This window comes from Schistocerca nitens, chromosome 4 (assembly GCF_023898315.1).
Source record: "Schistocerca nitens isolate TAMUIC-IGC-003100 chromosome 4, iqSchNite1.1, whole genome shotgun sequence".
NCBI lineage: Eukaryota > Metazoa > Arthropoda > Insecta > Orthoptera > Acrididae > Schistocerca > Schistocerca nitens.
The window spans coordinates 600,577,891-600,646,068 of NC_064617.1; the positions used below are offsets into that span (position 1 = coordinate 600,577,891).

At 41.3% G+C, this 68,178-nt stretch overlaps 1 protein-coding gene across 1 annotated transcript; it reads right to left on the bottom strand.

Annotated features, from left to right (window-relative positions):
- Nucleotides 1–3,321: 3,321 nt before the first annotated feature.
- Nucleotides 3,322–60,741, bottom strand: LOC126251796 (transient receptor potential cation channel protein painless-like). The gene is made up of 5 exons (XM_049952431.1): nt 60,496–60,741; nt 51,869–52,118; nt 20,717–20,998; nt 13,570–13,926; nt 3,322–6,177 (listed from the first exon to the last, which is right to left on the bottom strand). The coding sequence occupies exons 1-5, from the start codon at nt 60,704–60,706 to the stop codon at nt 3,807–3,809; spliced, it is 3,471 nt and encodes a 1,156-aa protein (XP_049808388.1). The 5' UTR covers nt 60,707–60,741; the 3' UTR covers nt 3,322–3,806.
- Between the last annotated feature and the right edge of the window lie 7,437 nt (nt 60,742–68,178).

Genomic DNA, 68,178 nt, shown 5'->3' on the forward strand with positions numbered 1-68,178 from the left:
AAACATTAACTTGTGGCCACAGGCTGGTGACCACTGAAAAGGAATGTCCTTATGATGAATTCGTGGAGGCAATGACCAGAGGGGTCACCTTGGAATAAATTTGTAATGTTAAGCAACTTTACCTAAAATAATTGGAGTTCTTTGACATTTGTAGAGTGGAGCAGAGCTCTGACAGCAGCAATATGCTGATGTAGAGGCTTAACACCATCCCAAGAAACTTCAAACCACATATTCCAATAGATGTCTGAAAAAGTATGACTGAGCAAAGTTTCAGTGCTGCAGTATATAAGACCATCAACAAGATGTGTAAATTATGTTAATGTTCTCCTGTGATGCATCTGTCATAACTAAGCCATTGAGATAGTTGATGCACCCCAGATGTCAATTGTTCCAAAAAATGCTGAAAAGTCACTGGGGTGATAGTAACATCAAGTGCTGACACTGATACAACATGAAGGGCTTGTTAATCACAAGGAGTTTAGAAGAACGCTCATCAAACTGAATCTCTAAATAGGTTTCAGATAAATCTGTTTTGGAGAAAAACTGGCCACCCACAAGTTCAGCCAATAACTCGTTGTGATGGGGCAAAGGACAGGTGTCAATGATAGATAGAGCATTAACTGATATGTTAAAGTTTCCACAGAGATGAAACTGACCAGGCAGTTTCTTCACAACCATGGGGGAAGGGGAGGGGGCAAGGTGTAGACCAGGTACTTGATGTAATAGGTTGTATGAGACCCAATTGATGTAATAGGTTCTATGAGCCTGACCAACTGTGATTTAACATGATCATGCAGGGCCATTGGAATAGGGAGCACACAGAAAAACTGCTGCTATGCCATAGGTTTCAGGGTAATGTGAGCTGCGAAGTTAATGGCACAATGTAACCTGTCTGAGTAAAAGAGACAAGAATCTTAACTGCTGGTAAGGGATCTGGCTGGAAATGAGGGGCTCTGTATCCAAACTGGAAAACCAAAACATTGAAAACATCAACACAGTTAGTAGTTGATCGCTTCGCCTGCCTCTCCAACACCAGTCTTCGTCATCTGGCACATCCAAATTTGCTACTAAAACTCCTTTCCTCAAATTCGCGTCTACAGCGCTAAAATTATCCACGTTCACGGGAACTACTCGCCCGTCGTTCCCCTCCTGTACGCGTACAACACTACATTTCACAAAACAACCCAGTGAACCCAAATCTTAATTTTCCTCCAATGGTTCAATAACACATACCATACCCACAAGTAGATTCGGTTGCACACTTACCCAAAGCGACTTCCCGGTGCCACTAGACACACACTCATGCGAATTAAGCCTTAATGCTAATGTACGCGGTTCAATTGGTTTGTTTATTATGTTGAACGCCCCTTGTGACAGCTCTGCACAGGGCCGCTAGGTTTCAGGGTAATGTGAGCTGCGAAGTTAATGGCACAATGTAACCTGTCTGAGAAAAAGAGACAAGAATCTTAACTGCTGGTAAGGGAAATAACATTCCACCAAGTTCCACAGTTCGTTGTCCAAGGTCAATTTTGGCATGATGTTGATGCAAGAAATCTACTCCTAGGATCATGTCGTAGCCCTCGCTCATCCATGGTACTACTTCCATGCATGCATTAAATCGGACTTTCTCTATTCGAAAGTCAACTGTCACCGACCCCAAAGGCGTGACCTCCTTATCCCCCACTCGACGCAACCTATAACGTGATGGGTCAAACTTCCTTCGTCCCATTATATTCTTAGTAGCCACTGACAATTACGGCCCTGTGTCCAACAAAATATTAAACCTTTGTAGTTCCTACGGATCCCACCACTGAACATTCCACCTCTGCATACGTATTCGTAGCATTGAAATTAAACGGGAGCTCCCTTAGGCAGGTCTAGGCTCCCTCTGTCGTTTAACGCTAGTCCACCTCTCCTATCTCCACTTCTCCATCCTCCACGCTGCTGATTTCCACCCCTTTCTCTGTTCTTCGGTGACAGGGTACATTGCCTCTGCACATGTCTCCTACGGCAACACTTAAAACATTTTGTACCCGCTGCAAATACTGTTTGCCTCTGGTGTACCCCTGTTGCCACGTCTATTTCCTCACATTGAATTGCCAGCTGAATGACCGAATACAAATCTTTAGGATTCCTTTCACGCACTTTCCGTGACATATGAGCCGGTAACCCCCAAAAAGATACATCAAGTGCCCTTTGCTCGGCCTCCTGCAACAGAACACTATTCGCTTCATCGCTCTGACCCAACTGGAAGGTATACTCATTAATTTTCCTTATCCTGTCCGCAAATTTCTCCACCGTCTCCCTCTGTCTCTTTGTCATTGTACTCTACCTCTCCCTAAAGTACCGAGCATTCTGTTTCTTGCACCTTTGTAAATGCCCTTCCTTTAACTGCTTAAACTGTCGTGCCTTCCTTAAGGCCTCAGAACACCTTACATATGTTTTCGCTTCACCCGTTAATCTAATCTTGGCTACATGTAACAACTGTTCATCAGACCAGCCATTCATCGTAGCTGAAATTTCCAAGTCCTCCGCAAATGAACGCACATCCTCAGGCGCCTTGCCAGAAAACGGAGTAATCAGACTCGCAGCAGCTGGATCAATCTCCGGCACCCGAGGCAACAACGGCTGATCAGATGCGGTTTCCCACTCACTTCTAGATGTTAATTCATTTCTCAATTGCGTAATGTCTGCTGTCAATTGTGCTACTTTTTCCAAGAAAATCCGCACCGCTTCTGATTCCGACACCTTGCCCTACTTACGTTCTGTATTTTAATTTAAAAAACCTACCTGTTACCAACTGTTCGTCTAAAATTGTGAGCCGTATGTTTGTGACTATTACAGCGCCATCATCACAAAGCGAAAAAAGTGGTCCAACTAAAACATTCATATTTGTTTATGTACTACACGAATATGTAATAAAAAATGAGGGTTCCTGTTTAAAAAAAACGCAGTTGATATCCGTTTGACATATGGTAGCGCCATCTAGCGGGCCAACCATAGCGCTATCTCGCTTCCCCCTTCGAGCTAGACAAGTTTCGATCTTTGTAGTTTTTTCGTTTGGCGCTTATTTTGTGAGATATTTGGCCCGGTCACGATCAATAGACCACCCTGTATGTGCAGTCTTTCTGGAGAATAATAATTGGACAGGCATAGCTAATGAACTAAATGTAAATGGTACTCAAAGTTACAGTGGTCTCTTTCATAGTACTATCAGATTTACACTTGTGAATTAAATTCGTAGTTTGAAACTTAAAAGCGAATTATCTATACTAAAGACAATAAAACACTCAGTTATAGAGAAATTTCACTTTATTATTCGATCATGTCTACTAACCTCTGATTCTTCAGTTACATAACGTACAAATCCAGCACATTTTGCTTGCTTTTTACTGTCTAACAACAATGTTCTCTGGGAATGACGTTGCACGTATGTAGAAAGCGTAGTTCAACCAAGTGAGTTTGTACTGAGCAACGTGGGCATCACTGTGTAATTGGAGAGAAAGAGATGAAGTTGATCGAGTATTCTGGGAAGATGAGAAATGGGACACAGTATTTTGAGGTTTGCGTTTATTTTCCTCTCCAGGGAAGAAAGATACACAAGGCTTACTGGCCCGTAAGTAATATTACGGAAGATTATTATTTCCTCTTACGAACTTTCTTCTGTTGGCTGGGTTCACAAAGGTCGCCAGTTTATACATCTTATATATCATGAAACTCTTGATGTCGTAGTCTCGTTTCCTATGCTGTTCCAGAAGGACGCCAGGCATTAACAAGTAATACGTCTAGACGCACTCAGAAAGAGTTTACAGACGTTTTGGCTTCTTCGCATTTTCCAGCTCCACTTTGTAGTTTTCCATCTGCATCTGAACAATTTTCAACTGTTCGACGAGTTTATGGAGTTGTTCGAAGCCCTCTTTCTCTGACAATATCGGCCGTTCTGCCAGCAGTTGCTTGGCTTCTTCTATCAGACTCATGTCTATCGTGCCGGACACAGGTGTGTCTATTTTTTCACCGCTCAGCTCACTTACCAGTTTACCAAATTGTCCTCTGTTAGGCCAGACTTCCAGCCGCGTTTTTTCTGATCCTTTTCGGAAGAGCCACACTTCCAATCGATCATAGAGAAACTTGAGTTTCAGTGCTTTAGTGATCTCGTAGTGACGTGATGCAATTTTTTCCATTTCGTAGAGACAGTCGATCTGTGACTTCAGGCTGAGTATCTCGGCGTTTTCTCTTATCTTTTGTTCATCAGATACCGCGAGTGCTGTCAGCAGATTTAAAAGAACGATTGGTAGAAAGAACATGAAAAGAGTGACAACGAAGCATGCAAGGACGACGTCTAAATTGAGAGTGATGTCTGGGGCCATATCTCCAGCCATCATATTGACTATTTTGAATAAAGTGAACAGGGGGTGGGAGAAGTAGTGTACAGTGTCGACCGTCGTGTCGTTGCTGGGAATTGTAGTTCTGTCTGAGGAGAATACCACGTAGAAAGAGAACGAGAATCCTAAGATGATCAAAGAAAATATGGTGAAGAAGTAAGTATAATTTCGCAAAACCGTTCTGAACATCTCGACATACATCGCGTGTGTTTGGAAACGGCCACAAAGCCATAACAGTTCAAACCACGAGAGAATTATCGTTAGGGTTGTCCACCACATACCAATACCATTCTGGGGAGTGAAAATTAGGGTGAATACTGTGCCAGAGAGCATTAACATATCTTTGTAGTTTTGAACGTTTCTGAAGTACGATTTCGGGTGAAACATTTGAAAGATTTCTCTTACTGCGATTGGTACCAAGCTCACCCACGTTAACACATTCAAGACGATCCATGCAGTGGTGTCGCGCTTCTCCGTGTTACTATACTGCACCCATATGAATGAACTAAAAGCAAGCACGTATGTGAAGTACAAGATGAAGTTCAGCCTCAATAACCACGTTATTCGCTTATACTTCAAGTGTAGGAATGCTTTGATTACTGGGTGGTGTAGAACTTCTTCATGTTCTTCTGAGTGGCTTAAGAAACGCAGGAAACGCATTTCAGAATACAAGCGACGTGTTGGGGCACCTATGCGTTTCTCAGACTCAAGAAGCGCTTTCTCTGGATCTTTAGTGTCCCTGTGAAATATTTTAGCAAATGGCGTAGGAACTGATGACCTGACATCGGTGAGCAGCAGACTGAAGTCGAATTTTATGACGTACTGGAGATGAGTCGGCAAGCAGTTGTCGGTAGAACTGAGACTGTTGTTGAGTAGCGCATCGACGTTCGCAGCACTGAGCGGATACTCGCCAAAGGAGCTCTTTGCTCTCATATTGGCACCGCGGTTGAGGAGTTCAACAACCGTATTCAGATCGGCGTTCCTGGACGCGAAATGCAGCGCTGTGTACCCTCGGACGTTGCTGGCGTTGACGTCGGTCCTTTCTGTCTGTAGCAGCAGTGTTATCATTTTTTTAGCGACGCTGTCTTTTCCTTTAGACGCTATAAACGAGGCCATCACCAGGGGCGGGCTAGCGTGCTTGTCGGAGACGCCGATACAGTTGGGGTCAGCACCCTTATCGAGCAAAGCTTTGACCACCTCGCACTGTCCTCTGATAACAGCGAATTGCAGTAGTGTGTACTGCCCGCTCTTGTTATCCAAAATCTCTCTCCCCTCTTCGCCTAGCTCGTCGATGTCTTTTATAAATGATTCGTAGTCGCCAATGACCAGGAGATCGAAATAGCGCTGCCACGGGGAAGTTTGCTGTGAAATCAGCATGGATCGTTTCTGGCGGACAAGGAGAGGCGGCGACCGTCGAGAACACGCCTCCTCCAGCATTTGGCGCACCTGGAGATCGGCGGCCACGTCTGCCGGTTTGTGGCCCTCTGCGTCAGGGACTGCCGGGTGCAGGTCACGCCTCTCCAGCAGCTGACGCAGGCAGTCGACGCCGTCGTCGGTGGGCGCGGCGAGCGCTGCGTAGTGCAGCACGGTGCGACCGCGCGCGTCCACTTTGCCGGCCTGCAGGTCGCTACGCGCCAGCAGTCTCTCGACGCAGTCCAACTCCGCCGCCTCCACGGCCAGCATCAGCGGCGTTACGCCATCACGGTCTTGTGCGTTGATGTCCACCGACTCGTCTTCCAGAAGGCAGTCCAGAACGGCCACGTTCCCCTCTTCTGCTGCCACATGGAGAGCCGTTCTGTTTAGAGAAGAAAAACATTTTTAGGTCTTCCTAAGAATCTGAGAGCTATACGATTCATAGTGGATATTAAATCTTCCGATAAACATGTGAGAGTAGAAGTCTCTTGGATAGACGCGTTATAATTAGCTTATAACAGCTTTGCCAAGGCGACAGCGTCTATTGCTGATGCAGCGGTCGTACAGCTCTACACGTATACAATGCTATGTCTTCCTACACTTATTGTGTCGTGTAACTCGTGTACAGCCTGGAGGACGAGAGCAAGGAGGAAAGTGGCGTTGCAGTTATTGATTGTGTGAGGTTGGAGTTACCGATTGTATGGGCCTATGTTGTGGTGCAACTAGGGTGTGGCAGCCGGCACACTGTACTACCGTCTTTCCCGTGTGTGTGCAGTTTCAGGACAGGCGAAGAAAATAAAGAAGGGCAAAAGTGTAGGGACAGAGGGAGGCCGAAGTATGGGGAAGAAGAAGAGGAAGGATTCTTTCTTCGTTTCTTTCTTTTGCTTGTGCCTTTTTCCTGCAGTGACATGGGGTCGGCATGGTTAATCGGAATTGGCAAGGTTAATTTAAGGGGTGGCCGGATGCCCTTCCTGCTGCCACCCCATACCCCCCGGGACGGAATTAGTGTACCTCAACTGTCTGCGTCTAGTGTAATCCATGGAATAGTGTGAATGTGTTCAGATGTCTGTGAGCCGTGTAACTGAGGCTGAACGTGGGGACCAGCCCGATATTAACCTAGGGGATGTGGAAAACGCCTAAAAACCACATTCAGGCTGGCCGGCACTCCGGCCTCCGTCGTGAATCCACCGGGCGGATTCAATCCGGGGCCAGCGCGCCTACCCGAGTCCAGGAAGCAGCGCATTAGCGCTCTCGGCCAACCTAGCGGGTCAAAAAGAGGAAGGATTGAGGGGCTATAGTATGGGATGAAGTGGAGGTGTATGAATGTAAGTCGTGAGGCGATTCGGATTGGACTGTCATGAGCAATACTTCCATAAGAACTACCTCTCAGTTGCTGTGAGACGTTCCTTTCTTGCTTCCGACTACTACATGGAGCCATTGTCGTTATGCCATGTGAGTCAAAGCAACGGTAGTCTGAAGAGCATACTTTGCGTTTGTTGTTTTATGCTTGCTACGGCTTTATATTGAATGGCAAACGATGCGTCTTTGGACTTCGTGTTGATCCATGTTTTGAATTGTATTATACAAAAAAAAGAATTATTGAGATGTTTATCTTCTCCTTAATTGTAAATTCATGTTGATCCCAAAAAAGGAATGAACTTTATAAGGAGCGATGAGGATTAAAATAAATGTGGAGATGGTCACAGGGTGAAAAGGGATTCTACATCACTCTCTTTAAGTAACTACTTAAGGGGATACGGAATCGGATTTTGGGTTAAAAAATCGAATTTTTTTTATTGGCGTATTATATTCTGCCATGTTTCCTCTTTAAAATGACGTATCATACATAGCTCTACTACAATTATAACTATTTTATTTTTATATATTTGTGAGATCGGGTATTGCGCTTTAGTTATACACGTCTCTCGTGGCTGACCATGAACTTTTTGGCAGTACCTTTAAAGTGACATGAATTCAAATATCCCGGTTTCCAGCGACTATTTATACACTAGTTGCCCGAAAATGTTTCTCTCTGGTTTCCTCAAGTTACTCTTTGACTTTGTGGCGGGACTGTTTTGTAAACAGTGTGATATAAGAAAGTAGTTGTTGTTGAGTTATTTCGTATTTAGTGCTTCATTTTTCGCAGTGAAAATGCCTAGAGCTAAAGCAAAAGTATTTAAAAAGCGTGTGAACTGGCAAAAGAAAAGAAATAATGATTCATTAGCAAAGCAAAGCAGTTCATCATCATCACTGTTGGAAAATGTGAATCCACTTATTACTGATTTGCCGAACGAACTTACACCAAATGAAAACAGTGCTTCTCATAAAAAACTAAGAGATTTGGAAGAGAAATATAATTTACTTGATAGAGGGAATGAAGTTTTTGAACTCATTGATACGAATATATTGTGTGAAGCTCTTGAAAACAGTTTGTGCTGCAAAAAATGTCATGGAAACGTTTCTCTGAAAGTAGAATCCCATGTTGGCCTGGCTGCCCAGTTTAATTTAATATGCAGTGTTTGTAAATACAGCTGTAAGTTTCCAAGTTCGGTTTCAGTAACTGTAAATAATGGATACAAGAAAACTGAACTTTATAGTGTAAATATTAGGTTAGTTTATGGATTGCGAGCAATTGGTAAGGGCAAAGCAGCTGGTGATATGCTATGTGGTGTTCTAAATCTTCCAAGTGCACCTTCAAAGTTTGAAGCTTACAATTATGTACTAGGATCTGCAGTTGAAGATGTAGCACAGAAGTCAATGCAGGTTGCTGTGGAAGAAGCAGTGGAAGAAAATGACGGCAGTCGTGACCTCACAGTGGCGTTTGATGGCACGTGGCAGAAAAGGGGCCACACCTCAAACAATGGTGTTGTAACAGCAACTAGTGTTTATACTGGCAAGGTTATTGATGTTGCAATAATGTCTAAATACTGTAGGTGCACAGGCAGGCTGAAAAATGAACACAGTGATGACTGTATTGCTAATTATTATGGTAGTAGTGGTGGCATGGAGGTTGCTGGGGTGAAGAAAATTTTTCATCGCTCTTCACAGTGGCATAATGTTCGCTATGTCAAATATCTGGGAGATGGTGACTCTAAAGCATTCAAAGAAGTTTTGGAAAGCAAACCATATGGGAACAGTGTAAATATAAGCAAACTTGAATGTATAGGACATGTGCAGAAGAGAATGGGTGCCAGGCTGAGAAGGTTAAAATCAGTTATGAAAGGGAAAAAACTAGATGATGGGAAAACCTTGGATGGCAGAGGAAGATTGACTGATTCCATAATAGACCACATTCAGAACTGCTATGGCCTTGCAATCAGGCAAAATACAGGCAATCTTGAAGAAATGAGGAGAGCTATATGGGCTTTATATTTCCACACCGCATCCACGGATGAGCATCCACAACATGGTTTGTGCCCCAAAGGTGAAAACAGCTGGTGTAAATACAATAGGGGACTAACAACAGGAGAGAAATACATTCACCACCACAGTCTACCATCAGCCATCATGGCAGAAATAAAGCCCATTTTCAGAGATCTGGCTGACAGAAGTCTTCTGATGAAATGTCTTCACGGAAAAACGCAGAACCCTAACGAGTGCTTGAATAGTGTGATATGGCATCGTCTCCCAAAAACAGTGTTTGTCGGAATTAATACACTACATTTTGGTGTGTATGATGCTGTGGCAACCTTCAATCTTGGAAATATAACTAAATGCCAGGTCCTTCAAAAGTTGGGTATGTGTGTTGGTTCCCGTACGGTACGTGCTATGTTCTTTTTAGATCAGCACAGACTAAGGCATGCTGATAATATAATCAAGACATTAGTGAAAAAAGCAAGACAGGTGCAGAGGGGTGCCAAAAGAAGACTTGAAGATGATTATGAAGACTGTGAAGGGGGTATTAGCTACGGATCAGGAATGTTTTAATCTTCTTTCTCCGTTTCCCGTAAGTTTACTTTTTACTTCATCTAGGAACATTATCTCAGGTACTGGTCAACCTAGAAGTCTGAAATTTTTATGACGTAGTGACATAGGTCCCTATTACATACTGAAACAACGATTTTTTAATTACTTGATTTACAAAAGACTTAGGGGTGATAGTCTAGTAAAAAGCGATGGAAAAAATTTACTTAAAAATAAATGTACAACATCTCTGTAAGAAAATACTTTGACAATAAACTGTTGTTTCAGTATTGTTCTAACATATGAATGCACATACAGTAAAATTTTTACCTCTCTGTCTCCAGTAGTTTGTGAGAAAATGTTCCCTATAGTAGGCATATATTAACATTGCGGGGATAGGTGATTCCGTATCCCCTTAATCTGTTTTTCGGTATAAAAGCATCCATTTCAGAATTCAAAACATCTCATTTCACTCGAGGTACGAAATCTTCATCAGAGTCTGCAAATGCCAAGATCGTACTCTGCTTTTTGTTAATGAGCATACAGTCTGAGTTGATAGATGACAAAAAATGAAATCCATGCGAAACTTGTAGGCACCATCATCACAAACTGTCGTGTCGGGACCGAATTACTGCAAGCTCGGTTGAGATCTAAAGTTACCAGGTGTCGTTTACCAGAAAACAGATACTAGCGTGATTTATAGCCAGAGTCAGCTGGGACAGTAAGTGGCATTCTGTAGTGTTCAGCGATGATTCTCACCTCTGTTTCTAGTAGGCAGATCGACTCCAACGTCTTTGTAGACGACTTGCTACAAGGTTACAGGAACCAACGTTTCTAAAGACCCATATGTTTCTAACTCATGCAATGAAGATTTAGGGAGATATCTGATACGACGAGAGGACTGATTTGATAGCTGTTGAAGGGAGACTGAATGCTGGCCAGTATATGGCAACAAAGGTAAACCCTGTGGTCATACCATTCATGACCACGTTACCGAATGGCACATTCCAGCAGAATCATTCAAGAACTAACACTGCGTTTCACACGATAGACGCCTTGAGGAATGTAGAGATCGCTGACTTGCCTCTAGATCGCTTGATTTTTAGTCGTAGAACGGTAGAGCGTGTTTGGGATGCGACAGGAAGATGATACCTTCATACCAGCCCTCAGCAAGCACTCTTCATGAAAGGACAGTATGGCAAGAAAATCCTCAATACGACATTTGTGGGCTGTTTGCTTCGATGCCACAACGAAAAAAATGTGTTCGTACTTGTGGGCGTTACGCCTCATACTGAGGTTGGTGATGATGATCAGTCCAAATGGAGTGAAAGTTTAATCATTTAATACTCGTTACATCATGAACGTCTCCATGTTAGTTAGAGGTAAGTTCGATAAATATCGAACTGGAGATTCATGGTGTAACACCGTCTCGTCAGTGTACGTCCTTAAGCGGCGTGTCAGTTCTTCAACAAGTTGGGACAGTACGAAGTTTGGAAGCCATGTAGAGAAACCTGTGACAATTTAAAGCTTGGAATCAGTCCGTGGGGCGATCTAGGGTAATGCGATTGCAATATACCGCTCGATAAATGAAGTGTTAAAAGTCCGATCCGATACGGCCTTAATATGTCAAGAACACTCAGGGCAGCGTATACTCCAATAAGGAGCCAAGACATTTCATTTCAGAAGGCACCAAGGTTATCACGAGGAGCCCCACGGCGTGATGAGCCGGGACAAACGAGAGTTGAAAAAAGGGAAGATCGATAAAATGCAAATAGGTGTCAAATAGGCACCAGAGAAACAATTTCTGAATTTCAGCTTAGAACAGAAAGAATGAGGAGAAGTCAAGTTGTCTGTACTGCAGTCGCAGACGTAGAAAAATCACTCGACAGTGTTGGATGGAATAACATGTTTGAAATCATGATCAGCATGGAAATATCGTTCATAAACGGGAGTAATAAAAATAAGAGACCGAGAAAGATCGCACTTTTATAACAAAGTATGTGTGTTCTGGTCACGGCACTTCATAGACGAGCCGTTTATAGTGGAGTATGTAATATAGAAAAAGCACCACTAATAAAAGGATCAGATACAATTTCAAGAGAAATTTGACGACGGTGGGCTCCTAGTCTTGGGAAGCATCGTGATAGACAGCCCTACGTAGCTCCATGTCTTCGCCAGTGATTGGATGAATACTTTTAACGCCCAGCAATACGTGCAGTCACATACGTGACTTTCCATAGCTGTTTTCGGTCGAAACATCTTTTTATGGGCAAGTGTCCACGTGTACAATATTGCTCCGACAGACGAATTTCTCGAAGGTAAGAAATATTGACAGGCTAGCGAGGCAGTTGAATTCGGATTCTGTAAAATATTTTTCATACTTATTTGTTTGCTGTTGCGGTTTTATTACTCTTTTTCTAAAAAATAGATAATTTCGATATTAGAACTTTTCTAAGCATGTGCCTCGTGCTAAATATATTGAAATTCCGCTTAAGTCCAGTCTATATTATTTTCAACAAGCTCTTCGGGAAAAATTTCTTGATGTGTCTAATTTTTGGACTCTAGTGTAAAGCAAATAGGAGAAGAGATACATCATCTGAACGGAAGTCTCTTGATATACCTATGTAATATAGAATTGACCAGTAGATGTCACAAGAGGAAGAATTATCAATATAAAAAGAGCCAGAGTGTATGTTGGTTGGCCGGGAGAGTTCAGTAAGTTCGAATGTGGTCTAGTCATTGGCTGTCGCCTGAGTAAAATATCCATCAGGGACATTTCGACCATTCGAAAGCGTCCCAAGACGATTGTGAAGAGAAAATTTGAAAGAATGACAAGACGAGGCAGAGCACATGATTTGACAGACAGGGACTTCCGAGCATTACGGAGGGTGGCTGTACAATATCGCACGAAACTGGCGGAAGAAATCACTCGTGAGTTCCAAAGTGCTACCAACAGTCCAGTCAGAGCAAAGGAAATGTGTTGGAAGTTAAAAAGAATGGTATACAATGTTCGAACAGCTCCTCATCAGTCACACTTCTGTAGTCATTGCTATGCGACGCTTGAGGTTAGCCAAAGAGCGGCGCCACTGGACAGCGAATGACTGGAAACTAATGATTTGGAAAGATTAATCGCGTTGTACCCTGTTGAAACCCGATGGAATGGTTTTGGTTTGGTGAATGCATGGAGAACATTATCTGCCACACGTGTAGTACCGTCAGTGAATTAGGGAGGAGTTAGTGTTAGAATATGGGGTATTTTTCGTGTTTAGGGTGTGGTCCCCTTATTGCACTTATAAAACGCTAAATGCAGAAGGCTATGAACAAATTTTACAGTATCAAATACTGCATACAGTAGAGGAACAGTTCGAAGACAATGACTGTATCAACAAACAATGTACCCTGTCATAAAGTGGAGTCTGTGACCAATGGTTTGTGGACAATAACATTTTATGAAATTTATTAGCCTGCTCAGAGTCTCGACGTGAACCCAACGGAACCTTTTGGATGAGTCACAACATCGACTTCGCTCCAGAACTCAAAGTCCGACATCACTAGCTTCTTGGTTTCGACTCCTTAGGAAGAATGGGCTGCCATTCCTCCACAGTTATTCAAATAACTCACTCAGATTGTCTTTCATAAGAGTTCAGACCGTCATAAATATGAAGGGTTGATACAGTCCATGTTAATGTCTTCTAATTGGTATCTGGATACTTTTGATCAGATAGCGGAAGTCTATGTAAAGATCCTACAAGAGGTAGACCAACCAGACTGTATTATACTGTCACAAGAAGGTGCGGTACAGAGAGAAAATTATAGCCTGCGGGGGTGATTCCTGATATCGTTACGGGGCAACAATAGACAGTGAGAGTACCTGTGAGTCTTAAGGTTGATGGCGTTGGGATCGGCGCCAGCGGCAAGTGTAACGCGTACGAAGTCCGGTGCGGAACGGTGAGTGGGCAGGCGGCAGGCGGCTTCCAACAGGCGCATGCCCAGGGGCTCGTCCAGCCAAAGGTTGGCGTCGAACCCCCACGCGGCAGCTGCCACCAACAGCTGTCTGTAGCGCGCCGACTCGCCCTCACTCAGCGCAGACAGCAGCTCTTGCACCGCGTCGTCTTGTGGCAGCCCTGCACCTGGGAGGCTAACGTCCGGGAACACCTTCTGAGCGAGCTGGCGAGCTGTGTGCCCGCCTGCAGTCGCCTTGTCCAGGTCCAGTGTCCGACCAGCCTCTCTGCAAACACACGTACCTATTGTCTTAAATATTTTATATTCGCTGAGTGTAATGTCGCTCGCACAAGGAGAAAACAAACACAGTGAATGAACTGATGTGTTAAGCTCACTGGACAGAATATTAATCATCCCTTTACAAGAGCACGCTGGTCGCTTTGGAGCCCTGTAGGTGATGTAGAACTAGTACTAGGCGTTCACTCTAGTGACGTGATGCCAGTGAAGTAATATACATGGTCCAGTCACATTAATGTGACCACAACCAATGTTCAAAGTCAACGTGCAATAGTCACCTCAGACGGCAGATGGCAGCACTAGCAGTTGAAGGTATATAAAACATGTATGGGAGACGCAGGAAACAATGCAGCTGTTGTTAAATGTGGAAATTGAGTGTATCTGACGTCCAATAGCACATGATCATTGACTTTTGGGCCAAGGCTTAAATCATTTCCGAAACGGCTAAGTTTGTAAACTCTTTGTGTGTTCCTGTGATTAAAGTATACCCCTGAATTACAAAATGACGCTATTCAAAGCCGGCGCTGAGGCAACAGCGATGCACCACAGGTGACAGGGATGAAAGACAGCTGTGAAGATGTGTACGGGCGAATAGACGTACAACTGTTGGGCAAATGACAGACCAGATGAAGCAAGGGGCTACCAACAATGTCTCCTCAACGAACATTCAGCGAACGTTACTTTGTATGGGTCCCTGCAACAGGTGCCTTGTTCATGCACCTATGGTGACTGCTCGTCGTCAGCGACGAAGTCTGCAATTTGCACACCAGTACCGCAACTTGACGTCCACCGAGTGGTAACAGGAGGCCTTTCCAGATCAGTGTTGTTTTATGCTCCATTGGCGTGAAAGATCTGAAAGAAGACATTCTCACAACAGTTGTTGGAAGGGACCAGACAGGAGGAGGGAGTCTTAAAGTCTGGGGAATGTTTTCATGGCATTCCCTCGGTAATCTCGTCATTCTAGAAGCACAGTGGATCAACAGAAGTATGCATCTATCCTTGAGGGCCATGTACATCCCCAAATGCAGTTGGTTTTACCTTGGCGCGATGGCATCCACCAGCTGGCGAATGCAACGTTTCACACAGCTCACAGTGTGTGTGCGTGCTTCAAAGAGCACTGGGGTGAGATTACCGTACTCACTTCACCACTAAGCTTCCCGAATTTAAACCCATTCGAGAATCTATGGGACCATCTCGATTGCGCTGTTCGTGGCATGGATTCTCAACAGAAAAAACGAGCGCACCTGGTCACGGCATTGGAGTCATCGTAGCTCCACGTCCCTGTCAGTGCCTGCCAGAACCTCAGTGACTCCTCTCCTGCACGTCTCGCAGCGGTACCCGCTGAAAAAGGTGGTTATTCCACTTACGTGATTGGACAGTACGTATGTGCGAGTCAGATGTCGGGAATCAGCACAATTAGATGGGTGGAAGTGGAGGCAAGTCATAGTGGCAGAAAGGAGCTCAAGTCATTGTAAGTACCCCCGCGCCACACTGTAAATGAAGTCGCCATCTTTATTGGTGTATGGATGCAGAGCGCCCAATGTGTACACAAGGAAAGGGGTACCAGACACAGCCATGAAATTTGATGTAGAATAGTGTTAGTGAAAAGATCGTAACTGACAGCGACCGAAGATCAGTGCCACGCCTTGTCAATGATAATCGATTTGATACGTCACAGGAATAGCTGCTGTCAGTGAATGTAGATCCATATCAAACAGTTTCCCAGCTAACACTGTGAAGAGAACTGTGGGCAGAGGAAATCTGGAGTCGGTACCTAGTAAAAGACCGTTACCCATAGTGGCTCACTGGAGGCTTGTAGAGTGGGCTGACGAGAAGAGTTGCCTTGCCCCTTTAAAATAATGCAAGTCTTAGAGTGGACTGACAGCCCAATGAGGCATTTGACACGCAGGACGTAACTAATAGGTGGTTATCTGATATTTTAGGACGGTTTTTCGTACCATGAGTTGGGCTCGCTTATTCTGGTTACCCTGCCAAAAGACATCAGCGACATGGTGGCCGGAAATAATGATACAGTTAAGTCTGTCGATAACGACTTGTTTGGACCAACATGAATTCATCTAGAACAGAGGTAAGATAGTATACATATTGTGAGAGATGCACGTGTTGAAGTGCAAAGAAGTGTTGGTTCATCAAATCAGGAAACTTTATTCTTCCATACCAACTGCACGTCTTGTGGATGCGTGTGATAGTTGTAAAATGGCTCCTGAGACAACATATATAATTAGTGAGCAACATACTAAGACGGACTCCGTGACCAGAGGTCATCAAATAATGGTAACTAGATGTAAAGGTAACAAATTCTAAGGCTTCTACTGCAGGAAATTTGCTATCAAAAAGTTACTCGACATTGAAACAGAGCTTGAAGTGTACTTCCCACGTTGAAGTTGCGCATTAAATCAAAAAATTGTCTGCTGTATCTTACGGATTGAAATAATGTCATCATTAACATATTTCCGTGATTTTATCCATGAAACAGGACTGTTAAATAGTGAATCCACAGACCTTTCAGTCTATGCTCGGTAGCTTAAAGTCACCAACAACTAATAATGCATGACCCGAGTATTTCCGCGATATTGACCATAGATGTGAGAAATTAGGGTTCGTACGGAGGCTTTTAGTAGTTTTCCCATCACTCTATTTGCTAGTGGAACACGAGAGAAAATGACTAGTAGTGGTACAGAGGACCCTCCGCCATGCACTGTACAGTGGTGTGCAGAATACGTATGCTGATGTAGAAGTAGATTAGGAGATAACTACTCTATGGAATCTCTAAATTTCAATACGAAATTTGAAAGTATTCAGTGTTTTGAGCCAGATACTTTTTGATTCTCATCAAGACTTGCACTTTATGAGTAAAAGTTTTTCGTTGTCACTATTTTTAATTTCGAACCCATCTAAATAACACGTTACAAGGATTTATTAGTGTCACCCTCTTCATAGAACTACAACTTAGACGTGTCAAACATTGGTCGGAAGTAGTGCTAAACTATAATTAGAATGCAACACCAGAATCTTACGGTGGTTCCAAAATATTTCAGAGAACAAGGAAATGCCTTAGGTACGAGTGTTTGTTTTCATATAAGGTATTTCTCGTGTTTGCCTTTTCTGCTGTTGCAGACTTGACAGAAAAACATAGTAACACCAAATTATAATACCTGAATGGGAAGCCAGTCGCTGAAACCGAATGCATACGACCCAAATACCAAGCAACAAGCAATCTAATGGAGGAATAGTTCATCAACTCGACTGAAGAAAGCAAAACAGGTGAGAAACAACGTGATAACAATAAGTTTTCGATGAAAACGGTTTCTCCCATCATGAGGTTTTTCTCCGCGGTAACAAAATTAACAACTACTCATTTTTTCTTTCAAATGCTAAAATGACTGCGTCAGCTCTGTGGTAAACACGGAATGCAGTGTGACGATAACGCTTCTGGTCACACAATGTTGAAGGTGAGGGAGTTGTTCAAGTTAAGAAAATACCATTTGAAGGTTGGTAAACTTTTAGTTCTGCAGAAATAAATGGCTTCAGTGAGTAATTGTGTGGACTTGATCATTGCCGTGGTATTTCTTCTATACAGAAAATTCAACAATTGCACCTACCGAAAATTAGACGTATGTTTATATCAACGTACTGTCAGTTGCTACAGTAATTGTTATTCATCATGAAACATCCTGTTGAGCTATTTTTTCTGCTATGGAGTCAGTGATAAACGCACAGAACAACAATTTAGTCATTCCTTGGAGAGATCACGCTAATGCTGTGTGACATCGCCTCTAGCTTTGATAAGGATCTCAGTGCGGCGACAGCGTGAGTCCAAAAATTCATTTAGGAATGCCATATCCACTTGAAGCCGTTCATTAATAATTACACCCCGTGTGGCAGCCGAAGTGTGAGCATGACGAGTGTTACGTTCCAACCACAATTTCTATGGGAGTTAGGTTGGGTGATTTAGCAGACCAACTGAGGCACGGTAGAGTACTTTAGTGCTCTTTGAACATGAATATATATGCGTGCAGGCCTGTGAACATAGCAGTTGTCAATCAATTCGCACACTATGTCTCTGTCAAGACCAGCGATGGAGGACCAGCTGATCATCTACAGCCTTCCAAAGCGACCAATATGCTCTTTTTATAGAGATGGCTAATACTTTGTCATGTAAGCACAAAATTATCCAATATCAGCAAAATAATGTGTACTATTGTGAAGAAACAAGCGTGCTAGTAACGTGATAATCACTGGGCTTTCTTCCCCCACATTTGCTGGAGCTTGCTTGTGAATGGAGCGCGGGCGCACCTGTTAACTATAGTGCAATATCACGTCATTTAAAATTATTGTTCCTTAATATCTATATAAAACAGTTGTGTAACTTGTTCAGATGTATAGAAATGTAGGGTATTCTAATTTTGGCGCCAGCTGAGTTAATATTTTATGGAAAAGTCAAGTTCTTTCGCAACACTGAATTACACCAAAATACAAAAGCTACAAGCCTTCGTAGGAGAAAACATCCTTTTGACAATCTTTAAGTATTTTGTGTTTTTGTAATGAAAAACTACAAAACTTTAGACATTATCAACCATTTTAACTTATCTTATAGTTAGAAGTTTCAGCAAAAATTTTATCACGTAATATGATTACGCTTCACCTGTTTTTATGTTTTTCAGTGTACATAGAGTTTTGAATCGACACTTTCGGGGGAGGGGGGGGGAGTCTTCAGTGTTACTATATGAAAAATTATAGCTTTCGTGTTTATGAGAGCAGAGGATACTATTTAACTCTGTCGTAAGAGGAAAAACTGACTGTAATATGTAAAAATTTGGCGCTAACTTAAATTCACAACCAGAACGCTAAGAGTCTTGCTTAGACTCCAGTTCACACTGCGAGAAACTTGAGTGTTTCTAGAATGAAATTTTCACTCTACAGCGGAGTGTACGCTGACATGAAACTTCCTGGCAGATTAAAACTGTGTGCCGGACCGAGACTCGAACTCGGGACCTTTGCCTTTCGCGGGCAAGTGCTCTGCAAACTGAGCTACCCAACCTCGACTCAGGCCCCGTCCTCACAGCTTTAATTCCGCCAGTACCTCGTCTCCTACCTTCCAAACTTCACAGAAGCTCTCCTGCGAACCTTGCAGAACTAGCACTCCTGGAAGAAAGGATATTGCGGAGACATGGCTTAGCCACAGCTTGGGGGATGTTTCTAGAATGAAATTTTATAGCGGAGTGTGCGCTGATATGAAACTTCCTGGCAGATTATAACTGTGTGGCGGACCGAGACTCGAACTCGGGACCTTCGCATTTCGCGGGCAAGTGGAAGGTAGGAGACGAGGTACTGGCGGAATTAAAGCCGTGAGGACGGGGCGTGAGTCGAGCTTCGGTAGAGCACTTGCCCGCGAAAGGCAAAGGTCCCGAGTTCGAGTCTCGGTCCGGCACACAGTTTTAATCTGCCAGGAAGTTTCAACTTGAGTGTTCTCTCGGACGTCCACGCCCACAAACCATACTCAATTCGTTCTGGAGACGCCAAAGTGTTCATGTCGAGTGATGTTTCAGTCTCTACTAGACTGCGTGAAGTTATTACACAAATTATAATCGTGCATCTTGAATGACCGCTCTCAGTAAACGTAATTTTGTGAACAGAACAATGCGAATGGTTATATTAATGCTTACAAAACTGGCTCTTTTGATTGAAATGTTTATAATAAGATGAAAGCGACTTGATGATTTACATATCTCATATTACGTAAAAGTTTTTGGGCGCCGCCTGCATAAAATATGGCATGGTGAGTACAATAAAACTAACAGGCCAATAATTATTTCAGTCACAAGAAGCAAACATCGAAATATTCTCGGACTTTCAAACCGGAAACGAGCCGGTTGCAGCTTGTTTGTATCGTAAAAGAGCTTGCTTACAGTGTTAACTTTGCAGATTAAATATAGTTCAGTTTTATTAAATTCAGCCTTACCTTATTTCTCGAAAAGCGTACCTCACTATCCTCTGTCATATTTCAGACAATGTTTCTAAGCAAACAGACCTGAGATGACAACAAGTGGACTGAAGATTACAGATAATCGTTTAGAGAATTTTTAGGTTATCTATTTCAGTGATATGCAGTTCTTGTCATGGCGGCAAATAAAGTTTAGGTAGAGCCCGCATCTCGTGGTCGTGCGGTAGCGTTCTCGCTTCCCACGCCCCGGGTTCCCGGGTTCGATTCCCGGCGGGGTCAGGGATTTTCTCTGTCTCGTGATGGCTGGGTGTTGTGTGATGTCCTTAGGTTAGTTAGGTTTAAGTAGTTCTAAGTTCTAGGGGACTGATGACCATAGATGTTAAGTCCCATAGTAGTCAGAGCCAAAGTTTAGGTAGCGGTGAGTGAATATTAAGTAGAACTATGTTCGTAAAAGAAATTGGATGTGGTTAGGATGTGCATCTACTGAACATATTTGACTTTCCATCTCCTGAACAAACAGGAAAAACTTTGCCGACGCCACCCCCACAGTATAGTAGTTCAAAATGGCTCTGAGCACTATGGGACTTAACATCTATGGTCATCAGTCCCCTAGAACTTAGAACTACTTAAACCTAACTAACCTAAGGACATCACACAAAACCCAGTCATCACGAGGCAGAGAAAATCCCTGACCCCGCCGGGAATCGAACCCGGGCGCCTGGGCGCGGGAAGCGAGAACGCTACCGCACGACCACGGGCTGCGGACCAGTATAGTAGTGTATGCGCGTGCACTGCTTGAAGGCGTGGTGAGTACCGGCACTTATCGAGGATGGCAGTGAAGGCGAGTCGGTTTTTGTAGTGGGCCGCGGCGTGCGCGGCCGTGAAGCCGCGGCTGTCGACGCCGTTGACGTGGAAGTCCGGGAGCGCCACCAGCAGCTCCACGCACCGGCGGTAGCCCTCGGCGCGCTCTGCCTCGCAGGAGTCGTGGAAGTGCTCGGCCACGAGGTGCAGCGCCGTGCGCTCAGCCGCGTCCGTCGCGTTGACGCGCGTCTTGCTGTGTCCGAGCAGTGCCTCCAGAGAGTCTGCCTGTCCGTGTCTGAGGACAGTAACCGGCCGCAAAAAAAGGAATTACACAGAGTGACGTAAAATACCTATGAAAGGAGAGAAGATTTTAGTGACTGGGCGGAAATCACGAAGGGAGTCCAACAAGGTTTAATTTGGGGCGCACTTCTATCACTTATGTGCTGCCCGACAAAAAAGTGAAACAATTGGAAGCGGAAAGGAAATGAAACTTCAGGAGTTGAGATAGTATATGATGTTAATTCAGCAACAAACTCGAGTCAAATTTACAATGCGGACCACATGATGAAGCGGCAAATACGTAACAGGGAAATGCAAGGCGCGAAGGTTATAGCTTAAAGCTTACCAACACTCGCGCAGAGCCTATGGAAGAAAGTCATTGCGTTCCATTACAACGATATCATCCAAAACTAGGCGAAACTTACAGTGGGCAATATCCAATGGATTTACCACAACCTGAAAGACTGGCACGTGAAATGATCGGGAACAGAAGTGGCGAGGACTCTCGAATTTAGTACGGTACCATGACGAGGTACGACAACGATAATTTCCTCACTGTAAGGAACTTTCAGCATTTCCGTGAAGGAAACTCATGGCATCCACGAACCTTCATTGATCAATTCAGAGTAGGACTACCAAAATATTGGACATTAGCACACAAAATCGACTTTATAAGTGTCCAACCGTCTGGAACAGTAATAGAAACTATGCAAAACGTAGCAGCTACGTGTAGATCATATGAAGATGTCAGAGATAAGTTTCTCTCACGCTATTGGTCGATTGAAGTGCAAAATACAGTGACCTATAAACTACTACAAAATCCATACTTCGAGAATTCCGGAGAGAAGAGCCCTGTAAAATTTTTCGAAGCAGTGGCCGAGAAAAACCAATGTTTGCATGTGCCATGCAGCGATGGAGAATTGATCAAATTGTGTACCATGAAGCCGCCACTAAAATGCCAAGTCATTGGTAGGGCGTGGAGACAATGACGTTGAAGCCTTAAAAGGAATTTTGAGAGAATTAGAATTCATATTCTCGGAAGATGAGGCAAGAAAAAAGCAAATCCGCGTGAGAACGTGAATGAAAGACCGCGAAATGCGCCGGAGACCGCACGAAGCAATGTAAGCTATTACGAACCGCGTGATAACTTCGCACAGAGAAGTGGCAATAGATTCCAACAAACGAAAGGTTATGGGTACAGAACACGTAATGGCAACGGTTATCGACCCAGGAATGACGGTAATCGCAGGCCGACAAATTACCAGTAACAAAAACCGTATCACCCAGTCGAACAAAGACAGGAAGGACCGAAAGAAGACGTGGAGATAAGATCACCAAACCTCAATAAACATTCGAACTGACGAGAGAGTGGCGAAGTCAAGGAGAACAGCGCACCTACCCATGCAAGCAGCAACAACGTAACGAAAGAAATATGTACCCTATCACGAGAGGTGTAAGATCAACAAACAGAAACCGAAAAAAGTCGAGATACGGCAAACATCAGGTTGGACAGGTATTAGTTGGGAGGATTTCGCAAAAAAACGGACTACCGCAACAAAATGAAGCAGACAGAACCGAAGTCCAGTCAAGAGGCAAAGTAATTAGCACTGCACAGTTATTTAGTAGTGAAACTAGGGCGAGACGATTCCAAGAGGATAACGTACCGTCGAGAGATATAAATATTTTGTCACGACAGGTAATAAATCAGAAAATAGGATCGCAGGGATCAAAACGAAGGCAGGATATCAACAACATCGTGCTGGGGAGAAATTAATTGGGAAGATACCGACGAAGAAATCGAACTGCCAGAGACAGGCACAATGGGAAAAGAGAACAGGGACGATGCAATTAGTACTGCAGAGTTATTTGAGGTTAAGACCAGGGAAAATGAACTCAAGAGAATAATGCGCAGTCGACGGAAGTTGAACATAAATTACAATTGGGCACAGGTCCCAGGTTACAGAGATATAATAAGGGCATTTAGATGCAGTTATTTGGGAGTTTCGGCGAAGAAAGAAGAGGCAGATGTAGTTGAGTTGAGGGAAGACGAAGTTAAATGTGAAGAAGAAGTTGTAGAACCGAGAGAGAGATAGTGGTCGAGGAATACCCGACAGAAGGTTCGAATTCATAGGTAAAAATCTTCAAATGACTCACATGTGATTCAATAGAGGATGCTTTAATGCAGGGAGATGAGGAAGAACAGAGCAAACCGGTCGAGATGCAACCAACTGTGGAGGCCACGGTAGCAAAAATCCCAATTAATGTAGTCATAGACAGTCGAAGCGAGCTAACCGCGATTTCGGAGAACTTATTTAGCCAATGCAATGTCAATGAAGAATTACCGATTTTGAAAACGAAGAAGATTGAAATGAAGGGTCCCACCAAAAATCATGCTGCGGATGTCAATAAACAAACAAGATTAACTCTTTCGCACCAAGGTCAAAAGATCGAAACCAATTTCGTTATCATACCGAAATTATCGATGGATTTGATAATAGGAGCGAGTTTTTTGATTGAAAGACGAGCTGTGATAGACATGGGAAAGGGTAGCGTGACGTTTGGGAGCATTTCACTTTTCTATGAGCAAAGGCTGAAATTATAAGAAATACCAGTACTGAATAACCAATTAAGAATGACGTCAGACAAGGACGAGGGGGGGAATCACCTCATGTCACTAGAGAACACCTGTTAGAAATCAGCGAGAAAATACTAGAGGTAAAAGACGTTCAGCATGAAAGTAAAAGGGAATTAGAAAATATTTTGTAGGATAAGGTAGAGGTGTTTTTACCCAAACCAGGCAGTATTAAACTCTTCCAAGGCAAATTTGAAGTCAAGGAACACAAACCATTTAGAGTACCACCTTATACAATGCTACTAAGTTACAGGGATAGAGTATTTAGGGATATATCCAAAATGTTAGACGATGACTTCAGTGAACCAGCCTCCTCAACATATAATAGCCATCTCCATATTGTGAATAAAAAAGATGGCAGTATCAGGCTAGTGCTTGATTCCTGATAGATAAAGGCCATCATTGTCACAGAGACAGATGGTCCTGAAATGTTAGAAGTGCTAATTCAAAATTTTCATTGCGCAAAGGTTTTCTCGCCCACTGACTTACGTCCTAGCTTCTGGCAGACTGAACTGGCGCCTGAATATGTACAGCATTTATCGTTTTTGGCAGATGTTACCAATTTAAATGATTACCATTTGGCCTGAATATATCATCAGCAGCATTAATTAGGGGGTTTAACACCAGACTGAGTCGTGAAATCTTACATAAAATCATGTTTTATGTTGATGATGTCATTATGGCAGAACCCTCATAGGAGCAGCACAACAACACACTAAGCCAAGGTCATAGTGTAACAGTCAACATAACAAAGTCCAAATTTGGAATGCTAGAAGTTAAATTCTTAGGACATATAGTATCAGAAAAGGGAGTGATGCCAGACCTATCTAAATTAACAGCAATTAAATAATTATACACCCCATATAATAAAAAGACTAAGGGGATTTTTAGGGCTTTTAAAAATAATATAGATTGACACTCGTGCAACACCACACCCACGTGCACTTTCTGGAAAAAATACGTGGGTATGGGATGAGCAAGATAATGAAGAATTTTTAAAACTCAAAAATGCATTAGCAACAGCACCAGTACTAGTTCACCCTGACTTGACACAAAAATTTTTTATGGCCACAGACAGTGCGGAAACAGGGTCAGGAATTGTTTTGTTCCAGGAATACGAACAGGAAAGGCAGATGAATTACAATATAATTGCATTTGCCAGTCGAGTAGTCACAAAAAGTGAGAAAAATTATTCGATCAGAGAGTTGGAAGCGTTGACCGTTGCATGGGGCTTCCAGCGTTTTAGATCTTTCCTGTTCAGAAGAAAAACAAAAGGATCACAGACCACAAGGCTTTAGAGTTACTATTATCCACCAGATTAACTCATGGAAGTCTAGCTAGGTGGATGATAGCTTTAGAAGAGTTTTATTTCAGAATCACATACATTGCAGGACCAGCCAATATATTAGCAGAAGCCTTATCACGATGTCCACAGGGAGCATCTAAGAGTATAGGTTTGAAAGTGGAAGAAGTTCAAAAATGGTTCAAATGGCTCTGAGCACTATGGGACTTAACATCTGAGGTCATCAGTCCCCTAGACTTAGAACTACTTAAACATAACGAACCTAAGGACATCACACACATCCATGCCCGAGGCAGGGTTCGAACCTGCGACCGTAGCGGTCACGCGGTTCCAAACTGAAGCGCCTAGAACCGCTCGACCACACCGGCCGGCAAAGTGGAAGAAGATCAGTACACAATGTATTACATAAAAAACGTACTCTTCGAATACTACATCATACTGCATTGTGAAATATAGGTAAAAAAAGGACAAAGATCCAAATGTACTCAAGATCAAACAAAAATGGAAAAGCAGAGATTTCCCAGAGATCAGGCAACATTATCTCCTGAAAAATAATATCTTATTTTTTTCAGACGAAATATTGCCACCAGCGAATGGTTAGTTTGTGTCCCAGCTGAAATAGTTAATAAATGCATATGGTACATGCACTTGAGTAATGGCCACTTTGGACCGAAAAATGCTTCCTAAAACTAAAACAAACAAGGCGCTCTGCTGTTATGGAAAGACGAATAAGGAAAGTTTTATTAAAGTGCAAAAAATGCATGTCAAATGGCTCCAATGGCTCAAATGGCTCTGAGCACTATGGGACTTAACATCTATGGTCATCAGACCCCTAAATGCATGTCACTTTTAAGACCAAACCACCTATGTTTCCAATAATCCCTGACAGTTTAAGACAGATAGCGGCAACAGATTTTATGGGACCTCTTCTACGCACAAGAAGAGCTACACTTTCATCTTTGTGGTACTGAAATTAACTTCAAAATGCCACTTTAGCACCTGTAAACCGGGCAACAGCATTTACAATAAGCAAAGCATTCAAACAGTATTTTCTCGAAGTTGGTAGGCTGGAACGAATCCTTTCAGATAACAGACCACAATACAAATGAGCACAATGACAGGACATGTTGAAACAGTACAAAATTAAACTTACTTTTGCATCAAAGTATAAACACAGTGCAAATCCAGTGGAACAGTCAATGAAAGACGTAGGTACTTGATGTCGATTGTATACCAGCAAAAAACATAACACTTGGAATGTATACTGAGAGATTTCCAAGATATTATAAACCAAATGCCCAACATCATATCCTACTTCCACCCATCACAGTACTTAAAAACAGTTAAGCTTCTGATAAAACCAAAGAAACAATAAGATTTCCCATGATACCATGCAGATAACACAAACAGACTACAGCCACAACATTAACAAACACTAAAAGGGCATCCATGAAAAGAAAGGAAAGGGACGATAAGACAGCAGTGAAAGGGACGTTCACAGTAGGACAGAAGGTGTTTGTGAAAACTCACCATTTTTCCAGTAAACACAAACAAATGAGCCTTAAGCTTTTTGCTGCATACAAAGGACCTGTAGTAACAACTAGAATTGCTCACAACAGCGTCATAGAACTAATGAATCCAAAGACAGGCAAAATTTTTGGACCTCATCATGTAGGTATATTAAAAGATATTTTGCATAATCACTTATAGATATCAGTAAATAATATCAAAGAAACCATCAAGTATGTTTCAGACAAGACGTGATCAGGAGTCTGAAGAAAATAAGAGGAGGAAAAATGAGAAGCAGCTTAAATTTTTATATGTAACAACTAACAATGACGTGTAGAGTTTGCAAAGGTGAAACAGATCTAATAGTGTGATATACTAACATGAACATAAGAAGTCTCATTAGCTTAAGATATCAGGAACAAATTGGAACTTGATAGAGAAACTAGAATTGTGACACGAAGGTAGGACGTCGAACCACGTAAAGAATTTCTTAAGAAATGTAAATAGGCATAAGGTATATTATAAGAAAAGATTTTTGTACTCAGACCTCCTGCAAGAAACAATCATCAACTTCCCACGATGATACGGCAGACAACAACTGAAAATGTATATCAGACATGAATGGACGAGATCAACGATTTTCTACGATGTTGAGGCGCTGTCAAGGGCATGAGAAGGAGGGCGATTTGTAACCAAAGCAACCCTTGCACCTAACTGCGGTAGCAACCTTGCCGTGATAAAGAAAGTACAAAGAGGGTGGATGAGTAACAGAAGATCGACGTTGGGTCCAGGCCTTGCAAAAATTCACTTTCACTGATTCTAGAGTCGGAAGGACTGCAGGAAAAAAAAAAGCAACCAGCGTGCAGAGTAAAAAACAAAACACCTCGCCAAAATCCCAGCTTTGGCTGAGACACAATTTGGCAAAAAAAAATTACGTATGGAACCGCACTGTCACCACCAGACTGTGATATTATACTGAACTACAGAGCTCAAGGAAAATCAGTCAATCAATGCTGAACTACATGTCCTAATCAACGATTGAAACACTAACGAATGTAAAACTTCAAAGGAACTAGTAAACAAAAACTTCCTATATCCTGCCCAGAGAAGAGTCAAGATTCAAGTCTGAAGAAAGGAAGATGCTTGGAAGAACAGAAGATGAGGATTCCCAAGACTGATGTTGAAGAGAGAAGATGGATGAAAATATTTCAAGATACACCTTTCCAAATACCCATCCTATTGTAAACTAGTTGTCTACAAAGTGCTACAAAAATATGAATACCTTCAGCAATGTCTTGAGAAGAAAAATACACCACGAGGCTTCACACTACAAGTTCCACATTATTATGAGAGCCACACCAAACTACAACAACATCCTGTAGCAAAATTCTATGATGAACAGCATTGCCCCCCCCCCCCCCCCCCAAAGGTTTGTCGACAAAAATCTCATACAGACCCGTCAGCTTCATGCAAAGACATTCATTGCCAATCTCACTCAAGAACATTAGTAGACATCGTGTGAAAATAGTGGTCTAAATTAGGTAAAGATCAGAGACAGACAGTGAAAAAGCTGCAAAAATCATAAAAATTAACATAGGACTTAGATGTACTGATACAATTTAAATCTCTCTACACAATGTGTGTAAATGTCTGAATAAGAACTATATAACATTCTTTTCATAATAATTGTGTCATGAGTAATGCAGGAGAAACCTTTTGTATTGAAATGTTTTATGTACTTCTAATATTAATTAGAATAATGTGTTAAGAGAAAGCCAGTTCATGTATATTGTGTCCTAAAGATAACATTTTTGTAAAGTTGATTTACTGTCTGTAAGTGTATTATTTTAAAATTCTATTCGTGCATGATTAACAATGCATCATTTCTTAAAAACCACGAATAATATTTTTTTTGGAATAGTATGGGGGTATGAATGTTGTTTACAACTAAAATGCTTCTGAATTATGCATGAATCAAAATTTTGACATGAGTAGGATTTGTTAGAGAATTATATTGATGATTATATTAGTGTTAGAATCATAATTTTTGTACTATAAAGAGCGTAATTAAACACGGTATTTTCGGATTATGTATAGTCATTTAACTTTTGTGCTGATTTAAATTGTAAGTGGTTGAGAAAATTGCATTAAAAGATCGATGAGAGAGATTCCTCATCTTCAATGTAAAATCTAAAATACACACAACACATTTAAATAAATAAGAAAAAGAAATTGATATCAGAGCTAAAAAATTATAGTCTTCACTTAAGGGAGACAATTAAACCATTAACAGAATTAACCATGTTAAAAAAGGATACAAACCAGTAGAATTAAATAGAATAAGGACTATGCTAAGTGGCTGACCAATATTCAATGCTTGAGAAAAAGTATAATTTTTGAGTGACTTAGGCAACTCCTCAACCATTGTCCAACTTCAGTAAAAAAATTATCCTGGAAGGGTGGTGGTACATAAGGTGTCAAAGCAGGTAACACACCTTACCATTTAATTCCTGAAACAATTTCGGTTAAATCGTTGTGTCGCATGACATAGTTACACGAAATTGCACGAATTTTATTTATATGCAGATCTAATAAATAAGCCAGCATTTCGTGAATGTAAACCACTAACACTCATACTAGTAATTGCACACAACTATTTTCCTTGACCCGTGCGTTGAGACACAGTTCTGAGCGAAGAAGAATTTTGTGGCTGCATGGCCATCCCACGCGGCTGAAACCTCACAGCAGGACACCTAGCGGTCACAGTGAGACACTGGAGCCACTGCGAAGGCTGCCAGCAAAAGCAGCTCTTGTCCCTGCTTTTAATGGTGACCCTTCAAAAAGCCCTTCTACAGGAATACGGTGGGAGATGCCGGATAAACGTCTGGAGAAAGCCTACTCAAAACACTGGTGACTCACTGTAGCCACCTGTGTTAAAACTCAAATGAAAGGGAAAGCTGTTTATCTCAGTATTAAGTAGCAGAAGTTAAACTCTGCCCTGCGAAAGAAACAACGCCTGTGATAGGCTAGAAAAAACTTTGGTGGATGGAGCTATAACAAGTACAAACCCTCTGATTGGCCAGGAAGAAAACACACAGGAACCAGCTTTCATACATGCAAATAGCAGAAAGAGTAATTCTCTTCTTCTCTTGAAGGAAATTGTCGAGTGCTTGAGCAAGGTGACTCGAGCCATGCGGAGACTATTGAGAGAGACATTATGTAAACACTTGTTCATGGGCTCATCTTAACTCGTAAGGAGTTAAGCTGCAAAGTCTCCTAGTATGGAGAATCGTATCGAGCACTGACAGTTAACACTTGTGAGCAATTTGAGGGCAACGATGTACGCGCTATTCCAGCCAAATAGGGTGTACCGTGCCAATTAAATTAGCTAGGGAATAACCAGAAGTCTGCTTCACCAAAGATGCAGGAAATGTATCTGACTGGCGTTTAACAGTTTAAAGAGATTTAGAATAGTTTCTCAGGTTCACAGCTCGCGCTAACAGCTGCAACTGCCTCCACTGACCAAAGACAAACACACACACTCGCACTACGCCATTCAGTTGACACTCAGAACTGCGGTCGTCTCCGTCTCTCCTAATTTTTCGTAGACTCAGCCACGACCTGTCAGGCTTGATTGAAGCAGAAATGCATGATGTCCGATCTAACGAAAAGGACTGATCATCCACTGTAGAGCTATGCAATTGTTTCAATTGTGTACTTCTTTCTGATTGCTCTTTACTGACCCCAATTCAATTTTGGATACTTGCATTGTGCATTTTAGTGTAATTGATATCTCTGGTTCCAATTGTGATTGCGTGCGGGTTATAACTGACATTTTTTGTCATCATTTATTATTCCAGTGGGAATGCAGTGGCTGTATAGAGTACTATCAAGCGTGTGGAGAAATAGTAAAATACCTGACGACTGGAGAACAGGAGACATTGTTCCCATCTTCAAGAAAGGCAATAAAAGACTGTAAAAACTACAGAGGAATAACCCTCATGAGTCATACAGCCAAGATTTTTGAAAGAATTTTACTAAATCGAATAAGTGAAAAGATAGAAAAGGAGCTGAGTGAAGAACAGCATGGGTTTAGGAAAGGAAGGAGCACGATCGACCTGATATTTTCTATCCGTCAACTGATGGAAAAAAGTTGGGAGTATAACAAAAGGGTGATAATGGGTTTTATAGACATAGAAAAGGCATATGACTCAGTTGACAGGGAAAGACTCTGGGAAGAACTGAGGAAGATAGATATAGAAGATGGATACATTAATGTTATAAAGACAATGTATAGAGGCCACAATTGTAGAATTAGAACACCATTGGGGAACTCTGAATACTTCGAAATAAGACAAGGACTTAAGCAAGGAAGTATTCTGTCTCCTGCGCCTTTTAATGTTGTGATGGAGGGAATGAATAGGGCAGTTGAAGATATAGTAAAAGAAAAAGACAAAAAGATTATTTTTGCAGATGATATGGTAATATGGGGTGATAAAGAGGTAGATGTACAGTTACAGCTTGATACGTGGAAGGAAATAATGAAAAGGTGTGGATTAAAAATAAATAAAGATAAGAGTGAGGTAATGGTATTTGGAAGAGAGAAAGGAATCAACGGAAATATTACCTTGAATGGACAACCCCTCAAAGTGGTAGAAAGTTTCACTTATTTAGGGAGTGAAATATCTAGGGATGGAAGAATAACTAACGAAATTAATAGGAGGTTACAGAAGGGAGGCAATTTCTACCAAACAATAAAACATCTGATTTGGAATAATGAAGTTTCAGAAAGAGCAAAACTCCTTATGTATAAGAATTATTACATCCCTATTGTCACCTATGGTGGAGAAACATGGACAATGACAGAAAGGGACAGGAGCAGACTGCAAGCAGGGGAAATGGAATTTCTCAGAACAGTTAAGGGAAAAACAAGAATGTACAGAGTAAGGAATGTAGAGATGAGAAAGGACCTCAAACAAGAAAGTATGAGAGAAGAAATTGAAAGAAAGAGATTAAGATGGTATGGGCATGTTAAGAGGATGCATGGGCAGAGATTCCCCAAAATTATGGAAGAACTAAAGATGGATGGGAAAAGACCTACAGGGCGCCCAAGAACACGGTGGAAATTGGGAGTGAGAATATCTGTTGAAAGAAGAGGTGTGACCTGGCAGCAAGTGGAGGAAGAAAAGTGGTGGGAGGACCGAGCCAAATGGAGAGGACTCGTCAGCACCCAGACCCGGCAGTAGCTGGAACGGGATTCGGATATAGATAGATAGATTTATTATTGTTCAGTATTCAAATTAATTGTTGTTTCATTAAATTCTCAATTTGATTTAAAGTATTCAGACCTACTTGGCTGTATTAAGAACTCGTATTTTCATATTTCATTCGTCAGTGTCCTGGGTGCATTACTTGTTTCCACCTCTCGCCATATCCGATAGATCCAAAAGGACTAATCAGATAGAATCTACTCTTATTCGAGAAGATTATGTGATCCTGCCCCTTGTTGGTCCAGTCCCTATGTTCTTGGCACCATCACAAACCATGCCACTGTGTATGTGTGTCAGAGAAACACAACATACTGGTTGTCGGGCAAACAGATCACCCCCATTCAATTTTGGCGTATCCATCCTTGTCAAATAGGAAGACAAGACCACAGTCGATAGGACTACAACAAATTTCAACATCACTGTCAGCTGTAATTCCATAATTAATTTATTGACAACCAGTTTTGAGGATACACTTTGTCATCATCATACCCTCTAAATACATAGTGACTGAATTTCCCCGAAAGACATCATTCAGAAAGTCCCACGTGGAACTAACTGGTGTCTGCCTTAGCTCTTTTAAGCAACCACACATAGTGAGATCACAGACTTTTGTTTGTGTTCCACAATATGTGGTTGTTTACAAGAGCTGATGCAGTTACCACTTATTTTGACATGGGACTTTCTGATTGTTGTTTTTTGGGGAAATTCAGTCACTATGTATTGTTATACCGCAGCCACTTTTGCCAAGTCGCTGCAAGCCGTTGTGGTGGAGGAAGGGGCCGGACTCCCTGAGGCGAGCCCCTGGGTGCAGTCATTCTGCAAGCACACAGCGGAAGACGGGCTGATGTCTTCATCTCGCTCAAGAAGGGACATGACGCAAATGGTCCGTCTGACAACGAGAAGCGTGCCGAGAGCTGATGCACACCTCCAGCCATTAGGACAGAACGCCAAGAATGTACGTGCGATAGCATCTGAGTACTTCTGGCTTTGCGGCAGTCATTTTACCTGCCTTAGAAAACAAGGTTATGCCGACAATTCCAGCACCCCACGGGCAGAGGGAGAAGCGCGCAAAAAACGTGGGGAATCGGTGCAGGGAGGCGTGTGGAAGAAGCCAGCATTCTCAAGATGTTTTCCTTGACAGTGAGGACGTTCCTTGTAAATGACGGATGCTGGCAGATTTTGAGAAGGAGCGCAAACATAAGTCTCTGCAGGGCTCATGCTGAGAGAGCGGTTATAAGTAAGTGTTGTGTAGCTGCTCTCCCAACAGCCTCGGAATGCAGCAAAACATCTTAAGAATGTGAAATCGTGAGAAAGATGCCAATTAACGAGGCACACGCCAGCCAACACCAGATAGAAAATTTGCACCCTGCACGGAGAGGCATGGCGATGAAACGGTGATCTGTCATTGGGCTACAATGAAAATTTCGTCCGCCAACGACAACGCCGAAAGCAATAATGTTTCGAAGAGGAGTTCAGCTGAGAGATGGATGAGAAGCGGAAAAAGGGGAGTCGTGGAAACACCGCCGAAGCGAGAGGACATGGGCGCTCTTCCACCTAGCTCGAACATTCGCCTTCCGACACCTTGACAGCACAGCTTCGGCCACGCAACCGACAACGGGCAGACAACACGGAGATCGTACCTGGGCGCCGTCGCAAAGCCGCGATTGCTGATGGGGGCAGCAAACCAGTGCAGCACAGCTCAGAGGCTACGCGCCGCACCGACGCAGCGTCTGTCGCCGACAGCAGTGTACGACGAACGATAACAAAGAATGGTGAAACGATTCGTTCCCTCTTCCTTCCCCTTAATAACTGAGCCGTGTCTACGCCCAGTCTAATCGTCCCTGAGATTTGTAATTTTGTTTCGTTTTGTGCAAACAGCACAAAAATAAATGCATTTCTTTCATGTTTTGATCATATAAGCAATCTTTTACATTCATAAGAAAACACCCTGAAGTCGTACCATTTGTGTTTGATTTGATTTAATCATTGATGTCAATTGTTGGCTTCTAACATGTGGCGACTTCATTAGTAATTTTCAAAAAATGGTTCAAATGGCTCTGAGCACTATGGGACTTAACTTCTGAGGTCATCAGTCCCCTAGAAATGGAACTACTTAAACCTAACTAACCTAAGGACATCACACACATCCATGCCCGAGGCAGGATTTGAACCTGCGACGGTAGCAGCAGCGCGGTTCCGGGCTGAAGCGCCTAGAACCGCTCGGGCACAACAGCCGGCCTAATAAATAAAAAGGGCGCCTTCCAAAGATCAGTGATGAATACTTTATACATATTCATGTGGGTTCTGTGGAAGAAGAAAACGTACAAATCTTATTTTTGGTACAACTTATAAGGTAACAAAACATATGCATGGTTGACGAAAACGTGATGGTGGTACCTGTCCCATCCTATCTACCGTATCCTTATCACTCCAGTAGTGTGTCTTGCCGTAATTCTGACTAATATATTTTCCCTGTTGGCATTTCTAACAAATAAGCCATTTATAAACAATTATTGCTGTTTCACAGCTCTTAAGTCAATGTGTCAGATAGATGTATAGCATTCCCATCTGCGATTTAATGAACAGTATTATTGTCAGCGGTTTATTTTGATTTACATTCGTCTTGAATACATGTTTATTTTGCATACATCTTGCGTACGTGTGTGACGTTATCGTAACGTTCATTGTGTTCAATGTTATTTGTGTTACTCATGTACTGTTTACGTGTTCTGATCTTCATTTATTTGTGCATGTCTTGTCTTGTGTACATATACGACGTTATCATCAAGTTCAGTGTAATGGTGTTCTTCATGAACAGTTTATTTGTAAAGAAATTTATTTATCTGTACATGTTTTGTACCTCTTTACTAAGGGCAACCATATATGTATATGTTCGACTGGGTTTCACACGCTAATGCCCGACTGAAAATCCCCACAGTATCCCACACCAGTGAATGAAGTGTTAGTGTAACTGTTAGGGAGTGAAGACTTTTGTTTTGTTTTGAAGTGTGTGTGCGAAAGGCCAAGTCAACATAGATGTAAAGATTTTGTTATTAACATTGACCATCAGGTAGACTATCATAAATTATTTAAAAAATTTTCGTTGTAGTTTTTTCAACCTCCATACAGTATATTTTAATTTGTCTAGTTTTCCCTTTTCATGATGTCAGCATCAGTCTGTCTACAATGGAACTCTTACGAAAAAAAGGGACGAAAACGATCTTCATACAAATGCACGAAACGAGTGAAGTTACACATACATAAAACACATAATATTCTTTAACTCAGTCTGGGATATTACTACCCAAAGTATTTGTTTGTTCGCAAGAACCATCTGGTAAATTTGGTCCTCGAGTTCAGCAAACAGTAAACGAATGTTCTCAAAACTATACAAATGTTTTCGAAAGCTAACAGCAGAATTCTACATCGACTTTCTTAAAAGTTGTCTGGTGCCTAATATGGGGAAAGAAGTTTCTGTTGATTATCGACTCTTTGAGTGGTCAAACAAAACCTGAACAATATGATGAGGTATTTCAAGATGAGGAAAAGTCACGAACTTCCACAATTAAAGTGATTCACCCAAAGTGTACTCTTCTTGCTTAGCCTTGTGACGTTTACTTTTATCGGCAAGTAAGAAATCTAATAAAGCATATACATAATTGCACTTATTGTAAATTACCGTGAAATAAATTCTCATCAAGACTACAAAAATACTATCAGTAGTACATCAGCAACTGTCATAGCCAAATTTTAAAAAACTGTTCTGGTGTGCCTGGTGTGCTTCCAAACTATCTGCTGAAAGAGGAATTTATGTGAATGTCAGTGAAATTTGTTTTCCCAATGACCTTCTATAAAAACAATGTTCACGTGAAAATCGATCTTTCATAAATTGTCAGATGTTGAGGTAGTTTTTGTTTTCAGTGATTTTATGATAATTATCATTCAAGCTGTTGTATGTTAAAAAATCTAAAACAATTCTACCATACAGTAGATGAATTGTTATAGTTGCAATAAAAGTCTTATTTAACTATTATAAAATACAATATTAATTTTAACGAATTGGATTAGGTCTCAAGCAGTTGCATCATAATTAAAATTAAATCATTAATTATTTCATTTATGATAGTTTTGGTTTCTAATTTTATTTAAAAATCCTTTTAGTTATTGCTAAAGGGAAAATATTTGGCAGAAGATGGGATTGAATCCAGATCACTAGATTAAAAATGAAGTGTGCTTTTTCTTTTTTTGAAAAAGGGTACATTTATTTCCGATTCCACAAATTTAATAAGGTCCTCCATTCAAGACGCATCTTCACTGTCACCTTCAACAGGTGGCAGTTCAACGTCCGTATTTTCCTCTTCTGCAACCTGAGGTTCCTCTTCATCAGTGCCCAGACCCAGCTTAATCATTCAGCAAAACTTGGTGTATGCTCGTGAGTCTCCTCTGGAGTAAATTATGGGACAGAAGAGCAGTCTCGAACAGCAGCGTCACGAAGTTCTTCACTGTCTTGTCATTCTTGTCAGCGTCAGACTTCTAACAGCATCCGTATGACGTTCAAGATATTCCTTTATAAACATCAGACGTTTCCCGTTAGTCTTTCATCTGTTTTTGCAGAAGTCGAGATATTCATTAAACTAGCATATACAGCACGGGTAAAATTTCGAAACTTTTTTTCTGGGAATTGGCCAGCCAGAGCGTTTTACTACTGCTACAGTAAACACCCTTTAGGTAAACTGCAAGCTAGCCAAGTCTCATTCCAATCTCGCCTTGGAAGTGCTTTGAAAACCGAAGTGAAGAAACCACTGGAAACACGATGAGTGTGTGGAAAGTGATTCTACAAAACGAAAAACACTAATTTATGAACAAGTCAACGACAGGGAACACGCTCAACCAAAGTGTAAACATTAAACAAATGAAATGTTGTACATCGGAGGTCTCACAGCATCAATAAGATGAAGATAACAGTTCATTACATAGTGCAAGTGATTTCTTCAAAAATTTAACTGATAGCCGACAACAAAACGCTACAGGAGGTTGCGGTTAAAATATAAGTTGGAAACAATACAACGAAATTAAAACAAATGTGTGTAGCGATTCAGTACGTACAAGTCGCTGCTAAAGTAAAGAAGAACACGCCATTACAATTACATCTGCACGAAATGCAAACAGCAAAGAATTGAATGAAACTGAAACAAATCAGTGTTACGGTCTAAAATATCCCAACAATCTGCAGATACCTTAGGCGAAAACTCTGCAAAAAATGCAGAGGCAGATTTGCAAGCAGAAATGTACTTGTTGTTCCTGAAGCAAAAACTTTCTTGAGTACTGAGGTGAAAAATGGTTCAAATGGCTCTGAGCACTATGGGACATAACATCTGAGGTCATCAGTCCCCTAGAACTTAGAACTACTTAAACCTAACTAACTTAAGGACATCACACACATCCATGCCCGAGGCAGGATTCGAACCTGCGACCGTAGAGGTCGCGCGGTTCCAGACTGAAGTGCCTAGAACCGCTCGGCCACACTGGCCGGCTACTGAGGAGAAAAATATGTTGAGACTGCGGCTCAAGAACACAAGAATTTGTACAAAAGTGCACTACTAAGTGCCAAACAGAATGTAGGCTCACTAGACCGGAATTCTGTTGCATCTGGATATGCCAAATCTAAAAGCAGGGTCAAAACAATAGTTGGTACAGGAGACGAACAAGGAATGCTGCATGATGAAAAAAGGCTGTGGCTCCACATGAGCAGAGTCAAAAATGGAAGAACTCCTGAAAATGTCATTAACTTCCTGAAAAAGATCTTTCCTTATCATAACAACTTTACAGCTGAAAATCTTTAAGCAAAGGGTCTTGATAAGAGTTCCAAAGACACTGTTGACTTTCACCTTAGAGATAAGGTAATGGATGACACTATGGCCAAAAAATATTGTGATAAAGCGTTTTTTATTCTGGAGAGTGGCCAGTATTCCTGTGAAATAAACTCTTCTGTTACAGGCAGACCTCAAGAGCAACTAAGTTTAAACGGATCACATACTGCTCAGAATTTCACGCCCATAGTCATAAGCAGTGCTAGTGTACAATGTATCAGAACTAAATTTGATTTGTTATAATTCTTTATAGAAGAAGTGAATATATGTGTGAACATTGGTTGGCAATACAAGAAGCAGAGTATTAAAAGTACATTGAATACTTAAATTTGGTAAGTGTTTGATACAGGACAACTGCTTCCTTTGGTGGTGTATCGATATATACCAACTGAACATTCAGTGCAAAGGAAATTGACTTAAAAAGCTTCTCTGTGGACCTAGATTTAGAATTGACTGTTTTGGAGGTATTAAATCTTAATACAATTGTCTCAGTTACCATTGTTCAAATGGCAACTTTGGAAATTTTCTCATCTTGTTGGGATCTTGTTTGTACTGCTTATTGTGCTTGAAATCAAAAATTGCTTTCTGTGGTGATTTCAATGTACACTTCGGTAAAGAGAGTACTACAGACTGAGAATTTATGAACCTAGTAGCCAATTATGAACTATTTGTAGCAAACCAATCACCAACCAGCTGTGATGCCTGCTGTGACACTGTGACCACGAAACTGATTACTTGGGATTGTGACATGACTGTCATCCTTCTCCAAATGGCAAATCAGAAAATTTTCTCATCCAGATGCAATCTTGCCTGTGCTACCTAATGCACTTGAAATCGAAAACTGCATTATGCGGTGATATCGGTGTACATTTCGGTAAAGAGAGTACTACGGAGAGAGAATTTATGAACCTAGTAGCCAGTGATGGACTATTTGTAGCAAAAAAATTATCAACCAGAGCTGATGTCTGCCTTGACACTGTGATCACAAACCTGATTACTTGAGAACGTGAGATGAGTGTAGTTGAGCAAATGATCTTTAACTACAGAGCACTGGTCATAGAAATTAAAAAAAAGAGCTAATAATCAACGAACAGGTTAATGGCATTCTAATTATGTACTCACAAAATGGCCATAAATAAGGAAAAATTGTGTCCTTTTCAGACAGCATTATCTGCATTAGAGTGGTAGCCAGAATTACAAGAAACAGCAGCGGCTGATGCATTTAAAGAGTTCTTCCAGACCAGCTAAACCAAATTTGACTATCTGTCCACAGAAGACCAGAAAATACCGCGTGAACATGCCAAAATATAGGCGAAATATGGAGAAAGAAAAAACTTGATATACTAGTGAAATAAAAAATTGAGATGCATTGTGCTGCTACTACACGACTTCAAAACAGCAACAGATCCCGGGCCAAAGGAAATGTTTTACAGCAAATATTTACATGCAAAAAGTCTTTATAGAAAGGACGTAGAAGAAGCCAAAAAGAAACTCAATGATAGGTTCATTGAAGGAGCTCACAACCCTTGCAAGACAGTATGGGACCTAATCAACGAATGCGGGAAGAAAACCACCGCTCCATTAAGCTTGTGTAGTTCAGATGACTTGAGCAATTATTTTATTGACGTTGTGAGAGACACTAAAAATGCAAACCCTGATTTTAATATAGCAGCTGCTATAAGAAATGAAAAAAAACATGCACAATGATGAAGTGGAGGAAATTATAAGAAATTAAATAATAAAGATTGCAAAATCTTATAAGCCTTCTGACAGTCAGGATATCCATTAATATCCTCATGTAAGTTTCACATGATGTTGCTGAACCATTAGATATGGCAATTAATAAGAGTCCCTCTGATGACGTATTTCCAGACTATCTGAAACTTGCACAGACAGTTCCAGTTTATAAAAAGGGTGACAAAGGCATGAAAGAAAGCTTCAGACCAATCTCTACACCACCAATCTTTGCTAAAATCATTGAGATTGTAATAAAAGAACAAATGTCAAATTACCTTGAAATTAATGAAGTTTTCTCATGGTTTCCAGAATGGTAAATTTAAAACAACAGCAGCACTAGATCTGGTTACTTGGATAAAGCACAGCTTTGAAGAAAAATAATCATTAGCTGTGGTACTCAGCGACCTTAGAAGGCGTTTGACTGCATTTCTCATAAGGTCCTTCTAAATAAGTGTTATCAGTATGGAGTGCGAGGCAGTGTTCTGGCAACCCTCAAATCTTACCTGGATAACAGAAGGCAGAACGTACCACACCAATCTAAAGGAGCGCTATCATGTAGGCGGAAGTTGGAATACAGCGTGTCACACGGATCGGTGATTGACCCTATCCTCTTTTTGTAAATGACTTAAGCTCTCAAGGACAGTTCTTGCGATTTGTGGAAGACAGAACTTTGTACTCGAAAGACATCAGTATCAGTAAGGCTTAAGAAGAAGCAGGTGCCTTGTTTGTTGTGACAAACGAATCGTTTACTATATACAAATTGAAAATCAATAAAGAAAAAATGCGAAATTGAGATGTAGCCTCAGTGACAAAGGATGCCTAAACAGTGTGGGGGTTTTGAAATTTCTGAGGTTCAAGGTCGACAGCAAACTCACTTGGCAAGACCACACAACACCTGTGTGACAAACTGCTATGAGTTATATACCTCCTGAGAAAACTGAAGCATATAATAATTGATCAGCATCTCCTAACAGTATATTATTATTGTATCACAGTCATTTCAGCCATGGCCTGTTACTGTGGGGTCACTCTATAGGCTGCAAGAAAGTATTACTACTCCAAAAGAAAGGCAATAAGGATCGTATCATCAAATAGGAAACAGGAGCACTTCAGGCCATTATTCACAAAATTGGGAATAATGGCTGTTTAAAGTCGTTATGTATTTTTGTGCCTTTTTCACATTAAGGGAAATCTAGAGGAAGAGGCATGACATACATGATCACAACACCTGCAAGAAAGAGACCATAATTATACCAACCCGTTGACTGTCCAAAACAAGAGATAGCTTTCCAGACATTCCCCTGAGAACGTTCGGATCACTACCCAGAAATGTAAGTTTTGCCACTGGAGAGGTTGTAGTACAAATTTTCAAGAAACTTGAAACTACATCCACTCTTGATCATCCAGGAATTTTTTACTTTGAAGAAAGTGAATGGGTTTACTGACCTTTCTCCAAAACTAGGGAGTCTTTCAGGGAACTCATGTTTCAGTAGCACATTATATATATATATATATATATATATATATATATATATATATATATATATATATATATATATTAAATTGGTTAATATTTTAAAATTTATTTCTATTGTTTCATACTCTATGTATATCTATTTCGTAATTTTTGTCACAGTCCATCCCGTCATGACATGGACTTGGTAATAAAGATAACAAGGTAGTATTTTGCCATACTGTTAAATAAACTTTGCTAGTCATTATGAAACCTATCAGGGTCCCAGAAATGATTCATCATGCATCAACAACAATTTGCCCAATAATATAAAAAACAAGTTTTAAATATAAACTAAAATCATTTCTTCTGTACATCTCCTATGTTATGAAAGAAATTCTATTTAAATATTGGTAGCCTGTGAAAAATCGTAATTTTAAGTGTAGGAGCCTCAGTAGCACTAGAGAATTATTTGTTCATTAATGTTAAATTTATACAAATATGTCTTTTGGGTATTTGTAAATGACCAGCATGTAGCCTTCCAACGAAACTAATCTTGTATACATATCCTTTAAAGCCAATCGTTTCCCACAGTTTCGATTAAAAAAATCGCTACGAAATAAGTAAGTAATAACAGATGTGTAAAGCAAAGTTAAAGAATGAATGCACTGTTTCACACAATATATTTGTTTGAAACCTGGAAGGAGGACGTGTTAATTCTGAATTGTAGAGAAATAACATAGCACCACGATGTTTGATATTGATAATGTCGTCATCAGGTTTCCTAGTAACTGTATAAATCTCTCACAAAATTGCTCTGGTGGCGGTAGAGGTCTGGAGAGGAGCGCTGCAAGCAGCTGAGATCTGGGATGTAATTCCTTCCCACATCAGTGTTTCTCATATTCACACCTCTCGCAGATGCACTCATCCAACTGTGGTCATTTTGTTTAGGCTTGGAGGACCACAGTTTCTGTTATGTATTAGTTGATCTTAAAGATCTCAGTAACAAACAAAAACTTTATGTAAGGTTTGCTTATTACTATAAGCTTCCAGTTAAACAAAAACATGTATGATGCATTTAAACAAATCCTTGATTACAAGTGCCACCATATTGTTACTTAAGAAGTAAAACTTTCTATCGAAATCACCATAGGTCATGACTTCTAGTCATGTATTTTTGACCGTAACTTGTTATAAAACTTCTTTAGTGTAAAGTCAAACGTACTTGACAAGAAGGAGATAATAGATCCAGAGTGCATGAGGTTTGTTGCTATGTCATACAATGGTGCATTTTCTGAAAGAACTGCACATCCTTTCAGAAAAACGAAAGTAAAAATCGGATATCAAACGGTAACATCAGAAACAAATATTTAGATTCTGGTGTCTACATGATCGATCTCCAAGACTGAAAAGTTTTGCATTGGTTGGATGAGAAGGAATTTCAAGACTTATTTTAAAGAACACAGATATCGCCAAAATAAGAATGCAATCGGTACACATTTGGACAAAGAAAATCATGTGGCAGGAAATATAAGGGGGTAATAATGAATTGTTGCATAAGGCACCAAAAAGTCAGTTACTGAATCTACTGCAGAAAATGGAAATTTACCTATACAGAAAAGAACAACCGAGGCTACTGCTCAATCAAAAAAAATTGAGTTTAACTTGAATGATTATTCTGATGTACGAGTATTCATAAAGCAAATAGTTTGAGCAGTGTCGCGGGCCGCAGCAGCTTGGCATTCGATCATGTGCGCCGGCCACCATCGACAAAGAGGTGAGGCCACTTTTTGTTCTGATTTTTACACAGTTATGTGTTATTTACTTTGCTAGGAGAGGAACTTCCTATTGTTACTCTTGACATGTTTTATGTGGATTTTAAGTACAGATTTTGTTTCCACATATTGTTCATCAGTTCATGTTTTATTGTCAAACGCTAACTCTGACAAGAGAACTAATTTTCATAAATGAATGCGCATACTGCATTTTAACTATTATATTTAGGACGATGCTTACTCAGGTACCCTAGCACTAGTGCCCTCTGCTGGTCTCAGTTATTTGTATAAATACAGAACGCAGCCAGGCCATCAGCAGCACGCATTTCCTGTCTAGGTAAATGGATACTGACATTGATACTTATATTAGAATATTTTATGATATTGATGGCTAATATGCTTGACGATTAATCATGTTAATATTTTTTGTTATTCTTATGCATTACTAGTCCTGTTGTAGATTTAGCTTTAGATAACTGAACTTAGTTTGTCACACTGTTTTTCTATATATAATAGATCTGAAGAGGGAAATAGTCGAAACCGGTAATTAAGAATTGTACAATTTATCTGACTAAGATGGGCCTTTACAAATAAAGTGCCATCACATGATCGCGAACTCGTTCGCAGACTTTGTCTTCAGTTGATAAATGGGACGACTACTTTGAACCACGAGTAAGGAAGTAGACTGCAGGACAAATTTGTTGGAAGGGTACTGGGAAAGTCAAGCGTATCTTTATCAGGAAGCGCTTACAAGACGCTAGTGCAAAAAATCCTAGAATACTGCGAAATTGCAGTGCCTGTGTTGTTAAGAGGAATGATGCAATGTTTCTTCGCACATGTATGCATATAACGTTATGACCGCTGATACCGGGCAGCGACTTTCATTTACAATGCCCTGCCACGTACGGGAATTACATAATGTGTGGACGACTACAAGCTGTGACGCAGGAACGATGACATATGAAAGTTTGGGTCATGCCTTGAGTCGTGTATGGATAGCCTAATGGTAAGGTGACTGTTCGCGATGAGCGGGAAATAGGGGCTCGAGTGTAGTTTGGCACAAATTTTCATTGCCCTTAGTCCTATATAGCTGATGATTGTCCATAGTCGCAACAGCGAATGTATATATTGCACTTCACGTTAGGTTCGGCGATGATAGGGCCAAATTAAAGAGGCAAGTATTCCCACATGGACAATGGATACTATGAACACATTTTAGATAGCTTCAAACAAGAGTGTACATTTTCTTTATACAGTACGATTGTTAGACAAAGTGAGACACTGAGAAGAAAGTACGGTGGACCATAAGTACAAAGGAATTAAATTAATACATTCAAGAAGCAGCATTTGAAGCACTACGGCCCTAATAAGAAGAAAGAGATCAGCTCCCACAACGATGGACCCAAAGCATTGAAAGAAAATTAAACCTGAAAAAGACGTTCTATAATAATTGGTTGACATCAAGGGACAAACACTATAGAGTCTTGTATGTTAGAATGAGTAGAGAAATAAAAAGGACATTAGCAAAAGGAAAAATGAAACACAAAGGCGATCGATGCATGTGGAGCACAAAAGTGGCGGCAGCGTGGAAAATGGTTGCAGGGCTGAGGAGGAAAGTAAAAGGAAGAGAAACCTGCTGGTTATAAGTCTGTTGTAGAGTTGGAGAAGCATTATAAAGGCCTCTAGCAGAAGAAAGGACACAGCACAAGGAAATAAACTGGGAAGTACGGGGGAACTAGGATGGTGGAGGAAATAACCACCAAAGAGATACAGAAGACGGATACACGAATGAAAATTGCGAAATTACCAGGTCCTCTAAATGTTCCTGTAGAGTTATTTAGGTATGACCCAAGCATACTGTATAAATATCTAAACAAGTTACTTGATAAATGTATATGTTTTAGGGAGGAAATCCAAGCAGAGTGGGTATTAACGACTCTAAGCCCCAAACATAAAAAAGAAGCAAGAAAACATATAGTAATTATCATGGTTTAAGTATCACAAGTTCAATTAGCATGCTGTCAGAGAGGATGTTAAAATCAGGAGTGGAGAAGTCTACAAACGAAATGGAAGAACAAAGAGGCAGGTCATGTGTAGATAACATCTTTACCTAGGACAGAAAATGGAGAAGAGATTGGAAAGGAATCTAACCCTTCATCTAGTCTACATAGATTTTGAAAAAAAGCATACGCCACAGTGCCACTCAAGGTATTGTTCGAGGTGCTGTGGTTAGAGGAACTGACAAAAAATTATGTAAGAAGTATCATAAACCTCTACAACTCGGCAGGATGTTTCATTAAAGTGGGGAAAGAAATTTCTGGAGAGGCCTACAGAATAACTAAAGTACTGAAACAAGGATTCTGTCTGTCTCTCACACTCTTTAAGATGTATGTGCAAAAGACACCGCATCTATTGCGAAGGAATTGCTTGGTCATAGGGACGGAAGTAGAGAACCAGGCTATATACACACTTCTCTATGATGATGATAGGGTCGTTGATGATAAGGTCGGGATATATGTGTGCTTAGGACGTTGTTGGGAGAGTATGAAGAGTGGGGTTTGAAAATTAATTTTGAAAAGACAGAATATCTATGTTGCTGTAAGGAGGGAAGTAGCCTGGAGTTTTGAGTATGTAATATTAAAGTGTGTAAAGAGTTTAAGTACTTGCTTAGAATCCCATACGTGATGGAAGATGTGACAGATAACCAACAATGGATCAAACAGAGAAGGACGACTATCCAGGAACTACACATCCTGTACTTTAGTAATCAAAAATGAGTTTAAAGATTAAAATGCGTTTGTGCAAATCCATCGTGGTACCAATAGCAAGCTATGGGAGTGAATGCTTCGAACACAGAAGAAATAAAAGAAGAGACTTAGAACTTTAGAAATGGACCACTTAAGAACATATGGAACTTCCCGGCTTCACGCAAGAAATGAAGTAATAAGAGAAAGAACGCAGACATGTAATATTACGGATGGATTACAAGGAAGACACCTAAACTGGTTAGGAGCAGTCAAAGAAAGACACTCTCTCCCATATTTCGCGGTAATACAAAACGTGCTGCCCTTCTTTGAACTTTTTCGGTGTACTCCGTCAGTCTTGTCTGGTAAGGATCCCGACCGCGCAGTAGTATTATAAAAGAGGACGGACAAGCGTAGTGTAGGCAGTCTCCTTACTAGATCTGTTACATTTTCTAAATGTCCTGCCAATAAAACGCAGTCTTCGGTTAGCCTTCCTCGCAACATTTTCTATGTGTTCCTTCCAATTTATGTTGTTCGTAATTGTAATTCCTAGGTATTTAGTTGAATTTACGGCCTTTGCATTTGACTGATTTATCATGATACCGAAGTTTACCAAATTTCTTTTAGCACTTATGTGAATGACCTCACGCTTTTCATTATTTAGGGTCAACTGCCAATTTTCGCACCATTCAGATATCTTTTCTAAATCGTTTTGCAAATATGTTTCGATCTTCTGATGACACTATTAGTCGATAAACGACTAATAAGGAACAGCAAAGGGATTAAAACACTACCTTGGGGAACGCCAGAAATCACTTCTGTTTTACTCGAGGACTTTCCGTCAATTACTACGAACAGTGACCTCTCTGGCAGGAAATCACAGATCTAGTCACATAACTGAGACAAAATTCCATAAGCACGCATTTTCACTACAAGCCGATTGTGTGGTACAGTGTTAAAAGTCTTCCGGAAATCCAGAAATACGGAATCTATCTGAAATACCTTGTCAATAGGAATCAACACTTCATGCGAATAAAGAGCTAGCTGTGTTTCACAAGAACGATGTTTCCTAAACCCATGTTGACTGTGTGTCAATAGACCGTTTTCTTCGAGGTAATTCATAATATTCTAACACAATATATGTTCTAAAATCCTGCTGCATATCGATGTTAATGATATGGGCCTCTAATTAAGTGGATTACTCCTACTACCTTTCTTGAATACTGGTGTGACCTGTGCAACTTTCCAGTCTTTGGGTATGGATCTTTCATCGAGCGAAGTTTGTATATGATTGTTAAGTATAGAGATAATGCATCAGCATACTCTGAAAGGAATCTAATTGGTACACAGTCTGGACCAGAAGACTTGCTTTTATAAAGTGACTGAAGTTGCTTCATTACTCAGAGGATATTTAGATCAACGTTACTCATGTTGGCAGCTGTTCTTGGTTCGAATTCTGGAATATTTACTTCGTCTTCTTTCGTGAAGGCATTTCGGAAAGCTATGTCTAGTAACTCTGCTTTTGCAACACTGTCTTCGATAGTATCTCCATTGCTATCGCGCAGAGAAGGCATTGATTGTTTCTTGCCGCTAACATACTTCACATACGACCAGAATCTCTTTGGATTTTCTGCCAGGTTTCAAGACAAAACTTCGTTTTGAAAACTGTTATAAGCATCCCGCTTTGAAGTCCTCGCTAAATTTCGAGCTTCTGTAAAAGGTCGCCAATCTTGGGGATTTTGCGTCTGTTTAAATTTGGCGTGTATGTTTCGTTGTTTCTGCAACAGTGTTCCGGCCCCTTTTTGTGTACCAAGGAGGATCAGCTCCGCCGTTTGTTAATTTATTTGGTATAAAAATGGTTCAAATGGCTCTGAGCACTATGGGACTCAACAGCTGAGGTCATTAGTCCCCTAGAACTTAGAACTAGTTAAACCTAACTAACCTAAGGACATCACAAACATCCATGCCCGAGGCAGGATTCGAACCTGCGACCGTAGCGGTCTTTCGGTTCCAGACTGCAGCGCCTTTAACCGCACCTCCACTTCAGCCGGCTATTTGGTATAAATCTCTCAATTGCTGCCGATGCTATTTCTCTGAATTCAAGCCACATCTAGTCTACACACATACACTCCTGGAAATTGAAATAAGAACACCGTGAATTCATTGTCCCAGGAAGGGGAAACTTTATTGACACATTCCAGGGGTCAGATACATCACATGATCACACTGACAGAACCACAGGCACATAGACACAGGCAACAGAGCATGCACAATGTCGGCACTAGTACAGTGTATATCCACCTTTCGCAGCAATGCAGGCTGCTATTCTCCCATGGAGACGATCGTAGAGATGCTGGATGTAGTCCTGTGGAACGGCTTGCCATGCCATTTCCACCTGGCGCCTCAGTTGGACCAGCGTTCGTGCTGGACGTGCAGACCGCGTGAGACGACGCTTCATCCAGTCCCAAACATGCTCAATGGGGGACAGATCCGGAGATCTTGCTGGCCAGGGTAGTTGACTTACACCTTCTAGAGCACGTTGGGTGGCACGGGATACATGCGGACGTGCATTGTCCTGTTGGAACAGCAAGTTCCCTTGCCGGTCTAGGAATGGTAGAACGATGGGTTCGATGACGGTTTGGATGTACCGTGCACTATTCAGTGTCCCCTCGACGATCACCAGTGGTGTACGGCCAGTGTAGGAGATCGCTCCCCACACCATGATGCCGGGTGTTGGCCCTGTGTGCATCGGTCGTATGCAGTCCTGATTGTGGCGCTCACCTGCACGGCGCCAAACACGCATACGACCATCATTGGCACCAAGGCAGAAGCGACTCTCATCGCTGAAGACGACTCGTCTCCATTCGTCCCTCCATTCACGCCTGTCGCGACACCACTGGAGGCGGGCTGCACGATGTTGGGGCGTGAGCGGAAGACGGCCTAACGGTGTGCGGGACCGTAGCCCAGCTTCATGGAGACGGTTGCGAATGGTCCTCGCCGATACCCCAGGAGCAACAGTGTCCCTAATTTGCTGGCAAGTGGCGGTGCGGTCCCCTACGGCACTGCGTAGGATCCTACGGTCTTGGCGTGCATCCGTGCGTCGCTGCGGTCCGGTCCCAGGTCGACGGGCACGTGCACCTTCCGCCGACCACTGGCGACAACATCGATGTACTGTGGAGACCTCACGCCCCACGTGTTGAGCAATTCGGCGGTACGTCCACCCGGCCTCCCGCATGCCCACTATACGCCCTCGCTCAAAGTCCGTCAACTGCACATACGGTTCACGTCCACGCTGTCGCGGCATGCTACCAGTGTTAAAGACTGCGATGGAGCTCCGTATGACACGGCAAACTGGCTGACACCGACGGCGGCGGTGCACAAATGCTGCGCAGCTAGCGCCATTCGACGGCCAACACCGCGGGTCCTGGTGTGTCCGCTGTGCCGTGCGTGTGATCATTGCTTGTACAGCCCTCTCGCAGTGTCCGGAGCAAGTATGGTGGGTCTGACACACCGGTGTCAATGTGTTCTTTTTTCCATTTCCAGGAGTGTATTATTAATCCGGAAGGAGTGGAGATTGTCTCTCAGGAAGGAATCAAGTGAATTTTTATCTGCTATTTTGAATATGTATATTTTTCGTTTATATTTGGAGGATTTGGGGGTTACAATACACAGTCTCGCTTCGACAAACCTGTGTTCACTAATCTCTGTATCCGTTTCGATGCCCGTTATTAGCTCAGGTTTATTTGTTGCTAAGAGGTCAAGTGTGTTTTCACAACCACTTACTATTCGCGTGGGCTCATGAACTAACTGCTCGAAATAATTTTCAGAGAATGCGTTTGGCACAATTTCCGGCACACACCGTCAGGTGGCTTGCGGAGTATGGATGTAGATGTAGATGATATTTTATGCGTACCTCCGGAATTAAACATGTGTTTCGCCAACATATCGAGGGTAAATTAAAGTCACCACCAACTATAATCGTATGAGTGGGGTACGCGTTTGAAATCAAACTCAAGTTTTCTCTGAATCTTTCAGCAACTGCATCATCTGAATTGGGAGGTCAATTAAAGGATCCAATTATTATTTTATTCCGGTTGGTTACAATGGTCTCTGCCCACACTAACTCACAGGGACTATCTACTTCAATTTCGCGACAAGATAAATTACTTCTAACAACAACTTCTAACAGCAATTCTAACAGGGAATCGTGTCTTTCGTGGGCAACTTTCGTTCAGACGGAACTAGCAAAGCAAGATTCGCGAGTCTTTCTAGTAACCACCGCATTACCCCACCATAAAAAAAAACGCAATCGAACGGAATATCATAGCCACGACAATCACTGAACAAATCGAGAAATCGTTGATGCTTGGCATGAAAACTTCGGACCAATGTTCGAATGAAAATTGACTCACTGGGATTACTACCGAAGGATGAAATGAACTATCTTATCGGTGACCTTTCCGAACCGACTATCTCAATGACTTAATAGAAGGCGACTGATATTAGAATCAGAAATCCACACACACTGGCCGCATATTAATTCTTCTTACGGTTGTCGATGAACATATGTGGTAGAATAGTGTTACGCATGCCGTGGAATTTAATCTCCTCGTAACCAAGATCGGTATCATTTTGTGGTAGTAGCCTGTTTGGATCCAGATGATAAAATTTTCTTATCGATATTTGGCTGGCAAAAAGAGTAGAAGTTACATGCACATTTATGATCGCCAGTCTGTATATCGATGTTCTGGGTTAAATTCTAAATGATTTCGCAGATTTTCAAAGAGAAATGGCACGTGACACTGCAGGTGGTGATCACGAATGGCAACTATAATCTTGGCGCTTTTCGAGGAGAGTATGCTATGTGCCGGCATCCGGTTTCATCCTCACGTTTCTCTAGTCAGGAACTACACAAACACGATACTACTCTGTGCATTCATCATTACCTCCTATTCGAGATAGTCGTGCTTAATACAACTGCCACACAAGCCACCGAACTAGCTTCAATTAAAAAGCATTCTACTGGAAAGTAAAATATGTAGACATGCAAAAACTAATAATATATTTCCCTTTAAGGGACATCCATAGCTGTTGATATTCATCATCGATTATAAGATCCGCTACAGTCGTACAAATTTTTATTTTCTTAAAGCAAAGCATAACTCGGTTTCGGGATCAGTGTCCCATTTTCTAGTGCATATAAAATGTGAGTCCATAAAAGTCGAATAACAGAGGTTAAATTAGGTTAAAATAATGCATCCCTAGTACATGGCATAAAACACGAGACCACCTCTATTCCTAGGCCAGCCGGAAAGCCTCTCGCAGAGCAGGACAAAATGGTTCAAAAGGCTCTGAGCACTATGCGACTTAACTTCCGAGGTCATCAGTCGCCTAGAACTTAGAACTAATTAAACCTAACTAACCTAAGGACATCACACACATCCATGCCCGAGGCAGGATTCGAACCTGCGACAGTAGCGGTCACGCGGTTCCAGACTGAAGCGCCTAGAACCGCACGGCCACACCGGCCGGCGCAGGACAAAAGTCTGAGCTTTAAGGGCGTGCCAAACAAAAGATCTGCATGAAGTTAGCTTGTCTTTCCAACACAGTGCTGGATACACACACACACACACACCCGTGCCAAGCACACACCAAAAGCTGAAACGCCTGTGGGAGAGGTCGTGTAGCCGCAACGTAAGCGAGCTCACTGACGGCCCCAACTGACGGTTAAAACCAATTTCTTACGTTATCGCTACACGGCCATTCTCGCCGGCATTTCAACTTTTGGTGTGTGTTTGGCACAGGCCTGAGGGGTGGGTGTGCAGCACTGTGTTTGGAAGATCAACAACAAAACTTCATGTTAATACTTGCTTGTCACATCCTTAAGCCCGAACCTTTGTCCTACACTATGAGCAGGTTTGTAGCTGGCCTGGTAATTGAGAAGGCCTCCAGTTTTATGTCATCTACAAAGGATACACTATTGTAACATAATTTAACTTCCGTTATTCGACTTTTCCACTTTTATGGACTCACATTTTTAATGCATCTGATGATGGGACACATACAGGTCAGAAACCGAACTGTGCTTTTCTTTTAGAAAATAAAAGAATTAAAACTGCAGCGGATCTTATCATTGCTGATAATAGTATATTCCAATATTTTGTTTGACGGAAGTCGCTTCGACAAAACTGTAGAGTGATAATATATAAAAGAATGTGAAACTCTATTACGAAGGATTCCACAACCATACTAATGTAGGATTCCAAAACCACACCAATCAAAGCAATACTAGAAATCTCTTGCTTCTTAAATTGGCCTGATAGAACTTTCAGGTATTCTAATATACTAGTATTCTGCATGTATCTGACGAAGGTGGGTTGTGGACACTATTGTTCTGCCGTTTCCTCGGTTTACGATAAGTGATCTATCACATCAAACGCAGCCACAGTGCTGACGATGTAGACTACATCGATTACATTATATCGGTAAATCAATTTTCGTATGCCCAGTGCCCATCTGCAAATGACTAAAACAAATGATATAGAAAGTGTTTTTATGGTTACAGAACCAAATACAATTACGTAGCGACTCACTTGGCTGCATAGTGTATGGGCTCTGGCAGAATGATGTTGTTGGGCCGCACTCCATTATTCAGCAGTGCCTGGACGAAAGCTGCTCGGCCATCGGTGCGGCAGGCTATCTCGAGGCAGGTGCCGAATTTCTTGAAGAAAGGAGGCTTATAGCGGAAGATGGGGTCCACGGTTCCAGACTTCAGCAGCTCCTGGAACGCCGGCAGGTCCCCCGTCTCTAGCGCCTCCAGGAGACGCCGTTGCTGGTCATTTTCTGGCGATCCAAGTTGTTCAGAAACAGTGTAATAGCAGAGGATATAAGGTGCAAGCAAAGGCTAGAAAATAAAGACTTAAGAGCTACAAGGAGATCTTGTTACTGGAGAGCAGTCTCTAGAGCAGAATGTCAGAACTAGAACTAGACGGTCCAGTCGCGATAATGTGACTACCTGTGGAAAGCCTGAATAACCACCTTTAGCAGCGCGGACGTGGAGGAAGAGAGTCAGTAATGTTCTGGAGGGTATTGACAGGAGTGTGCCATGACCCCTCCAATACCTCGTCTAGCTGCACCAGATTTTTCGGTTGAGGATCCGTGGGGCAAACAGTGCGTTCGAGGTCGTCCTATATATTATCGACTGGGTTTTAATTCGGGATGCTTGGTGGCCAGCGAAGTACGCCGAACTCAGCCTGGTGTTCTTCGAACACTCACATACACTGCGAGTTGTGAGACACTTTGCGTTGTCCTTCTGGTAGATGCCATCGTGCCGAGGAAAAAACAAACTACATGTAGGTAACGACATGGGTCCCCAAGTATAGATGCGATCATCCATTGTGCCTTCTTCAATGACGAGACCACTCAGGGAACGCGACGATAACTTTCCCCTCCTACAGCTTGGACGATTCTTACAGGGCTGTACACACCAATGGTCTTGCGTCCAGTGGAGCATAAAACGTGATTCACTTGAAAAGGTCAAGGAGGACGACGAGTTGTATTTTGGAGCTCAAATCCCTGCCTTCACCACTGATGAACAGCAGTCGGCACGGGGGCATGAACCAAGCGCCTGCTGCGAGGCCCGCACACGGAAATGTTCGCTGAACGATCGTTGAGGAGACACTGTTGGTAGCTCTTTGGCTCATCTGGGCCGTCAGTTGCTCAACAGTTGCATGTCTATTCGCCCGTACTCGTCTCTGCAGCCGTCATTCACCCCTATCATCTATGGCCCGTGATGCGCCACAGTTGCTTCAAGCCGGGTTTGGATAGGGTCATTTAGCCATGCAAGGTGTTTCGTAAATGCTCCCACCCTTGGTCCGAAAGCCAATAATCATGCCCTTTTTGACGTCATGTAAATCGCTCCGTTTTTGCATTACAACGCCGATGGCATTATAGGGTGCAGAAAACTTTAATTTGATAGCTTTAATGGTCTTCAGCCGATGGCACTGTTTTTCGCGTCCCCCCAGCACGCTTTATACACCCTCCACTGCTAGTGCTAGATCTGCCGTGTGAGGATGGTTATTGCACGTTGACGTCGAACGTAGCTGATGGTCACATGATTGCGTCTGGGCCATGTAGTAGAGAACTCGCGTGAAAATTAGCAGGTTTGTCGTATTTTCAAGGTAAGTGCAAGACTCGATGATTCAAGCTGTGATAAAGGAAACGCATGTATGTAGACGATCATGTAACTGACTTCGGAGATACAGGCAGCAGTTGTGATCATAACATGAATTACACAATCGAGGTGCCAGATACGTATCTGCGAAGACTGTATCACTCTTTGAGTGATACACTCAACAACCTCTCACAGCGATCGAAAAAAAAAGCCACCTGGTCTTCATTCGAATGATTTACGTAAACGGCTACTTGCTTGCGCTATTAATTGCTAGAAACATGAAAAGATTTATCAGAGAGTGTTCATCCTACCCCACTGAATTCACACATTTTAATTTGGTCACTTTTCAGGATAAATTATTCCGAATCATAGAGCTGCAGAGTAAAAAATATGGATACAGTTGAAACAACTATTTGCAAAGCAAAATTTTGCTGCTTGGCAGAATATGTGGATCTGAGAGAAGACTTGTAGTGTCTTCCAACAAAACGTAAGACCATTACACGTAAAAAGGAGCATTTCTCTTATAAGTCCTGGAAAATGAAAGCGCAAATGGAATGTAAACAGAAGTGTCATGTCCATCTGCAGAACAATTAATCTGGATACTTCCATATGGATACTAACGTTATTTTAAGACGAATAAATGAAAAGAGGGAATGGATACATATACAAAAACTGGTGTCGAGATCCAGGCCCCAGAGATTAGTAAATGTTGTGTTCAACAGATGTTCGAATGCTGTATCTTAACAGTGGTCAAGGTACATCAATAGATACGAAGCCACCAGCGGAAACACCTTGAATTTCATTGGACGTTTACAGAGCGTATTAATAACATTACACCAGCTTAGCTGGAAAATCATTATTTGCGGCTTCGTTAATACTGATATTCTCTTTATTAGCAGTGACAGAGGACACTTAACGTTGTTGATGTGTAGCTTTGGATTATTTCCTATAGTTAAATTCCCAACAAGGATCGAAGGATATAGTGCAAGAGCCATTTTATTCATACACCCAAATTTCTTCAGTGAATGAGATGTAAAAGCAAATTATCAAGTGATGACGATAAAACACAACAAGAAGTTAAAAAAATGAAGTATCACAGAAACTTAACCAATTACTATAGTGTTTTAATAAATATTACTGGAAGAAATCTGGTAAGAAATCTGAAAAACAGTGTTGTTTCTTAAACTTATTCCTCCATCACTTTGTGTCCAGTTTTCTTCTAAGACTGATGAGGGTAAAACTTACTAGAAGCAGGAGAGGACAGATGAGGCGAATAAAGAATACAACTGGATGGGCACCAAAAGAAAGAAGCAGAGTAAAAGTGATCAGGTACTGCTGTTGGAAGAATAAGAAAGGATTTCAAAGTGAACCACGCAGTATGTTTGAAACGTAAGGTCTAGAATCAGTAATTTGATTCATGGGAGTGAATATAGACCTCTAGTATGAAAACCATTTAAAACTCAGGAGTATTCAGTGAACAATGAAGAGGTAAGGGAAACAAGTGGAGTAGACGACGTAATTATGAATGCACTGACAATGAAGTGAAGGAGGGTGTGACATGCAGTTAAGTGAATGGACAGTACGCGTGCCAATGAATTTTACTGGTTGATTCCAGGAGATAAGGGGTGACATTAGAAAATATACAAGAGATACATGGATGCTTATAGTTGGGGCCTGTAATTCGTCGTGAAATCTAGAGGAGGTCAGTGGGTATAAAATGACTGAGAGTGATGGCTATGTGTGATTAAAATCATTGTATGAAGAACGGAAACCTTTATACATTTACAGTACAAGTAATAATAATAACAATAACAATAATAGTAATAATGTATTGCTCAATGGCATGGTGAACATCTTTCAATTGGACGCTACTTCGGCGACTTGCGTGTCCCTCAGCCAACGGCACCCTATGTTCCCAGGCGGTCACCCGTCCAAGTACTAACGGGAAGCGACGTTGCTTAACGTCCGTGATCTTTCGAGAACCAGTGCATCCAGCGTGACAAGGCCATTAAACTATTATAACTAGTTTTGTTAGATGCTTCTGTTTGGTATCAAAAAGAAAAAAACTCATGCACAATATACAGAAAATTGAAGCTCGCCATGAAAAATGCAGAAATGATTGGGAATACTAGTAAGCAGAAGAAAAAACAAAAGAAGTGACAAAAATAAAATTAAAGTCTTAGTTAATAATTACAACAGAAATATTGGCGCACTGAAACCACTAGCAACCAATTTCATTGACGAGAGTGGCAGACATTGCGGTTGCTAAAGAGCAACCAATACACATTATCTGGAATTAAATAGACATACTCTTTTTGTACCATGTGCAGACCCTTTGAGAGGCAACAGAAGTATCTGAAGAGTGAAATCTCTTCTGAGTTTGAAGGTGTGTCTGGCAGAGTATTAAAGTCCTGTGTTGCCGCGATAAAACTCCTGCTGAGTTACCACTGTAGTCACTGCCGCAAGGGATACTTCGTGACAGACTTAAACAGGCGACAGTGACGTCCAACTATAAAAATGGAGATAAGTATTTTACCTCTAGTTTCAGAAATATTTTACTCATGACAGCCTTTTCAGAAATTCCAGAAATGTAGTCTGCCATGGAAAATGGACTCGTTCTTCGTAGCTTTGTTCTGTGACGGTTTCAGGGCTTTGGATTATGTGGATCATAAAATTCTACTTGGAAGATCAAATTCGTGGAGGCTTCCCTTTATAACAGAAAGCAGCAGGTCATATCGACTGTCGACTACGAACTACATTCGGGATTGGGGAACCTTTGCCTCCTAGTCAAGGGTTCCTATCGGATTTTTGTATTCTGGTGCAAGTTACTCGCAAAGTTGCAAAAGGAAATTAAAAACGTACCTTACTACAAACTGCCTGAAAAAAAAATTAAAAAAAAGCATCCAGAAGACACAGTCGGATGTTAACGTAATCACACACACACACACACACACACACACACACACACACACACACACACACACATGCCTTCGGCGGTATGTCAATTATTCGATTTGCAAATGACTGCTAGGACGACCACCAGAGTGTTTAATGTTTTTACCAGGGTTGGCTAGATAAGGAAATGGTTCGAACAGCGTCAGATGTAAAGCGAACCTTCTGAAGGGCACGGGTACGTTGCGTACTCGTAAGAGACAACGTTATCAGCACCTCACTGTCCCATTGATGGTCCCCATTTGACCAGGTGGTCGAAACTTGCAATATCCACAGTTGAGCGGCATTCGGATATGACAGTGGCCCGATTTTGAACTATATGGGAATCTGAGGGCAGCTGTTTTCTTCGTCAAGGTTCCGGTCGAGCGCGTCCTATCACCAGAAGGGAGGATCGCCGCTACGTGCACCAAGAACATCATAATTCCTTCACATCTGCGCCTGCCATCTGAAAACAGTTAATGCACTTCCAGCAACATTCTGCGCATCCCACACCTAGTCCAGTAGCAGCTGGGCTAGCGAATTTACCATCCCATGTGTAGGCAATCGTTAACACCAGAACACTGATAGCTGTCTCAGCATAGGAATCACACAGCCGACCGGTTGTAAATAACTGTTTGGTACATTGGCCTAGGTTTCGACACCTCTAAGGATATCTTCATCAGAATTGCCTGATGCTTCCAGCAAGGTATACGTGTCAAAGGCTGGAACGTGTTCAACTTTAAGTTTTGAGTTGAGAGTAACTACTTGAATCTTTGACCATTGTTTCTTGCAATGTAACAGTAAAATTTCTTAATATTTCATTCTGATGAAGAAATCCTTAGAGGTATCTAAACCTAGGTTAATGTACCAGACAGTTATTTCCAAACTGTTAGCTGTGTGTTTCCTATGTTGAAATTTATATACGCTTGCTGAGAGACAGTCGTGTTTAAAACTGATAGCTGTGTTTGGATTGGTGCCGTGACGACGAAACGTGGACTACTGATGAACGACGTTCCATTGCGTTCAGTGATGCATCGTGGTTCTGCACTCCCCTGAGCCCTGAGCAATCATCGTCAGCTAATATGACCGTGACATGGGGAGAGGTCCCCTTCTTCCAATGTTTTGTGAGTGGATGAATGTATTGTTTACCATAAAAAAAGAAGAGTCTGGGAATGGCGTCAGTTTTTCGGTTACTACAGATAGGGAACTAGTTCGGAACATGGTGTTGGGTGCCGTTGTTGAACTCATAAAACATTCCTCAAGAAATGATGGCAAGTTTTCTATTGTTCAAATGAAAGTGGATTCTTTTGTTTAGTACAATTCTTGGGGGTCTACGTTCCACAAAGGAACCTGGTTGAACGACGATCCTTGTGATAGAGTCGTTCGTAGACACCTGAAAAGGATTCTCAGGGTCTCCCTTGAAAGAAAGCCTACGATCTGTGTAGCCTATAAAGAACAAAAAAATGGACGACACCAAGACGTCTTTCATCTATATCCTTCAAGATTAGGTGCAGTGTTGGGGATTTAGTAACATCATGGCCGACAAGAACGGCATTTCGCGATACAGTTGAAGGTAACTAAGAATATTATTCTGAAATATATGCAACAAACAATGTTTATTACAATAAAAGACGTTTATAAGCACAATTCTGTTTCAAAACAAGTAACTTAACCCTCAAATTAATTTGAAAACACAGCGTACTGCAGAAAGGGAACATGTCCACCTACGAAGTCATCCTCCTTTTTTCTCTTACGTCATATTTGACTTTAACGTGTGTATAATAAGCAAGTATACATGCATCTAGAAACCAGAAATATAAGTCAGGAGATAAATTACATTAAACCGGTTTTACTCAGTTTTCCCTCCATACTGTAGAAGTAGGAAATATGGACACGTTGCCTTTCTGCAGGAAGCGGTTCGTGTAAAATACAGACTGTGAATAGCAAGGGTAGAGTATGTCAACAAGAAAATTTGTTTTAACATCAAAGTAAATTTGAGTATGCGAAAACGCTTTCTGCAGTTATTTGTGTGATGTGTAGCCTTGTACGGAAGTGAGTCGTGGATGATAAACAGTTTAGTACAAGAAGAAAACAGAAACTTTTGAAATGTCATGTTACAGGAGAATGCTAAAGATTGCATGGGTAGATAAGATAACAAACAAATAGGCGATGAATCTAATTAGGGAGATAAAAGAAATACATGGTGCGGTTTGACCCAAAGAAACAATCGGCTGATAGGACACAGTATATGGCGTCAAGGAATGGTCAGTTTGGTTATGGAGGGAGGAATAGAGGACGGAGACCGAGGTTTGACTACAGTGAGCAGGTAAAAATTGATGTAGAGTGGAGAAGTGATGCAGAGAGGAAGGGACTTGCACATGATAGACTAGGGTGGAGAGCTGCATCAAATGACTCTGTGGACTGAATGAACAACTTACGATGGCTCTTTGCTCCATCTTCTGTAGCAAATTTCACTGTAAGCAGGGATGTATTCTAAATGTACATAAACAACAAATTGTTCAGTAGTAAAAGCTAAATAGGTCATGAAAGTTTTAGCTTAAAATAGAAAATAGTGGAGAGTTATTTAACCTTCCTACTATCAGGATTTTTTTTGTCTCACTGAGTACCGCTGGAGTCATACAGACCCCAAGTAATTTACACCGGATATAATGTCAGTATTTTGGTGAACAAACATAAGAACACACATTACAGTTGGCTAATATAACAGTAATTATTCTATTCACAGAAGTATTACGTTCAAGAAAAAAAAGTAAATTAGATTGGGGTCATATTGATGCCAGTGGTACTCATTGCTAAAAACCACGAATAAATTTTAAAGTGTTGTAAATAGAAAACTGGACAAAACGTCATTGGATACAATTCACTCAGAGAGAGAATGTCATATAATTAAAAAAAACAGCTTTGAAAAGGTGGGAGGTATGATTTTCCAATGTACTTATGGGTTCATAATGTCTCCGGTGGTATCAGGAAGATCACAACAGCTGATGCAAGAAACCCTAACAACTGTTTACAGAAATTAGCAGCTGTCTGACATAACATTTATCATTCTATTTTCATAAATGTTACATCCAAGAAACAATCGAAGAGTTTAAGCTGGAGTCATATTGACCCCAGCGGTACTCGGTGCAAAAAACATGAATAACTTTTAATGTACATGAAATGTATATGCAGTTACAAATACGAACTACCATCAGCTGTATAAGGGAATGGCAACATTGTGCCGGACCAGGCCTCGAACCTGAATTTCTCGCTTCACGCGAGCCTTAACCGCTTCGGCTATCTGTGCACAAACGTGTGTACAAGTACTAGTTGTGACACAGGAACGATACATGGGGATGTTTGGGGTCTGGCTGTGAGTCGTCCACTGATAGTCGAAGTGGTTAAGGCGACGTCTCCTGTAAAGCGGGAAATCCGGATTCGGGTCCCGGTCTGGCACAAATTTTCATTGTCATTTCCTTATTCAGCTGATGTTTGTCCGTATGCACAACTGCGCAAGTATTTCATATTGGATGCTGTCGCCCCAGTGCCTGTTCCTTGGGACATGCATTCATGTCCGAAGGAACATTCCATCGTTCTTCTTACCAACACGCACACTGCAATATCGAAGTCTTATGGTGTTGTAAAAATTAAAAAAGGATGAAATATATTTCCAAAATGCTTTTGGGATCATATTGATACCAGTGGTACTAGGAAGGTTAATATAATAGTTTTTGAAAGTTGTTTTATTCTGAGAGTTTTGATATGTTAGTCAGTAGCTCATCGTCTTGTGATTAGCATTGTTGGCTTTCGATCATGGGATCCCGGGTTCGATTCCTGGCAGGGGCGGCGATTTTCTTCACTCGGGACTGGGTTTGTGGGTGCCGTCCTCATCATCATTTCATCACCATCGACAAGCAAGTCGCAGACGTCGCGTCACATAAAATGACTTAACACCAAGGCGACCAAACTCCCCAGTAGGACACTCTCGGCCAAATATGCCTTACGCATATTTAATTTTTTTGATACGTATGTTAAATTTTCGACGAATATGCACAAATTTTTGGTAGCAATTTTAACTATAGTTAATTTTCAATGGAGTTTTTAACAACTGTGTACCTGGACTCGCTCCATACCCCGGCAGGTCCCCCTTCACGGCTTGGTCCACGGAATGTGAGGAACGTGCGAGTTCCCGCCGCTTCCTGTCCTGCTTGTGGTCCGCGCGAGTCTTCTGGTTGTCGGGTTGCCGCTGTGCGTCTACATGCGGCGTCTCTGCAACGCCCTCTTCAGTGACTGCTTCACTGCTTCCTTGTTCTCCTCCCCCTACCATTTTCTTCTGTCAGTATGCTTTTTAATTGTAGGCTGTTACATAAATCATATAGACAGACCGCGTTCTGGAAGTAAAAAACATCAAACCCATTAGTGCAGTTGCAGCTTACTGACAAAATCAGCCGTTAAAACTAATCAACCATAATTATTATTAATTGTCTATGTAAAACATGATTTTATTGCTGTGGGAATTATGCAGTGGTTGTGATCCGAGACATGGATTTATCCCAGGAAATGTAAATAACTAGACAAACTGACAGTTAAACATATTGTAAAATCCAACGTTTTAGTCAGAATCGTAACAATCCTTTTTGTGCTGCTGTGCGTTTGATAAGTCACATATTGTACTTCTAGTGGCTTACACGTGGTGTTTGAAAACTCGACGGCAAAACTTCAGGAATGGATTCCTCATACAACAACAAGACAAGAGTCCAGTAAACTTGGGCTCTAAAATGCATACCTCAAGAGCTATGAGTAACACTTCATCTTCGATACTATGGTATCCTAACTCTTTGCTTTCCATGTTTTAGGAGTACGTAGTATGGACCAAATGGAGAAGGAAAGTCTAGTAAACATGGACTGTAAAATGCATCTTGTGACAGCAATGAGAACTTGTTCCATCTTCGCTACTGCGAAGTACATCTCTTCTACTGCACACGTGCTAAAAGCTCTTGAGGTATGGGTTTAAGGGCCCATGTTAACTGGCCTCTTTTCCCTTGTTATATGAGGAATCCATTCCTGAAGTTTTGCCGTCTAGTTTTGAACTGCCCTGTATAATTGTGACAAGAAAGCGGAATGACTGAATGTGAGCATTTTAGGTTGTTTTTTGCTATGACTGTTATACAACATTAATTAGTAACCACAAGTAACTGTAACAAGTCATTTCTATCTGACTTTCTGTTATGCGTTTCGTAGTAGTATACCTCCAGTATCAGGTGCGTTCATTTGAATTGCAGTAAAACATGTGCCTTGCATGCTCTGTTTTCTGGGCAACCTGTGTCACTGCCTAACAGTAACAGACGCGTTGCACAAGTACGGATGCAAGAGGAAGGGCCGGCAAAGAGGGGGCATGACGGCCGCCTCCTCCACTCTCACTTCCAAGTTTTTATTCAGGGTATAACACTGACATAGAATCTCTGTACGGTCACTCAAACCTGATAAAGGGCAGTACGCAGCTCTTCAAGTGTTTCACCATTGACAGAAGCGTAATCTTTCACTTGGTTCGTCGTTCAACCATCGAGAGAACCAGCAAATAAACTCAGTTTTAAATGGATTATTGGGACTGACATCCAAAGTCTACAATTTCAGCCAGACTACTCATAGTCTGAGCTCTGCTTAGCGTACTCCACTTAATTACCATTAGACTCTCTGATGTAGCCACTGGAATCGAAATTTACAAAATTGGCCATGTGCAAGTAAGTATCGTCCTCTGATACTTCCGCAGATACTTAATTATGTATATGGACAGTTTACCATCGCGCAAAACGATAAACTCTACAGTTTTCGACTTTTATTGACATTGGTACTGGCAAGATATCAGTCCCAGGCTATTCCAAAACTTTCGAGAATGTGATAATTTTATATTTGAAGCCAGATAACAAATGGCCAATAAATATTTATGTGTGATACATTTACAAATTAACATTTTTCTAACTTTTTCCATTACTTCTACTGAAACCTTGCTTGTCCCCAAATTTCGTAAATCTAGGTCAATAGAAAGTACCTTATAGGTTTTAATGAGTGAATTTGGGAGTATCATGTTGTGATGTAAATGGCCGTATCTTTTGTCTGCATTGACTTAGAAGCTTTAGATTTCTATACCACCATGGGACCGAAGACCTTAGAACGTGGAAGAGATTTCAACTTGATACGTTTACCGTTCCTGAGAAAAAGGGTTTTGGGCAGACTGACAGACAGACAGACGAACAACAAAGTGATCATATAATGGTTTCGCTTTTACCAAGTGAGGTACGAAATCCCCAGCGTTACGAAAAATTTAAGAAAAGTTAATGTTGTGAAATCTGAAATGGAAGTGTCTGTTTAATGACACTGAAAATTTTGAAGCAATTAGTAGAAACTGAGAAGCAGTAAGGGGAAACCGTTAAATGACCTAATTTCGGAAACTAATATTATTTCTCGTGTTTTGCTAAACTTGATGGTAACTATACCAACAACTTGCACTAGTGAAAGAAAATTAAGTAATGACATGGCTACTAGTCAAGAACATTTTTCATGAGTATATTTAATTACAGCCCCCCCATGAACCATGGACCTTGCCGTTGGTGGGGAGGCTTGCGTGCCTCGGCGATACAGATAGCCGTACCGTAGGTACAACCACAACGGAGGGGTATCTGTTGAGAGGCCAGACAAACGTGCTGTTCCTGAAGAGGGGCAGCAGCCTTTTCAGTAGTTGCAAGGGCAACAGTCTGGATGATTGACTGATCTGGCCTTGTAACAATAACCAAAACGGCCTTGCTGTGCTGGTACTGCGAACGGCTGAAAGCAAGGGGAAACTACGGCCGTAATTTTTCCCGAGGGCATGCAGCTTTACTTTATGATTAAATGATGATGACGTCCTCTTGCGTAAAATATTCCGGAGGTAAAATAGTCCCCCATTCGGATCTCCGGGCGGGGACTACTCAAGAGGATGTGGTTATCAGGAGAAAGAAAACTGGCGTTCTACGGATCGGAGCGTGGAATGTCAGGTCCCTTAATCGGGCTGGTAGGTTAGAAAATTTGAAAAGGGAAATGGATAGGTTAAAGTTAGATATAGTGGGAATTAGTGAAGTTCGGTGGCAGGAGGAACAAGACTTCTGGTCAGGTGACTACAGGGTTATAAACACAAAGTCAAATAGGGGTAATGCAGGAGTAGGTTTAATAATGAATAAAAAAATAGGAGTGCGGGTTAGCTACTACAAACAGCATAGTGAACGCATTATTGTGGCCAAGATAGACACAAAGCCCATGCCTACTACAGTAGTACAAGTTTATATGCCGACTAGCTCTGCAGATGATGAAGAAATAGATGAAATGTATGACGAGATAAAAGAAATTATTCAGGTAGTGAAGGGAGACGAAAATTTAATAGTCATGGGTGACTGGAATTCATCAGTAGGAAAAGGGAGAGAAGGAAACATAGTAGGTGAATATGGATTGGGGGGAAGGAATGAAAGAGGAAGCCGCCTTGTAGAATTTTGCACAGAGCATAGCTTAATCATAGCTAACACTTGGTTCAAGAATCATGAAAGGAGGCTGTATACATGGAAGAAGCCTGGAGATACTGACAGGTTTCAGATAGATTATATAATGGTAAGACAGAGATTTAGGAACCAGGTTTTAAATTGTAAGGCATTTCCTGGGGCAGATGTGGATTCTGACCACAATCTATTGGTTATGAACTGCAGATTGAAACTGAAGAAACTGCAAAAAGGTGGGAATTTAAGGAGATGGGACCTGGATAAACTGAAAGAACCAGAGGTTGTACAGAGTTTCAGGGAGAGCATAAGGGAACAATTGGCAGGAATGGGGGAAAGAAATACAGTAGAAGAGGAATGGGTAGCTCTGAGGGATGAAGTGGTGAAGGCAGCAGACGATCAAGTAGGTAAAAAGACGAGGGCTAATAGAAATCCTTGGGTAACAGAAGAAATATTGAATTTAATTGATGAAAGGAGAAAATATAAAAATGCAGTAAATGAAGCAGGCAAAAAGGAATACAAACGTCTCAAAAATGAGATCGACAGGAAGTGCAAAATGGCTAAGCAGGGATGGCTAGAGGACAAATGTAAGGATGTAGAGGCTTATCTCACTAGGGGTAAGATAGATACTGCCTACAGGAAAATTAAAGAGACCTTTGGAGATAAGAGAACCACTTGTATGAACATCAAGAGCTCAGATGGAAACCCAGTTCTAAGCAAAGAAGGGAAAGCAGAAAGGTGGAAGGAGTATATAGAGGGTCTATACAAGGGCGATGTACTTCAGGACAATATTATGGAAATGGAAGAGGATGTAGATGAAGATGAAATGGGAGATACGATACTGCGTGAAGAGTTTGGCAGAGCACTGAAAGACCTGAGTCGAAACAAGGCCCCCGGAGTAGACAACATTCCATTGGAACTACTGACGGCCGTGGGAGAGCCAGTCCTGACAAAACTCTACCATCTGGTGAGCAAGATGTATGAAACAGGCGAAATACCCTCAGACTTCAAGAAGAATATAATAATTCCAATCCCAAAGAAAACAGGTGTTGACAGATGTGAGAATTACCGAACAATCAGTTTAATAAGCCACAGCTGCAAAATACTAACACGAATTCTTTACAGACGAATGGAAAAACTAGTAGAAGCCGACCTCGGGGAAGATCAGTTTGGATTCCGTAGAAATACTGGAACACGTGAGGCAATACTGACCTTACGACTTATCTTAGAAGAAAGATTAAGGAAAGGCAAACCTACATTTCTAGCATTTGTAGACTTAGAGAAAGCTTTTGACAGTGTTGACTGGAATCCTCTCTTTCAAATTCTGAAGGTGGCAGGGGTAAAATACAGGGAGCGAAAGGCTATTTACAATTTGTACAGAAACCAGATGGCAGTTATAAGAGTCGAGGGACATGAAAGGGAAGCAGTGGTTGGGAAGGGAGTAAGACAGGGTTGTAGCCTCTCCCCGATGTTATTCAATCTGTATATTGAGCAAGCAGTAAAGGAAACAAAAGAAAAATTCGGAGTAGGTATTAAAATCCATGGAGAAGAAATAAAAACTTGGAGGTTCGCCGATGACATTGTAATTCTGTCAGAGACAGCAAAGGACTTGGAAGAGCAGTTGAACGGAATGGATGGTGTCTTGAAGGGAGGATATAAGATGAACATCAACAAAAGCAAAACGAGGATAATGGTATGTAGTCGAATTAAGTCGGGTGATGTTGAGGGTATTAGATTAGGAAATGAGACACTTAAAGTAGTAAAGGAGTTTTGCTATTTGGGGAGCAAAATAACTGATGATGGTCGAAGTAGAGAGGATATAAAATATAGACTGGCAATGGCAAGGAAAGCGTTTCTGAAGAAGAGAAATTTGTTAACATCGAGTATAGATTTAAGTGTCAGGAAGTCTTTTCTGAAAGTATTTGTATGGAGTGTAGCCATGTATGGAAGTGAAACATGGACGATAAATAGTTTGGACAAGAAGAGAATAGAAGCTTTCGAAATGTGGTGCTACAGAAGAATGCTGAAGATTAAATGGGTAGATCACATAACTAACGAGGAGGTACTGAATAGGATTGGGGAGAAGAGGAGTTTGTGGCACAACTTGACTAGAAGAAGGGATCGGTTGGTAGGACATGTTCTGAGGCATCAAGGGATCACCAATTTAGTATTGGAGGGCAGCGTGGAGGGTAATAATCGTAGGGGGAGACCAAGAGATGCATACACTAAGCAGATTCAGAAGGATGTAGGTTGCAGTAGGTACTGGGAGATGAAGAAGGTTGCACAGGATAGAGTAGCATGGAGAGCTGCATCAAACCAGTCCCAGGACTGAAGACCACAACAACAACATTTAATTACATTCTCACAGAGAATCATGAATTTCGAAGTCTTAAGCATAAGTAAGATTTCTAAAAGCGATCATAATCTTCAGTTTGTTTTTTTGTGGAAAGAAAAAGATATCTTGGAATTAACTTTTCTCTTCACGATATTCTTCAATACTTTATTACATTTTCAGTTTTATATTTGCGTTATAGACGGTCAAACTCCAAAGAAAATGTCACAACATTTTTATTAATTACAAATGCCGTTTTGACATACTCTCTAATACATAGTACTAAATTTCAAAGACTTTATTATCAGCATGGAATTTGTTTCTTTACTGTATTTTATCTGAGTGAATGTGTCAACTCTCATATAGAAACAATCTGAATTTATGATTTATCTCAGAAATTATATGGTTCCGAACTGGTTGCATAAATATTAATGATCACTGGGATTCATTATTGATTTGTAAATTTTAACATTTCGTACATTACTACCTTAAATTAAGTGTTTTTTCAGATCCCCCCAAAAAACCTGATATAACATGAAATACAGCCAATAAACCATTTAATAAACGAAAAATTATCAGTTGACTTAGATGGAAAAAAAGCTTTTCAGTAATTGCACGAGGAGATCTGAAATTAAATGTCAAGTAACTGCTTTATAGCGTTGTAGAAAGTTTTATTACGCAACTGCAGCTGCTCATTGAGAATGAGGCTATCATTTTGAGAAAGATGTTTAAAAATCTCTAATTCTTCAAGAATATCTAATCTACTCCCTTTCTACTCGGTGTGCAAGATGGTCAGCAAAAGACGGATTTTGGGTGCTAATGCTATTTTTTCTTAAATTCTTTATATCTGGTTGTATAGGCACGTCCTGTTTGTCCTACGTGGAAAGAAGAGCAGGTGTCGCAGGAAATAGACGCCAGAACTTTCTAAAGGGGGGCGAGTCGATTTTAAATTATGAATGAAATTTTTTTTCAGATTATTATTGGTAGAAAAGGCAACGTTGCAGTTGTATTTATTACGATGAAGGCGTTGGATCTGACAGGAGATGGGCCCCCAGAAAGGAATGGAAAAATATTTTCGGGTTAGATTCAGTGATAGAAGTGCCCAGCGTGGTAACTCTTTTAACAGTTTTCTTTTTAAGGATGTCATCTACTATGACAGGTTCATACTCGTTATTAACTGCTATCGTTTTGAGTAAATTGGTTTCATCGTTGAATTTTTCTTTCGAAAGTGGAATAGAAGTAGCTCGGTGAATAGGAGAGTGAAACAAATGGTTTTTATGAGATTCTGGATGCATAGAAGACGCAGGTACGATCTGATCAGTATATGTTTCGAGATTTTATTTTCTTCTATTGTAAGCGTCAAGTCAAGAAAGTTTAATTGGCGGGTATCGTTTTCAACTTCGATGGTGAAAGATATTTTCTCATGAACTTCATGGAAGAGATTTAAAATACGGTCAATGCCATCAGCAGATCCCTTGTAGATGACATAAATATCATAAACATGTCTGAAATAAGAGAAAATGCCTAGTGTTAAAGCTGAAAAATAGTTGAAAAACTTTTCTTCTAGAGAGTTGATGAAAATATCGGCTAGAATACCCCAAGGGATTTTCCATAGCGAGACCGTCGGATTGCTGGTACAATTGTTCATTAAATTCAGAATAGTTGTACCTAACTACGACTGTGATGAGATTCATGAAATCAGTGACCTGTTCATCTGAAAAATCTTTTTTGAATTGACGTGAATGTTTTTCTACGATTGCAAGCGTTTCCTGTACAGGTACATTAGTATAAAGATTTTTTATGTCTAATGAAAACGACTTGGTGTCTGAACTGCATTCTAACTCTTTTATTTAATGGACTAAGGGGTGACTATTGGTGATGGAATAATTGTTCTCGAAAACGAACGATTTTTTCAGAATTTCATGTAGGAATTTGGCCAAATCATGG

Excerpts from the sequence above, each read along its gene's own strand:
- LOC126251796 (XM_049952431.1), bottom strand. The coding sequence starts at position 60,706 with ATGGTAGGGGGAGGAGAACAAGGAAGCAGTGAAGCAGTCACTGAAGAG. Across the intron at positions 13,927-20,716 it reads GCCATCCTCGATAAGTGCCG|AGAGGCTGGTCGGACACTGG; the intron begins GTACTCACCACG and ends GTGTGTTTGCAG. Across the intron at positions 6,178-13,569 it reads ATCAACCTTAAGACTCACAG|AACGGCTCTCCATGTGGCAG; the intron begins GTACTCTCACTG and ends TTCTCTAAACAG.